Genomic DNA, 70,172 nt, shown 5'->3' on the forward strand with positions numbered 1-70,172 from the left:
TTCTTGACTATCAGTTCTAAAGCTGTTTCTGCAAACCATTTCCTGGCCTGATTAAAATACTCTGACTCTTTCAGGTGTAGCTGGAGGAAACAATTTCTGGATTTTTTTCTCTTCTCTCCTTCATTTTCCCCCACTTAGAGCCCCACCGCCCATCCTAAGATGCACAGAGATAGAGCCAAGTGATCATGAGGAACATCTGAGTCTTGGTCCTTTTATCGTTGGGAGAAAACATCAGCTTGAAGCTCATTCTCAACCTGAAGGTGAAACTCCAATGTCTATTTCTCAGGTGGTTGAAGACTCTTTCAGGAGCAGCAAGACCCATGTGCCCATAGTCTTGTAAAGTTGCCTCCGGAGGTCCCTGTGCCGGATGGAGGCCGGGGTCCTGAATGGACCTCCCTGAGAAGGCAGCCGGCTTCCCTGCTGACTAGCCCACCCCCCGGAGGTGATGCCTGCTGAGTGCCACAGGGTGCACTTTCCACACTTCCTGTAAGTGGATGAGTTCTCACTACTTTTTGCTGAGGCTCCACCCAGGTGATTTGGGGTTGTGCAAGGAGCGCATGCTCCGGAAAAGTGTTGGAGAGTCTAGAATAGGGTGAGGTGCCTAAACCAACTCTATAATAGAATCCCTTCCACTCTGGTGGGAACCTGGGGTGGGCTCAGTGCTTCTTTGCCTGTCGTTCTTCTCGCCGTGCAAAGAAGGGGCAGAGGCCCAGGGAGGGAAGAATCTTTACAGTTCTGCCTTTTTGTTCTTTTCTTGAGAAATCCAGACTTGGGGCGCCTGGGTGCCTCAGTGGGTTAACGCCTCTGCCTTTGGCTCAGGTCATGCATGATCCCAGCGTCCTGGGATCAAGCCCCGCATCGGGCTCTCTGCTCTGCGGAGAGCCTGATTCCTCCTCTCTCTCTGCCTGCCTCTCTGCCTACTTGTGATCTCTGTCTGTCAAATAAATAAATAAAATTTTTAAAAAATCCAGACTTTTTAGGAGGCTGTAGAATGTCCTTCTATTCTGCAAACAATATGGCATGGGTGATGCTTTTCAATCGTCACCTCTGTGCACCTCTAACAAAATGGGACTGTGAGCAGGTACTCCTGGCAGAATCTGAGATCTTACAATTCCTCTAATGCCTCACCTTTTTTTAACAGAACTTTTACTTCAGAACTCTTCTGGATGGATTTACAGGATTACTGCAAAGAGGGTACAAAGCTCCACATACCCACACCCGGCTTCCAGTATGATGAACATGTCACTGTGGTACGTTTGTCACAATTAACCAACTGACACTGTTATATTATTATTAACTAGAAGTTTGATATCTTGCATTTTCACTTTCAAGAATTATGCTTTCATGTCCTGCTCCAGAAGTTATCTGGGTTTGTTTTTACACAAAAATTTTAAATTTTCTTCACATCCAGCTAAAACAGACACCCCAGTATGATCCACGTTCGCCTGTGCTCTGTGTTCTCTGGGCCACTCCTGCTCCCCTGGAGAAGCATCTGGCTAGCCTGGGCGGCAGGGGTCACAGACAGTGAGCTTGGAAGGTCTCACTGGGTCCTACAACCCTGCTCAGTAGCTGTCACTTGGTCAACCAGTCTCTGAGCCTCGGCTTCCTCCGCTGGCAAAGGGAGTGACAACACCAGCCTGTCTCCTGGGGTGCTGCCGGGGCCACCCGCGATCCTGTGTGCAGACGTATGAGGCGTGACTCACATGTGCCAGATGGTTAGCAGGAGGCGTTCTGAGCAAGGGGGTCAGCAGCCGCAGCAGCGTGAGCTTGTTTGTAAGACTTCACATTTCGTGCTCCCTCGGTGTCTCTGGAACCTCCAGCTATAGTCCCAAGCAGGGTCCAAAGCTGAAACTAAGAAAGGAATCTGCTTAAATCCCATGTCCTCATTGCCGGGTGGTGTATCACCAGTAGGAGAGAGGGAAATAAAAATTGTTTGGCTTCTGCTGTTGGACTTCCTGTCTGTCTCGGTGACTGTGGGGAACCCCACCCCGCACCCCCGTGTCCTGCTTGCTGTCTGATGAGAGAGAGGTATTAGGAACCATGAGGACCATCCTGTCTCCTGAGCTGTCAGCTCTTGGTTTGGAGCTAGCTGCTCCCCACTCTCAGAAGTCCCTGTGGGTCTGGCTAGTACACAGGTGGGGATGTCTGTTCCCCAGAAAGCAGCCTCGCAGGCTTTCCTAGCATTACGCCCTAAAACCAGCCTGCAGTGCTAACAGTAATCTGTGTTTTCTCTTTTCTCTTCTGGCTGCAGACCTTAGGAGGCCCCCCTTCATCTAAATACCTGGGCCCCTGAGTTGATGGCCTCACTGTTGCCCTCTCCTGTCCAAATCCTGGAATTCTCCCCGCTCACCCACCCCTCCACCCCGAACTCTAGCTCATTCCCTGGGGCACTGCAACTCCTGATCATTTAACTCTGTTCAGTACAATCCAAGTAAGCATGCATTGAGCAATTGTTTGGGTTATCTGAGGATACAAAGATAAATTAAGTCTGGGTTCTTCCTCTTAGGAAGCTCATTGGTTAGTGAAGCAGAAAGAGTTATAAAAAGATAATTGTTCATTCATTGAACAAGTGCCTACCCTGTGCTGGGCTCTTAAGTTCTGGGGATGCCTTGGGACTCAAAATCAATGTGATTTCTGCCTTCATGGAACTTAGAGTTGGGAGTGATTTTTTTTTTTTAATTACACTTCTAACTGTGTAACTACAACTGTGAGGATGGCAGAAAATAAGGGAACATGTGCTCTGAAAGCATGTGGCAAGGGTCTAACATAGAGGAGGGTAATGGAGGCTACCCTGAGCAGGAAGACGTTGGAGGGAGGTATAGGGAAGTGGGCTCACGTAGGGAAGTAGAGGAGTAGAAGGAAACGTTAGACAGAGGGGGGCCCACAGTGAGAACACCCTTGTGTGTTGTGGGGACACTGGACGGACACATGATCCTGACTGATGGAACTGTGGGCAGATCACCCAGAAACAGGCCCCCATATGCCTGTTTTCTTCCTCCGGGCCTGTGCCCATTTGCCAAGGCACTTGTCAGGGCCAACCTTACAGGCCTTCCCTAATGCTTGCTTCTTTCTAGGCTCTCCCCTGTAGCCCATGGATTTTGCATCCTACCAGTTCACTGGCCCTTCTCTGATTCCCTGTCGTGCGGGGAATGTCCAGCCTCTCTCTCCAGCCCTAAGGTCTAGGATCAGGTCTTTTCCATCTCCACGAACCCTTCCGTATGTGACTCTGTCACAAGAAAGGATAGTGATGATGACCAGGTAAGAAAAACAGGAATCACTGTCTGTGATTCTGTCCTCTTGGAATTTATTAAATCTACAAAATAAACATCTATAGCCTTAGATTAGGGCTCTGCAACTCTTGGCTCACAGCTGCTTCTGGAGCGAGAGATCATGGCTCTAACAAGCCCCATTTGGATTATTCATGTTTATGGGATATTTTCAATGTGTCACACAGGGCCGAGATTTCCTTGCTATTTTTGTCTTTGGAAAAATTCTCCAAGAAACTCATGGTGGAAGTTCCTTTTTTTTTTCTTTTTAACATACTTATGTTATAGCACCACGGGTTGATGGATCTCAAGAAATCAATAACACGGGCGCCTGGGTGGCTCAGTGGGTTGGGGCCTCTGCCTTCGGCTCGGGTCATGATCCCAGGGTCCTGGGATCGAGCCCCACATCGGGCTCTCTGCTCAGCAGGGAGCCTGCTTCTTCCTCTCTCTCTCTGCCTGCCTCTCTGCCTACTTGTGATCTTTGCCTGTCAGGTAAATAAATAAAACCTTTAACAAAAAAAAGAAATCAATAACACAGCTATTTTGAGAGCACAATGGAAGTCACTCTGCAAAAGGTTGGAAAATGCCAAGTTCCCAGGAAAGGGATTGAGTGTAAATGTAGATTCCTAAAACAGGGAAATGTTTTGACCTTGTGCTGGCTACCATCTATCACTGTCGACCTCCCTTTGTCCCATCCTGATTGATATTTGTCAGATTGTTGAGAGAAGGAAGCTTAGAGTTTGAAATACATTTAGGAAACTTCTGGTTCAGTGGTTTCCAAACACTGTCTGAATTAGTGGGAAGCTTGTTAAAAATACACACGTCTAGGCCTTGCTCCTGATCCAGGAAATTCAAATCTCTGCCATTGAGCTAAAGAAGCCTTATTTTTAATAAATCTCCTGGGTGAGTCTGACATGCAGGCAAGTTTGCAAACTATTAATCTAGTTGAACTTTCTACCTATCGTAGGATTTTCCACTGCATCCTGTATACTCAAAGTGAGGTTCAAGGACAGCAGTGTTGTAATCTCCCAGGAGCTGTTTAGAAATATAGAATCTGGGGGCACCTGGGTGGCTCAGTGGGTTGAGCCTCTGCCTTCGGGTCAGGTCATGATCCCAGTGTCCTGGGATTGAGCCCCGCATAGGGCTCTCGGCTCAGCGGGGAGCCTGCTTCCTCCTCTCTCTCTGTCTGCCTCTCTGTCTACTTGTGATCTCTGTCTCAAATAAATAAATAAAATCTTAAAAAAAAAATACAGAATCCCAAGCCTTATCCCGAACTGCCCATTCAGAATCTGCATCTTTCACAAGATCACCAGGGAACCCCTATTTACATCAAAGCTGAAGAGGCATTGCTCATCCTCATCCTTGACAGATGGCCACCAAGTCACTGCTTACAACCCTCAGGTTGGGGAGCTCATTGCTTTAAGTAGCAACCTGCTTCTTTGCTCGGTGCTTCTTCTTCTTCTTCTTCTTTTTTTTTTTCTTTTCTTTTAAAAAATTTTTATTTATTTATTAAAAGATTTTATTTATTTATTTGACAGACAGAGATCACAAGAAGGCAGAGAGGCAGGCAGAGAGAGAGGGGGAAGCAGGCTCCCTGCTGAGCAGAGAGCCCAATGTGGGGCTTGATCCCAGAACCCTGAGATCATGACCTGAGCCGAAGGCAGAGGCTTAACCCACTGAGCCACCCAGGCACCCCTAAAAATTTTTATTTATTTGGCAGAGGGAGTGAGAGAGCACAAGCAGGGGGAACAGCAGAGGAACAGGGAAAAGCAGGCTCCCCACTGAGCTGGGACCCCCGATGTGGGCCTTGATTCTAGGACCCTGGGATCATGACCTGAGCCAAAGGCAGATGCTTAACCAAATGAGCCACCCAGGCGCCCCAGAGGAAATTAAAAGAACTATGAGGATACCAAGGGAGAGAGGAGCACAGAAGGTGAATTTTAAAGTCCTTGTATTTCTAAAAATTGAAACTTCTTGGAGGGGGGAAGGGCCGGAGAAGCCAATGTCATCAGAGTCCTACTATTTAGAACACTCCTATTGCTCCAAGTCTTGACATGTCACTGAAGACCTGGGCTAACCTGTTGGGACACACTGTCGGGAAAATGGGGCTGCCCAAGATAAAAGCAGTTAATTATCAGAAACAGAGTATATTTCTTGGGCAAAGGCACTTGAGATCTGAGTAGGGCATATGAAGGAACGTCTTCAGAAGCTGAGCTTCTGGGTACTGCTGACCTATTTTATTCTCCTACCAACTCTGGTGATGTCAGTGCAAACACCCATGTCGTCCTACCTATTCCACCTGTTGGTACACTGCCTGGAAGAGGCGAGGGAAAGGAATGCCCTGAGTGAGTTGGCCTGGGTTTAGCCCCACTCGCATGCCGGTGTTTCCTAGGATCACCTCCCTCAAACGTACTTGTAACAGATGCTGTTGGTGCCCTGCCCAGGTCCTCCTGACCAGCTGCTAAGCACAATGACTGTCAACAGCTCACACAAGGACCTATCTCAGGATTGCTCTAATGGGTGCTCCCTAGCCCAGAGGTGCCTAAGAGGTTCCATTCTGCTTCTTTCAAGGAATCGATCGTTTCTCCAATGAGCCCTGATGGCTTTGTAATGGAGAATGGTATGGTAGTAAGAAACCAAGGTCTGGGTATGGGATTAACTAATTGGCCTGTATTCAAGTTTGCTGATTCATTCTTCTGCCAGTGCTAATGTGCTACGGAGGTTCTCTAGTGAATTTTCATTTCATTTATTGTTCTCTCCAATTCCAGAATTTCTATTCTTTTCAAAAATAAGTTATATTTCTTTACTGATATTCTCTATTTGGTGAGACATCACTCTCACATGCCTTTCATTCTTCAGACATAGTCTCCTTTAGTTCTTTGAACATATTTATATAAAAATTCTTTTCATATAAACATTATACATTTATAAGCTATCTGTTTCTCCTATATGGATATAGATATGATAGAGTCAATCATCTCATGTCTTTCCTGGATATACACACCACCCTGCACATATGTGTGGTCTTCTAGATTTCTAGGATAATATCGGAGCTTTGGAAAACTCCAATGGAAAAAAAAAAAAGAAAACTCCAATGGGCATATCAGTTCCCAGTTTTTCCTTTCAAGGCTTTGGTTAGTTTCTTGGTTGTTTCAGTTATTATCATCATCTCAAGCAGGTGCAGTATTAAGAAACTGCAATAATAAACAAAAGCAATGTCATTGCTTTTGACATTCCCCCAAGGGGAAAAGGCTATTCACAGTAAGCTTGAGCTGGGGAGAGGAAAGAGGACAATTAAAATGCCGCATATCTCTAGGTTCCTACTGAAATATGGCTGTTTTGCTTGAATAAATGCTCCTTGGATTATCGCATGCCCTGGGTTAACTTCTAAATTTCTGAAAAAGTTGATGTTGATAAGTGTTGCCAGCATTCTCACTGCTTTTATGAACAAGTCAGTTTTTGAGATTCTTCCTCCACCATTCTAGATGTGGCTTTTAAGAAAAAATTGTCTTTATGTTTCCTATTTAATTGATTTCTGCTCTTAGGTTTATTGTTCTTTCCCTGCTTCTTACTTTGGCTTTATTTTCTTTCTAGATTATTAAAACTGAAATTTAGATTATTGGTTTGAGAGTTCTTTTCTTATAGAAGCATTTTATACTATAAATTTCTCTCTAAGCATACCCAACATTTTGATACATTGTATTTTCCTTTTCATTCAGTTCAAGCTATTTCCTAATTTCCATTATGACTTCTTTCTTGAAAAACTGATTATTTAGATGTTAAATACCAACTATTTGGAGTTTTCCAGATAAATTTCTGCTTTTTTTTTTTTTAAAGGTTATTTATTTGTCAGAGAGAGAGAGAGAACACAAGCAGGGGGAGCAGCAGGCAGAGGGAGAAGCAGGCTCCCTGCTGAGCAGGGAGCCAGATTCGGGGCTCAATGCCAGGACCCTGAGATCATGACCTGAGCTGAAGGCAGAGGCTTAACCCACTGAACCACCCAGGTGCCCCTACACTAAACTCTTGCTGCATGCTCCACCTTTGTCATTTGTTGTTTGTGTGGCATAGTGTTGTCTATTTACAATTTTAAAAGGAAAAATGAGGCTATTTCTTAACAGCGAGTATTCTGAAGCCTCCATAGTTGCATCTGGTGAAATAATTGTTTCCCACGTTGGAGACTGTGTGCCTTTATGGACTAATGAGCTCAGTGGTAGGTGAGAGGCTGCAAGGCAGAGTGGAAGGTGTTTAGGCTTCGAAAGAGTGGAAGGTGTTTAGGCTTCGAAAGATGGACCTGGATCCCAGCTCCTTCACCACTTAATGAGAGTTCAACCTTAGTAAGCCCATTAAGCCCTGGCCTTCCCTGACTTCATCCATTACATGAGAGTAGCAATGCCTACTTAAGGGTTTTCTATGAGGATTAGGGACAATGCAAACAGAGTGCCCAGGCTATATTAGATACTAAATAAATGGCACTATTATTATGCTGAGTCTTTGGTGTTACACAACAGCAGCTATGCTGTCCAGGACTCCCAGTGCCATATAATCAAACTGGCATGAGATTACCGAGTTTAGGGGACAACTGCTTACTCTCTTGGGGGAGTGGCAAATGTCAAAGGTTGATAACTGTTGACCTACCCCAAGGTGCCAGGGAGCCAGACTCCCAGTTACAATGTGTCCCTGCTTTGATCATCCAATGAAGCATGACTTCTGGATAGCACTTTGCTGACTTTTCAGGATGCCAGTAGAGTATCTTAAGGTGGCTTAAAAATCCGGAAATAACACATACAGGGGAAAAACCAGTTCAATAATAACAAATTTTCCTTCCTTACTGTTAGCTTCCTTGTTTCTTCTTTCTCCGGCTCAGTGAATACCAACACAAGGACTACTAACTCTTCTGACACTTTTTTTGGTTTTCTTCCAAGAATATATTTTGTCTGAGTAAGTGCCAACGCCTTCCCTGACTCCTTTGGGAAGAATGGGTGCATTCTGTGAGTCACGTCCACCGATTTTCAGGACAGTTTCCGAGCATTCAGTGGAAGGCAGTGTGGCGTGGTGAGAAAAGTCGAATCCGGGACTCAAGTCACCTGATCTGGTCCCCATCACCATTTCTGAATCTATGTGAAAGGGGCCAATGGCACTGCCTTGGTCTCCTCATTTGTAAAGTGCATCAAGTGCAGTCTTAGGTGTGAGCGAGCTTTGTCGCACACGTGGTAAGCGGTGACCCCGCGGTACCCCAAACGGACCACGCGCACACCCTCCACCACGGTCCGACCCGCTTCGGGCGCGCGCCTGCGGCGCAGTGCCGGGAACCTTAGGTTGCGCGCGCAGCATCTCCTCCGCCTCCGGAGCCCCGCGTCCCTGTTGCCAGGGGAACTGGGGGCGGTGCGCTTTCCGGCGCTGTCGCGGCGAGTCACAGCTGTCATGGCGGAGACGGTCTGGAGCACTGACACCGGGGAGGCTGTGTATCGCTCCCGGGACCCCGTGCGCAACTTGCGCCTCCGGTAGTCGCATCGTCCCAGAGCCTGTGCTTTTATGCTCTCAGATAATTCGAGCCTGAACCCCACTTCTTGTTTGCTGAGTCCCCACTTGAGCTTTCAATCCTGACTCTGCCTCCTGGTCTCCCGGCGTCTGCCTCACCACCCTCAACCCGCTCCACTCACTGCTTCCAGACCTACCCAAGCCCTTTCAAGCCTCTGCCCTTCTCAAATTCCTCAGAGCTCTGTACCCAATGCACTTATCCGCACTCTTCCCCTTAAGACCCCCGGCCACGCTCACGTGCACACAACACACCTTGGAGCCCCACCCTCTTCTTTCTTTTGTTCCTCCCATCTTTGCTCTGTGTTCATCTTCAGGTTGTGTGTCTTGTAATGAGTGTTCTGGGCTTTTCTTTTCCTGACAGAGTCCACCTGCAAAGAATCACATCCAGCAACTTCCTCCGTTACCAGCCTGCTGCCCAGCCTGGGAAGGATCTCATAGACTTGGCCACTTTTAGGCCTCACCCAACTGCCAGTGGGTATATGGTGGTGATGCGACCCCTTGGGGACCTGGGGAAGAGCCTGGAGTGGTAGTTGCCTTTTAAGACAGAGTAGACCCAGATCTGTAGTCTGAGAAAAGGCAAGAGAGGTTGGGTTCCTTGGCAAGGGTCACATGGTTGGTAAATGTTGAAGCAAGGATTTGATCCCAAGCAATTTTAACTACTCTGTTATGTTGTGTTAAGAAAATTGAGTAAGACATGATTTTTGCCATCAAGAGCTGAACTGAACTATGGCCAGATGTTGTAAAATAACAGAAGACTATACTTTTGATATGTTAAACATCTGCCTGGCAAACTAAATACTGGTTGTGGCATTTTTTGCTAAGAGAAAATATGCTCCAAACTCCTAATGTATGTGTATACTATACATAAATGTTTGTACTATGCATACATATATACATAGTGTGTGTGTACTACACATATGTATATAGTGTATAAATGTGTACTTTAAATGTATCTATATATATATATTTATATGTATATTTATGCCCACTACCTAAAACAATTTTAAAATTGGGGTCTGCTTGAAAAAGGTACATATTAACATCAACTGTGCTTCTGCAGTTCCCTTATCTCAGAAGCCAGAAGAATGAGAAAGAGAGGACAGTGTGTTTGTGTTAAATCACTAGTCTCTCTGCATTTGTTGTATCTGTTCAGATATATTCCCAGGCATGAGTGTGGGCTGGTGTGTCATGAAGCACATGTCTCAAAAAGGCATACTCAGCCAAGAGTGTATTCGGTTTGTTTCTTTAAATAATAATTTATTTGCTTTTCCTCTTCTCTTCTGGTGCTTTGTCTCCTAAGGTTACAGTGCCTGTGGTTCTAGACGTATGGCTTCAGGAACAGTAAAGACAAGGACGCCAGGGCTCCTTTCTAGCAAATGTGGACAGTTGGGATTGAGGAAGAGCTATCCAGCCTGTATCCTGAGTTTGACTCCTGACACTGAATTAGATTAAATAATTCCTGGGAGCCATGCTTTCCTTTTGTTCAAGTTACAGTGATAATTGAGACTGCTTGGGTCCTAATCCTGGCTTCTACATACATCCTCAGCCCCTCCAACCTTTGTTTAGAGTGAGCGCTTAATAAATCCCCAAACTCCAGCTGGTTTTGTGGCAAATATTAGAGCAGGGACTTGGGTTATAACCAGTCACAGAGCGAAAGGTGGGGCTGATTTGATGCAAACGTTTGACTCACTCTGTGGTCTTTGGAGGTGGACACCGCTCAGAGGAAGAGGAAGAGGAAGAAGTCGTGATTGGGTGGCAGGAGAAGCTCTTCAGCCAGGTGAGCCCAGGCCACCTCTCCACTCAGTTTACATCCACCTGCTCCGCTTTCACCTGGCTGGTAGCAGGGAAGCCTTCCTGATACATATCACCTAACTGATTTCCAGAAAATTATAGCAGTTTATACTTCTCCCTGTTTTTTTGTTTTTGTTTTTGTTTTTTTTTTAAGATTTTATCCTTTTATTTGGGTGGGGGGAGGGAGAGAGAGAGAGAGCATGAGTGGGGGGAGTGGCAGAGGGAGAGGGAGAAACAGACTCTCCATGGAGCATGGAGCCTGACATGGGGCTCGATCCCAGGATCTGGAGATCATGCACTGAGCCAAAGGCAGACCTGCTTAACCGACTGAGCCACACATGTGCCGCCCCCCTCACCCCCTATTGTGTTTAAAGGGCAGTATAACATAGTGAATGACACTACCCAGTTCTATGATCCTGGGTAAAACACTTTTCACTTCTGGGTGAAATCTGCTGTCTGTAACAGGGTCTGGACCCAGACCTAGACCAGGGTCTAATTGGATTAGACCCTCACTCTGGTTCCATTTAGCTCTAACATTCTTTGGATCCCCTGCCCTCAGTTAGTTCAGAGAAGTGGAAGTTGGCTATGGGAACATATCAAATTGCATTGGCTCTATAGAACTGATTTGACGAAACAGTTACAGGAACAAAAGTTTGACATATTCTCAGTAGATCTCTGTGTCCTTGTGATCTCAGTTTGAAGTAGATCTGTACCGAAATGAAGCAGCTTGTCAGAGCCCTTTGGATCATCAGTACCGACAAGAGATCCTGAAACTCGAGGATTCGGGTGGCAGGAAGAACCGACGAATTTTTACCTACACAGACTCTGATAGATACACCAATGTGGAGGAGGTATTGTTTTTCCTGGGCTCCCATAGCTTCCTTCTTTCCCTCCCCTAGCTTTCTGGCCTCATTGGGTTCTGTGTGTTAAACCAGAAGCCTGTTCAGACAGGCAGCCTCTCCAGAAACTGCCTTGTGCTGCTGGTAGCCAAGCTGGAGTCCGGGCCCAGTCTTCAGGTGGTGTGGCTGCTGCTCCTTCTCCACCGGCTGTAGGGCCTGGGGGAACGGGCAGTGTCTCTCATGATAGGCAGGCTAGAGACCCAGGGAAGACTTCTTCCATGCATCATGAGATGAGGCAGGTGGGTGGAGCCTCGAACCATCTAGAGAATGCAGCCACAACTCTGAATCTATAGGTTTCAAGAGGGATTCAGTACAGCTGTGGGGAGTGGCTTAGTGCTCCGTTCCCTAGTGCTCACATACTCTTACATTTGCCTCAATCCCTGTATGACATGTTCTTTCTTCTCAGGAGATTTTTAAACTCCTTGAGAGAAAAGCCTTTATTTTCTGATTTTTCCCTATGACCTTTGTAGCTCTGCAAGGAGCAGGTATTAAATGAATGTTTTTGAAAGACTGATGCTTATGTTAGGGAGCATATAAAATTCGGGTTTTCTGATTTAGAAAAGTAAATGAAATTAGTTAGTGCTGAATTAACCATGGGAGGACTTTTCACAGGATACTTTGTATCCCGTTTGGCATCTCCCAAGTACCTGGTAACATCAGCATCTACCAGGCACACTCACTCAACTTTTTGTTGGTATGTACTCAAAGATTGCAGACTCATTTATTTTTTTTTAAAGATTGATTTATGTATTTGAGAGAGAGAGCACGTGCATGGTGGGGTAGGGGCAGAGGGAGAGAAAGAGAGAATCTCCAGCAGATTCCGGTGCTGAGCGTGGAGCCTGATGAGAGGCTCGATCATGACCAGAGGCAAAACCAAGAATCAAACATTCAACCGACTGCGCCACCCAGGCGCCCCTGCAGACAGACTCATTTTAATGTTAGCATAAATAAACTCATTTCTGAAGGATGATTAGCTGCTAAAATCTTGGAACAAACCAAGGCATGGTAGGAATCTTCTTTGGCTTCTTTGTGCCACTGCTCCCCTCCCCTAACGTTTATAACTGTGAGGTGGCTGTACCCCTTAGATACAGGTTCCAGATAAGGTTTTAAAAGGAAGGCTTGCCTTCAGCACTTCATCCCACGTGGCCCTGACCAGATGGGTCACACAGGGCTGTTCTCTTTCCCTAGCACTGTCAGAAAATGACCACCGCAGCCCGGGAGGCGCCATCATTCTTGGTCGAACGGATGGCCAATGTCAGGCGGCGACGGCAGGACAGGCGAGGGATGTGAGTACAAATAAGTAGGGGGTTCGGGCGGGGGGCTTTGTAGTCCTTCCAGGCCATTGTCTGGGTATGTCTGCCACCTCGAGCTTCCCGTTCTGCAGGGGGCCTCCTCTGGGTGTGCTCCCCCAGGTACTTCATTTGGGCTCTTCAGGGGGTGCCGCCTTCCTGTGGTGTCTTCCAGGGAGGGCGGCATCCTCAAGTCACGGATTGTCACCTGGGAACCCTCAGAAGAGTTTGTCAGGAACAACCATGTCATCAACACCCCTCTTCAGACAATGTACATCATGGCAGACCTGGGACCCTACGGGAAGTGAGTGAAGCCCCCACTGCCCAGCTCAGATTCTCCTCCTCTTCTCGTCACCCATCACGTACCCTGTTATAGTCCCCCTGGGGAATGCAGAAGGGAGGAACTGTTTCTTCTTTTTCTTCTTAGTCGTACTCAGAAGAAGGTATTTGACTATGACAATTCTCACTCCTCTCCCCTGACGTGGGCTGACTACCTCTTCCTCTCTCCGGTTAGTGGGACCAGCAGTGCTGAACCTGGGTGTTGATTTCCTGGTTTCTAGGCTTGGGTATAAGAAGTATGAACATGTCCTCTGTACTCTGAAAGTGGACAGCAATGGTGTGATCACAGTAAAACCTGACTTCACTGGCCTCAAAGGACCCTACAGGTGAGGAGAGGAAGAGAGGGGGCGTGGGGACTGGCATTCCTTCTCCTGGCTTCACTTCTTGCCCCAAGTTGAGGAGATTCTGAGAAAGTCCTTCATCTGTCCTGGTTTCTAAATTCCCAGCTAATGGTTCATATTCTGCTTTATAAGAGACCCTTAGCATCCTGGGGACCCTGTTCTCGGAAAGTGGGCAGCTGTACCAGTTTGAAAGGGCTAAGTAACTTCAGTGGCGTTGTTAGTGAAAATAGTTCTCTGTGCTGCTGCCTGTAGGGACCAGCCACAGCAGGGCGGGACAAGCTCAGCCAGGTGTCTTCCTCTGGCCTGACTCTTGCTACCTCCCTGCCTTACAGTAAAAGAACTATAAATTAGAAATTACCTAAGCCTACCTGTTTGTTTTCAGGCGAGAGAACTGGTTGCCAGGAATGTCATGCTTTAGGGTTTCCTCATGACTTTGAGGCAGAAATGGGTCCCCAACCCACGCTCCATGTCCACTCTAATGCTCTTTCTGCTTTTCCATTTTGTTTCCCTCACCTGCTCATCGTTCTGGCCACTTTTGTCCTTGTTTGCTTAGAGCAAGGTGTATGGCCAATGATGGCTCATTCCTGGGCTAGGTCTGGAGAGATCTCATCAGAGCTGGTCTTTCTGTGGCTTTGACCTTACAGAATTGAGACCGAGGGAGAGAAGCAGGAGCTGTGGAAGTATACAGTGGACAACGTGTCCTGCCTCGCGCAGCCAGAGGAGGAGGAGCGGGAACAGCGTGTGTTCAAGGATGTAAGAGTGACCTCCTTCCAAGTGCAGGGAAGAGCCTGGGTGCCTGGGAGCTGAGAGCATGTCTGAGGTTCATGCCCACAGTTGCAGGGTCTTTTTTACTGGCCCTCTCCTGACATAGGAAGCATTGCTGACATATCAGACCCGAGCTTTTGATCCTATGATAACATTATAATAATAACAATGACCATTTATTTGAGCATGTACCATGCTCTGTGAGGCCTGTCACGTACTTTATTTCCTCACTTTAAGGTGAATGCTTTTATTATTACCATTTTATAAATGAGGAAACTGATATTGAAAAGCTAAAAAGTCTGCCCAAGGTCATGGGGCTTATAAGTGCCAGGGACAGGACTGGGCCCCAGACCAGCAGACTCCGGAGCCTCTGTGCTTTACTTGAAAAAGTTGGCGGTGTGGATGCTTCAGCCTGGGCTCTCTGGGGCATTTCCTGTTACAGCGTCTTTTCTCCCTCCCATTCAGAACTGACCCCGGTCTGGTTGGGTTTGCATCTTGAGTTTGCTTATGGTTTGTTTCCTCAGCTTTATTGCCGGCACAAGGAGTATCTCAGCAGCCTCGTGGGCACAGACTTTGAGATGGTGAGTGGCTTGGCTTCCTGCCCCACCACGAGCCGGCTTTAGCCAGGGCATTCGGACTGTGGCTGAGTAACAGCGTGTCTCTTAAAGGACATACGCTTCATGCCAGAAGGAAATCAGAGACTAGCATATAGAGCATAGTTCTTGTTATGTGTTTTAAAATATAGCAGAGGTGCATGGGTGTCTCAGTCGGTTAAGCCTCTGACTCTTGATTTCAGCTCAGGCTGTGATCTCATGAAATAAGGGTCATGAGATAAGCCCCGCGTCAGGCTCCATGCTCAGTGCAGAGTCTGCTTGAGATCTTCTCCCTCTACGCCTCCCACCCCCACCCCCTACCCCACCCCGCTCGTGTGAGGGGGTGTGGGGAGGAAGCACATGGCGGCGCACTAGGCGGCTGCCAGTGTCAGGTCTTCCAGGGATTGGTGAACGGGCTGGAGGATGAGTGCTGACTCCCCTGGACTTCCTGGCTGCTGATCCTGTCCCACTTCTCTCTTCTTTAGACTGTACCAGGTGCCCTCCGGCTCTTTGTAAATGGAGAGGTGGGTAAGTGCCTTGCCAGACAGGGATCCCCTGATGCTTGGGCAAGGCCCCGACAGCTGCGAGGTCATCAGTCCCACCCTGGTGGAGGTGCTGGCTTGTCTGCCCTACTTGGGAAACCAGTTGTGAGCCTTTCCTGGAAGCGCAGGGAGTTCCTGGCCCTCAAGGGCCTTGCTTCCCGAAGTGCATAGGCCCTTCAGGACAGGGTTGGGTGCTAAGGGTGACAGGAGAATAAGCTAAAATCGTTTCTTGTTTTCTTAGTTTCAGCGCAAGGCTATGAGTATGACAATCTCTACATCCACTTCTTTGTGGAATTGCCATCTACTAGTAAGTAATATTCCTAAGTTTCTTTTATACCCATTCTGACAGTTTTGTAGAGGCATTAAGTCAGGCTTCCCCACTTTTTTTTTTTTTTAAGATTTTATTTATTTATTTGACAGACAGAGATCACAAGTAGGCAGAAAGGCAGGCAGAGAGAGAGGGGGGAAGCAGGCTCCCCGCTTGAGCAGGGAGCCTGATGCGGGGCTCGACCCCAGGACCCTGGGATCATGACCTGAGCCAAAGGCAGAGGCTTTAACCCACTGAGCCACCCAGGCGCCCCAGGCATCCCCACTTTTTTCAAAGAAACGGTGACTGTTCTTTTCAAGGTCATAGATCACTTTCAAGTTGTCAAATCCTGTGGTGACATCTTTGCATTCATGCTACATGACCTCTGAGAAGCATGTGGCACAGCTCACGTTTCCTCACTTGAAGTCTCCTCTTGGCTTCTGGCTCCACGTTCCTCTCTTTGCTCTCATTGGTGGCTCATGAGTCCCCTTGGCTCTTAGCTCATCTGTTGGTCTCAGAGCTGTAGAGTGTCCAGGGCTGGGCCTGGGCCTTCTATTACTTCCTCTCTGTAGTCTTTCTAGGTGGTTCCATCCATCTCAGGGCTTGTCTACTACGTATGTCTCAGGCTCCTAGTATTCTCTCTCGCCTTGGCCTTTCCCCCGAACTTCAGGCTCATATCCATTTGTCATTCCTGCCTAACATGATCCAAAGAACTCTTGATTCTCCCTCCTGGTCAAACCGGCCTTCGTGGTCTTCCCTAAGGGACATGATGATGTCATTTACTTAGTTGCTGCTGCCAAAAACCTAGGAGACATCCTTGATTCCTCACTTTCTCTAGCTCCCTACAGCTAGTCATTCCATCAACAGTTTCTGTTGGCTCTATCTTCCAAGGATGTCCCCGGCTCCTCTATCAAGCACCTTACACCAAACCTCCTCCATCCCCTGCCCAGGCCCATGAATTAACTTTCTAACTTACCCCTTTGCTTCCTTTACAGTTCATTTGCCACAGACACCACAGCCAAATGGAACCTTTGAAAATGTAAATTAGTTGTATCTTTCTCGAACTTTAAACCCCAACAGCTTCCCCTCCCACTTAGAGTAAAATCCCAGCTCCAAAGCTGGAGCAAGCTGGCCCCTGCCGATTTCTCCCTTACAATATTCCACTCATACTTTCTGTTTTTGAACATGCCAAGTTCATTTCCACGTTAGGGCCTTTCGGAGATCATTTCCTTTGTCTGAAACCTTTTCTGTCATATCTTTGCACGACTGAGTTCAGGTCTCGGCCTAAGTGTCCCCTCTGAGAGGTCCTCCCTCACCACCCGATCTAAAAAAGCCTGCTCTGTATTTAGTACAGCCTCTGTCACTACCTGATAGCCTCTTGTTGGTTTGTTGTCTGTGTCCCCCGCAAGCTGGCATGGTAGCTCCTTGAGAGACAGGGATCACTTCTGTTTGCCCACCACGATATCCCCAGTGACTGGTCGTGGCACATAGGAGACACTCAGTAAATGTTAGGTGAACAATGGTGTGTGTGAATGTATGAAGAGGTGAAGGAACTTTGTTCTTTTCTCAACCCCCCACCTCTCTCCCAGGTCAGTTTACCATATGTGGTCTTTGGCTTTCAGATTGGTCAAGCCCAGCATTCCAGCAGCTCTCAGGAATAACACAGACCTGTGCCACCAAATCCCTGGGAATGGTATGGAAGACAGGAGGGCTCTCTGGCCGGGAGCGGGACTCTGGAGATTATCGGGCCGCCAGCCAGGGGAGCACTCAGAGTTGCATCCGGCCCTTCTCTGCAGCTCTGCGGGCTACCGCCTGGTACAGGGCTTCCCTCTCTGACTTTCTGAGGATGGTAGCAGCTTATATGTGGGTGCCCCGTGCCCTCTTAGCCTCTTACTTCCCCTGTGCGGGGGGATAGTTTTTCTTTCTCCCTTGTGAAGGTGTCACTGGCCTCAGGGAGAACAGATTCTCAGTGAGGCCTTGCCTACCCCATGACCCTGAGTATGGAATACCACTTCTCTTTTTTAGGATAAGGTGGCTTACTTCTCCTACCCATTCACATTTGAGGCCTCCTTCCTCCATGAAGATGAATCTGCTGGTGAGTAGCTCAGTAGATCCTGGGCCCAGGCTGTCCTCTGGTGGCACCCTGTCTGGGAGAAGGCCTCCTGTGACCTGGCTGCTTCTCTCACTTTTCCCAGATGCCCTCCCGGAGTGGCCTGTGCTCTACTGTGAGGTCCTCTCGCTGGACTTCTGGCAGAGGTATCGTGTGGAAGGCTATGGCGCTGTGGTGCTGCCTGCCACCCCAGGTGACGTCTCGTCCCCGCCCTCCAAGTGGTCCACATGCCCCAGCTCATAGGACCGAGACTAAGACTTCTCAAACATTTGGCCTCTCCCAGGGAGGAGGAGGCACAATTAGGAATTAGAAGCATTGAACTTGCTGGATTCCTTGCTCCTTTGAGGCCTTCTCCCTGCTCCCTGAGAGACAGCTGAGCGAGCCTGCGGCTGACTCGGAAGCCGAGCAGCCCGGGTGTCTGTGGCATCTGCTCCGAGCGCCTCTGTTTTGACTCGCAGCCTAGAGGGAGGCGCTCAGGCAGGGTGGGCTCTTGGCATCCGTGTATTGAATGGATCGGCATTCATTTTGAAATAAGAGCTGCTGTGTCCTGTGTGGTGCTGTGCATTGTGCTACGTGCTTCTCGGGTAATCCCACCAGCCACTCCTCGAGGTGGAGGCACCACCATTGCCCTTTTACTAGTGAGGGGAATGGGGCTCAGAGGAGTGAAGAAACTTCTGGGTACACAGGTAATAATTGGCAGAGCTGAGGCGTGAATTTTTAGCTGACTGATTTCCAGACAGGTATCCCAGACCACCAGGATCCCCTCCTCAGAGGTCAGATTGTCCCTAGACAAGGTGTTCCAGTGGTGGCTAGGCTTGTGTCACTGCTGGGAGTCCAGTGAGGGACCACATGCCCTCTCTGGCTGAGGCCCCACTCTCCCGGCACAGGCTCACACACCCTGACAGTCCCCACGTGGAGGCCCATGGAGCTCGGCACGCTGGCTGAGCTGAGGAGGTTTTTCATCGGCGGCTCTCTGGAACTGGAGGACCTCTCCTACGTGCGGATACCAGGAACCTTCAAGGTACCTTTTGTCTCAGGGCATACTTCTCGTTGGGAGCTTAGGTTCCTATCTCTTCTGCAGAAGGTGGGATGAGGGTTAAGGCCCCTTTGTTGCTTCATTATTACTTAGTCCCTTCTTTCCCGTGGCTTCAGCTAGAGGTCATGGCCACATCTTAAACCAGGTACAGACATCTACACTGCTGTCCTGGGAGATCTTGGGAAGTAAGTAGATTTAAAGATTACCCCGGTCCTGTCAGAGTGACTGGCCCCTCCTTCCAGACCATCACTGAGGCTTCAGTCACCAAAGGCGGCGAGGATTGGCAGGCCTCTTCTCAGACTGCTTATTCTCAGCTGAGGTTGGGGCATCCCCGATGTACAGTTGGGAGCCCCACGTTAGCCTTGAGGTGATGGAGTCTGGGTGCTGGGAGGAGGTCCCCCCCCAGCGGATATCTTTTCCAAGAGTGGGAGTAAGAGTGGGTCTGGGATCTAGAACCCCCAGAAACCTGACGCTGTCTTAACTGCATGCCTCAGGGGGAGCGTCTGAGCCGCTTTGGGTTCCGCACCGAGACCACCGGCAGTGTCACCTTCCGCTTGCACTGCCTACAGCAGTCCAGGTGAGTGACCCCGGCCCTCCGCCTCGGGGAGCCTTACCCCACGGCCTGGGCAGCAGCCCTGACCATGTGCTGGGCTTCTGTGCAGGGCCTTCATGGAGTCAAGTTCCCTCCGGAAAAGGATGCGGAGCGTGCTGGACCGTCTGGAAGGGTTCAGCCAGCAGAGTTCTGTTCACAATGTGCTGGGTAGGTTTCCCTCCACCCCTTAGCCGGCCACCCTGCATCCGCACGAGCCCCACCCCTCCCCACACCATGGTGGCTGACCACTGCACTTGCTCCCCTCACAGAGGCCTTCCGTCGCGCCCGGCGCCGCATGCAGGAGGCCCGAGAAAGCCTTCCCCAGGACCTCGTGAGCCCCTCGGGGACCATGGTTTCCTAGCTCACAGCGGCCCTGTCCCCTTTCCCCTCTGTGCAAGAGGATAAGACGGGTGATGTTTGAGACTGGTGTCGTCCTGCCTCTTCATCTTTTCCCCAGCGACCCCACCAGCCTGCTGAGACCCAGAAGAGCAGAGAGAGTCCCAGGCCGGCGCCTCTGCCTAGTCTTCGGCAGGGCCTCCCTCTGCCGGGCGCCGGTACCACTGGAGACCTGCGATCCCTCTCTGCATATTTCAGTTCCTGCGAGCGGCTGTCACGCCAGGGCAGGCTTGCTGGGTTAGCCCAGTGTGGGGTGACCCCACCATTAGTCCTGTCCTCACACAGCCTCCTTTCTGGCTTGTCTCGCTGTCCTGAGAGCAGAGAGCTGCAGGCACCTCCTGCCTCACAGCCTGTGTTACAAGTGGAGGCTCAAGAAGGGAAGAGGAGACAGATCCTGAATGCCTGGCCCGGGAGCCTCGGCCTCCTCTTTCTAGGGTAGCCTCCTCCTGCCACTCGGGGCTTGTTGGATTTGAGATACAAGGAAATGAAGGCTGAAGGCAGTGCCCAGTCCTTTCTACTAGCCGGGTAGTATCTTTTATTGTGTTTTTTGTACATAAAAACTTTTTGTACTTGACTAACATGTTGGCTGTTTTTCTGCTCAGGTTGCTGGCGTGGCCAGGGTATTCTCCTGAACCTTCCCTTTTCTGCCCTTCCCCACTCAAGAGTGTCTGGAGTCAGCCCGCAAGAGAGGCTTAGGGGTTAGTCTCAGTGGGGCCCTGGCAGTGCTCCTCTCAGATGTTTGGAGCAAAGCACAGGGCTGAGGCTGTGCCCTCCCCAGCCTAACGCAGAAACCAGCTCTTGCCCTAAGCAGTCTTTTATTGGTACAAGCGGAGCTCACCGCCCGGCCTGCAGGCTCAGCAGAGGGTGGTGGGGCGGATGGGTCCGGGTGTGGTGTGGGCTGCAGTCATGGCCGGGGGATGGGGACAGGCTGGGAAATAGCAAAAAGGTCAGAGACCAACCAGATGACTCTTCTTGCCTGGGCCTCAAGACCTTCTTGTACCCAGAGCCAATACCTGACCTAAGACCTAGGAGGCTCCCAAGGTGGGCAGGTTCACCGCTGCCAGGAGCCCTGGCTGTTGCTGCCAGCCACAGAACCAGCAATGAGCCAGAGCCAGCAAAAGCGTCAGCAGGTGCGGTTGCTCCGGGGGAGGAGGCTTCCTCGTGGTCTTCCCCAGGTTCTATTGTGCCTGTGGCCGGAGGCTTGGGGTGGGCTCCTGTGGAAGCAGCAGATGTGGGCAAGTGAGGAACTTGCTGGAGGTCCAGACACGGGGCTGTTTTAGGGTGCTGACAACTAAGCTAAGGCTTCCCAACTGCCCCCCAAAGTCCTCGGCCGTGGATTAACTCTCTGTCCAGAAGCTAGCATACCGGAAGCCAGCAGGAAGACTACCCTGCCTCTGGTGACAAGTTTGGTTGTCTCTGCTTGGAAGTCTAAAAGGACTCAGCCATCTGGTCAGGGAAGGATGTTGGAGGAGGGCCGCCCCTTACCTGTAGAGGCCTCATGTACCCCGCCAGGCTGACAGGTTCAGCTTTGGGATGGAGGTGCAGCTCACAAAGCCCCGCGGGTAGGTGTTGGCCCTGAAGATGTCCCTTGAAACGGTGGTGATACCGGTATTGTCACACACGATTCGAGACAAGGAAATCTTGCGCAGGGCCTTGCGCTGTCTCTTGGTGAAAACACCCCGTTTTTCCCACCAGAACCTACCAAGACAAGTCAAGAGATGTAGGTGAAGGTCAGGGAGGAATGAACATAATGAGCACCTGCTGTATGCCCCGTACTTCACATTATTTCACTCGTTTCTCCGGAATTCCTGCAAAAATTTATAAATGAAGAAATTTACAAATGAATTTATAAATGAAGAAACAAGTACAGTGGTCAAGGAAATTGCTCAGTGTTAAGGGCATAGTAATTTAAGCGGCCAGGGCTGGATTTGAACATGGACTCGGGTCGTAAATGATAAGCTTTATTGGAAGGAAACCAGATTTAGTCCTTTCTGCCTATGTTTTCTGGGACCTACTGGCCAAACAGCTCAGGCACCATCAGCCTTGCCCAGCCCATGGTCTCTCTCACTCTGACCAGGCTCTCCGCAGAGGAGCCTCCTGGCCTCAGACCCAGTGAGCTCAGAAGAAACGAATCTAAAAAGGGCGCTTTCCCCCTTGCTGAGTCTTGACATGCTAGTGCTTTTCTGCCCTGTCTCTGGGGCTGGTCTCTTCAGGGGAGGGTCCCTTACCTGTCCCCATCTCGGGCTCTCCTGAACTGGTTTTCAAAAAGACAAGCCAGAAGAGGCCCCACTCGGGCCCCTGGCAAAAGAGGCTCTGCGATGGCCCCAATCCAGACGTCAATGTTGTCAGGTGTCCCGTACAGATTCAGGAACTTCCTCGCCAAACCCCGGTTTCGCAGCACCCGGCTGAGCTGTGCCAGGTTCCGGGGCTGGGAGAGCCCACAGAAGTGCCTCCATGCATTGTACCCTGTAGGGAAAGGGGGCGGAGGAAGGTCAGTCTCACCCTGCTGACTTCCCCTTAGCTTCTGCTTCTCCACAGCTTCTCCCGAGAGAGCTCTGGGGTCAGAAAATGTCAGGCAGAGCAAGATCCCTGCTGACAGAAGAGGCTGAACCTTCCAAAGATCAAACCACTGCCCTCTAGTTTCCAAAGTGAGTAGACAGCCATGCTCTGTGTGCACCAAACTGAGGAGTGTGTCCTAATACAACACCTAATATCCCAGGGCTATTGGGCTCAAGTGCATCACTTAGGTACAAATGAGAAAGACACAAAACATAAAAGACTCTTACTCAGATCTGGAGAAGGAAAGAATGAACAAATACATAGGTGAACAAACGAAGAAATGAAGAGCGTGGTTAAAGTTTACTCAGAAAAGGACCACATGCTCTATGATTCCATCTACATGAAAGGTCCAGAACAGGCAACCATGTAGACATAGAAAGATCAGTGATTGTCAAGGGATGGGGAGGGGACAGGCAGTGACCGTTATTGTAAGGTTTCTTTTGTGAGTGAGGAAAATGTTCTGACATTAGCAATGGTGATCAGTGGGCTGGAGACCTTAACAGATGCCCACCCCACAAAAAGAGCGATCGATGCACAACTCTAGATATACTGAAGTCATAGAATCGTATACTTCATATGGGGGAATTTTACGATATGCTAATTATATCCCAACAAAGCCATTTGAACATTTTTTTTCACTACCAAAGGCCAGTCTTTGGATTTCTCTGCTATTAGGATCCCACCCAGGACCAAGCCAGAGGATGGGGTGGGGACCATGAAGATAGGAGACAGATTTGCCCTAACCTTGAAGAAACACCTGCCCAATATTGTCCATTGAACTACAACTCACAAACACCATCTTCAGGGTGAGCAAAGGAAGACAATATAATGCTTTACCTCACTAAGCACTGGTTGTGATCATCCCTTAGGGTCCTCACAGCACCTCTGTGAGGCACTTTGTAATCTCCATTGTATCAATGGGTATTTGCCCAGCTTGAGCAACTGTGACTTTCTTCAGGTCACCCCACCAGTAAGTGAATTTCATACAAGCTCTTCCAATTCTAAATTTGGTGTTGAACTTGGGAAGGGATTGGAGGAGACTGTGGGAGCTAGTGTCTGGATGGTATTTCTGGGACAGCTTGGAGGGCAAGGTGTGGCACCTGGGTCACTGGCAATCTCAGTTCTCCAGCAGGGGGGGCCCACGGCTTTTTAGTGGTGGGAAACACACACACACACACACACACACACACACACACACACACGCCCCCTGCTCCCCCACCCCCCGTGTAAGGAGGCAAGAACAGGTTCCTGAGCACAGGCTGTGAGCCTACCAGGTGCGCTGGTAGGTGCAGTGGAGACTGCCCCCATCCCATTACACAGAGCCACAGATGAGCCAAGGCAGATGGGGATTCAGGTTGTAGACAGGAAAGTAGGGGAGGGGGAGAGGGGGACAAGATGGTGAACAAAGCCTTCCCCTAACATTATGGCTTGCACAGAAGGAAGGAAGGAGACATTCTGAACCTGATTCAAATTTTACTACTTCCTAGTTATGTGGCTTCAAGAGGATGACTAGCTGTCTCTGAACTTATTTCCTAAGCCATAAAAACGGCCGTAATAATTGTTTCTCGGGGTCATTGGCAGAACAAAATTATTAATAGCCATGAAAATTCCTGGCAAAGTGCTTAAGTTTTCTTCTTTCCTGGGATACACTTTTCTTCTTTCCTGTGATTTTTGTGTCCTCAGGAAACAGTCAAGGCCGTCTTAAGTTTACTCCACCTGGGTTCCTGCCTCTTAGGCTCTTTGCCTTTCTGCACTTAGAGCCAGGAGCCAGTTCCTATGTCCCCGGAACAAGAATCTTCCTCCTTGGAAGTCGCCAGGGTAGCGGGGAACAGGGCACATCTTCCCTGCCCTTTGAACCTATTGTTTTCTCCACCCAGGATGTCCTAATCTGCTTTGTCCACAAGCAGATTGTGTCTAGGTCGTGGCGTGCTATGAACCTACAGCTAGAGGACCTACAGCAGGGGGCGAAGATGTGGCAGGATGCCAAAGGGTGGTCCCAGGGACACTTTCCTTTCCTTTTCTGAGCTCGGCCAAGTGCTTCTGAACCACAGTGCACGGGGTACATGGTTGCAGCCAGAAAGGATGCCCAAGGGTCTCCTCTGAAACCTGCCCCCGCCCCCAGCAGCAGCCCCAGGCCGAGCAGAGCCCTCACCTGGGAGGCCATGGTCCCGGCTGCGCTGCATGTTGAGAGCTGCCAGGTCCAGCCCGATCCTTCGCACCTGCTGAAACAGCCGGTCCCGCAGCTCGTCCACCAATATGGAATCCTGACGGTTCAGCTTGGCAGGGGTGGCCATGAGGCCTCGGATGATGGGGTCGATGCCACCTGGTGGCGGAAAATGTGAGCAGCAAGGACCGGATCAGCCTCTGGGGGGACCCTGGGTCATTAGGAGGCTAAGCTAGCTCAGAGCGGGACAAGTCAGTGGCTTACATTCCATAATGTTTGTATCAGGAAACAAAGGCCTGGGTAGACTTGAAGGGAGCTGAGGCTGGCAGGGAAAGAAGTCACCCCTACTTCTTGAAGAAGGAGCAGAAGGCAACCTCCTCCCTGGCCCACAAGCTCATCTGACATGAGTCTCCTTCCCTTTGGAAATCCTCTGATCCCTAAGGGGGTGGGAGGCCCAGGCCTGAGGGTCTTAGTGCACCTGCTTTGTACTGCCCTGGGGAGATGGTTAGCAGTGGCCTGAGCAGCAGACCGGCCTCCTGGCACTAAGCTTGGCCCCACCCCCATTTCCATCTGCTTTTAAGACCTGGTCACCTTCATGCACGACTCGCCAGCTGGCAAAGAAGCTCGTGCTAAGCGGGACGCGTGAGTTGGGAGCTGAGGCCCGGTACTGGCTGTCCAAGCGGAACATGAAGGGCTGGAGCATGGTGTGGCCGAAGCGGAAGGCCAGGGTGAAGACATTGGCCACACGAGGGTCCACTTTGGAGCAATACCCACGGTAGGGCCCAAGCGTTCTCCTGGCCCGGGCCTTGCCCAGAACCAGGGGCAGAAAGTCTCGGTAGGTGATGATCTATAAGAGAAGGCAGGAGGAACATTACCTTAGCAGCCGCCCACCCCATTCCCTTGCCTTTGGACAAAACTTTTGCTTTCTGAAGGGCTCCTCAGACATACCAATTCTTTATTGCCATCGTGTCAAATGTGGAAATACGCATTTCCCATTGGCCAATGAAGGTCCCAAAGCCCAGAGAGCAGGGTGACAAGGACAGTGTCACACAGCGAGTTAGTGGCAGAGCTTGCCATACAGGTCAGATCTCAGGTACACTCCCCATTACCCAGACCCAGCTGATTTGAGACACAGCCCCAAAGGATGTATTAAGGGAAGTGGGAGCCACTCTACCAAATGGTGTCTCATGCCAGATTGTCTTCTGGGGGTGCTGGGCCCAGGACTCCCTACCTGTACCATGGCGCCCACGATCTTCCGGGCCTCCTGGTACAGCTTGTTTCCCGTCCACCGAGGATTCAGACGCTTTAGCTCCGTAGCCAGCCGGTTGTGCTCCCGCACAAAGAGGGTGTGCATAGCCGCCAGTTTGGGGGTTTCCGATGATCGGGAGTCACCTTGAAAACCCCAAGTTCAGAGTCAACACAACCCTCCCCAGGGAAATGTCTTTCTGCTAAGGCAGACAGAGCTCTGGGGACCAGAAGGAGGTGGTAGCGTGTTATGACCCGGGCCAAGTTCCCGGTCCTCACTGGACCTCCATCTCCTCAGCTGGGCAATGGGGCTCCTCACTGACTGCCACCCTCCACCCCACACAACAGGTCAGGATGGGGGAGACAGTGGGGTCTCAGGTCCCAAATTTACTGAAACAGGTTCACGCAAGTGGGAAAGCACAGAGCAGCTGCTGGGCTTGGGCATGATTCTGTTCTACCAGTGACCAGACCCAGAGCTGGTGGAGGGACCCGGATGACCCTAGGAACCTTGACTTTGAGACTGCGAGCCCACCTGTCCCGTAAACTGCAGCCATCAACACACTCTCGACCAAGAGCTAGACCTTTCCCCAGCTGTGGACTTGGGAGCAGACTGCTTTCCCCAGGAGCCCAGGGGAAAGAGAAAGAGGGTTGGGCAGAGCCCATTCCTATAGCCAGAGCTTCTCCTGGAGGCCCGGAAGGAAAGCAAAGTCCTGGACTTTACAGTCACTTGCTGGCTTTGAACAAAACCCTTTTGTACCAGGTCTTATTTAACATCTTCTTCAGGCGACCACCAGGGGCTGACCTGCTAGGAAGCAGGGGATGCGTGCTTTGCGGTTGGTGAGGAGGCAGGGGTCATCACGAAGGTTGTCGAAGGGCAGCAGGGCCCGGCCATTGTCGCTGAAGCGGGTGTTGACAGCCAGCAGCCCCAGGAAATTGGTCTGGTTGCGAAGCCGCTGGGCAAGGGAGACCTCGCTGCCGTACACCATGCTGGCATCCACGAAGGAGGTGAGCGAGTTGAGCTGGTTTCGGATTTTGTTCCTGTTTTGGGGGCATGCGGGTGCCGAGCGGAAGAAGGGGATGCAGTCACGCTGGTTCCTGATGCGGGGGTCATTGGGTGGGATCTGAGGTGGAAAAGGAGCCAGTGACAAGGGGGTCCCTCAAGAGCAAGCTCACTCCTCTGGATCATTCCTCACCTGCTTCAAAACCTTTCTTGAAACTCTCCTCCTCTAGGAAGCCCTCCTTGACTCACACAGACTCGTGCTGCTCAGCAGGTCAATCTGAGCATCCTTAGCGCTTTGTATCAGAGAGTCATGAAAGGATCCTCATTTTACAAATGGGGAAACTGAGGCTCAGAGAAAGGAAGTGACAACTCATTAGCAGGAGAGGAAGGATTATGACCTAGTTCTCCTGACATTTGGGATTGTGCTGCTCTCATTCCATTTAATTCTACAGACATTTCCTAAGCACCCTTCTATGCTGGGTGCTTTGGAAACCAACAAAGGTCAGCACAACCCAGCACAGGTTGCAGGAAGCTGGCGTTCAGTGAAAATAGGTGCACAAATAGGGAATGTGACTCTAAATTGAGGCACTATTTGCTATGCTTGATCTAAAAGCCAAAAACAAAAGGTGTGCTAGGAAGATATAGGAAGATTCCCCCAAGGAGCTGCCCTTAAACCAGAGCTTGAGGAATGGGTAAGGTTGCCCCATGAATGTCACCCTACCTGTTAGGGGTGAATGAATGTGGGAGTGTATGCACGTGTGTCCCCCGCCTCCCTAGGCCCATTCCCCCAGAGAGGCTCTGCTCCCTGGAGTCTGGCTTTCCTTCCCCAGTGTTCCACACCATCCTTGCCTCTCAGCCTGAATGATAGCACCCTGCTCACAACAGCACCCCAGGAACTGGTGAAAGCTGCAAGGCTCTTGGACCTCTTCAGGAAGGAGAGAAGGGCAAGAGCTAAGAGTCCCTAAAGGCTCTCAAAAGCAGCAGTCCAGAGGCTTCTCCTGTCGGGATCAGACCCATGGGTCAGGGTAGTCTCCAGTGCTTCCTCCTCTGTGAAACCTGCACTAAACCTGCTGGCAGATTGCCCCGCCCCCATCCTCACCCTCCAAACACACACAGAACCCGGGGTTATGTACAGGGTCCGGCTCCTCACCTTTGTCTGACACTTCAGCACCACAGACAGCTCCTTGAACCGGGAGCTTCACCTTTCACACCCCCACCCCCAGCTCTTGGCCTGAGGCCCAGCAGAGGTACCTTGATGGGGAAGCAGGGGGGCAGCTGGGCACAGCTCTTCTCGCAGTCCACGCCCGCAGTGAAGGCCACTCTGGCTGGGGACTCAGGGGTGAAGTCCAAGTCGTGGTCAATGAATTGGCCCCACTGCATGAACATAAGGGCCCTGCCCCGGTCGGAGGTCAGCCTCTCGCTGGGAAAGCGCACGATCTGGTTGGAGACGGCTCGGACCTGGTGGGAAGAGAGGTCAGCGTGAGGCATCCCAGGCCAGCTCTGCAGATTGCCCCTGCTGGCGTGAACACGTTCTCTCCTCCTCTCTTGCCCTTCCCTCCCCAGCTGTACTTTGTCCCACCCCCTGTGGGGTGCTCATGGCCTCAGGTGTGGCTCCTGAGGATTCCAGGAGTAGAGAAAGGCAGAGGCCAGGTTGGCTGGCTGAGACCTGACCACCTCTTCCAAAGAGGTAAACAGATTGAATGGATAGATCAATTTATAGACCAACGAGATGACAGAAGTGACTGAGAGATGCATGGACCAGTTGGTAGGAGATGGATAACAAATACAGAAGGAATTGGATAGACAGATGGAAGAATTAATATACAGATGTTGATGGAGGAGTCATATTGACATATGAATAGAAAATTGATAAACTGATAAATGTGAAATCATTTCAATCAATAGACATAGAGTAAGACATGCCGCTCTTTTACTTGGATAGATACTTTGATACTAATTCTTTCGGCACTATACTGGCTGGCATTACTAGATCACGTCCTACGTAGATGTTCATACTAGGGACCTTATAATTCACGCACCAGAGACACGAAGTGGATTCTACTGCCATTTTACAGATGAGGAGACTGAGACTCAGCTGTATGGGTTGCTCAGAGTTGGAGCTGGCCAGTGGCAGAGCCAGGATTCCAGCCAGCTGGGGGCTGTGCTCTTACTGTTTCGAAGCGGCGGAGTGCCCCCCCGACCCGGATCCGCAGCCCCTACTCACAAGAGGGAGGAGGAAACCATTGCGCCTCCTGTTGGGTGTCCAGCCGAAGGGGAGGGACAGCCTGTCCTCGTACTCAGCTGGCAGCCAGCGGGCCAGGGCCTGGTTGGACGACCCCAGCAAGGGTCTTCTCCTGCAGCAGAGAGTTGGCTCTAGTCGGCAGGAGTTCTGGGCCTGGAGAGCACTCACCGTGAGGTGAGGGGCGGCAGAGGGGAGGGAGGCCTCCTCAGTCAGGTGCGGCCCCTGCACCCACCTGTTGTTGCATCTCCCGGTGATGGTTCGATACTTGTTGCTGCACTTCTCCTCCTGCTCCCGGAGAGCACAGCCACTGGCCTGGGACAGCAGCCGAAGCTGGGGTTCTGTCAGTACATCTGGGGGTGGGACAGGGGGTCAGGGTCCTGGCTCCTTCCTGAGCTGGCCTATTCCATACCTTCCATCCCCGGAACCTCTTCCCTCCCAACAGTCCAGGCTGTGTACCCTCCTTTCCCAGGCCAGGGCAGGCCCTGGGGCTCAGTGGGGAGCACAGTACCAGTGACGTTGAGGGAACTGGATCCCTGGAGTTGTAACTTCCCCTCCAGCAGCTCCAAGGCCACGTGCATGTAGTCGGCAGCCTGGACCACTGTCCTGGTGGTTGCTAACGGTTGTTTGAAGTAGGACAGGAGGTCCATGGGGCTGGCCAGGCCACTGCGGAGGCGCTCCGTGATGCTGCAGGGGAAGAGCAAGGGCTGGAGAAAGGAAGCAGAGCCCCCAGCAGAGCCCCAGCCCGGGCAGTGTGAACCAACAGGATGGACGGAAGGGAGACTGTCTACCGACATGGCACTGTCCCAAGTGCCCAGGGGCAGGGTGATGGCTGACATGACCATGGCTGGAGCCCACCCACTGTGCTGACCGTCCCAGACCCACCTCCTCTGAGTCTGATTGTAGGCAGCATCCACCAGCAGCTTGGCCTCTGTTATGCAGTCCCGAAGGACCGAGGTCTCCACAGTCACGGGGGAGGCTGTTCAGAGGGAAGGGGACTCAGGGTCTAGGGGACCCATGGGCTCCCCCCAGACCTGGACACCTCCCCCCTCCGTTGCCCTCCTCCTTGGCTATCCAAAGGGCTATTACCTGAGCCAGTGCTCTCACAGGGCAGGGCCAAGATGAGTACGGCCAGGACCCCTGCCAGGGCAAGGAACAGCTTCTTCTCTGCAATGAGGCCCCTGGCGAGAGCGGGGCAAGGGATCGACACCCACATCCTGCCCACAGGCACGCCCTCTGCGCGCCTCTCACCTGGAGGTCTGCAAGCCAACACCTCTCACCTCCTCTCTTCTGGAAGTAGCTAGGAAGGGACTTTTATACCCTGTCTGAGGGTGAGGGAGGGGAAGTCCATCCTCCTGAGGTGGGGCCCTGGAACTTCCCTCTCATTTTCAGGGGAAGCATGAGACTGAAGCACCCCACCCCCACCCTCCTTACTACTGAGCTCACAGATGTATTTCCCCGAGGCTCAGGGCAGGGCCTGGAACACAGGTGTTGGTCAGTGAGAATTTGCTGGAAGAGCAGCGTGCCTCAGAAGGAGCCTGGGCCTGGACCTGCTAAGAACTAGTCGTATGGCCTTGGGCAAGTCATTTCCCCTCTCCAGCCCACATCCTTAAATGACACTTGGACCTGATGGTTGGAAAGGCTTCTCTCGTCTGCCTTGTTCTTTTGTCTCCCCAGAGGCCTCAGCACTAGGCTGGGCGTTCAGTAGGTGCTCAATAAATGTTTATTGAATGGACGAATGGTGTCCGATCAGTGATCCCAGCCCTCCCCCTTACTCCCCTTCCCTGCCAGGTCTCTCTAAGATGCAGGAGAGGACCAGGTGATGGCAGAGGCAGGGCTGAGCCGTGAAAACTAAGGGACTGCTTCAGGGGGCCCCTGTGGGAGGCGGTGAGCTGTCACAGGGAAAGTGCCAGCAGAGCGATGGTAGCGGGACTCCACGCAGGCAGAGGGCGGTCCAGGGCTCCACGCTGCTGCCCAGGTTTCCTCAGTGAGCCTCCCTGACAGGCTTGTACCCGAGCAGTGGGCCTGGGTCTAGATTGGCTCAGGCACTACCTGTGTGACTCTGGCTGGGCCTCCATTTCCTCATGGGAAGGGTAGAAGGCCCTCAAGGGCGGCGCCTTCTCATACCTTTGCCTTTGCTCCCCGGGCGGCCTCTCCTCTGGGCCTTGGCTCCGCCACATCCCAGTCCACCCGAGGCTGCTGAGCTCCAGAATCCTCACCCCAGCCCGTCCCATCCCGCCCCCGATGCCCCAAAGCCTGCCTGTCCTTGCTCCTGCTCCAGAGCTGCCCCTTCCTCACCTGCTCCGAGGCCCCGTGTCACCCGCCCTCCACGGCCCCCCGCCCATCCCAGCACCCCCGGCCGCAGCAGCCGTTGCCCTTGAGACACCCCTTCAGCAATGTCTTTCACAAGCTCCCGTTGAAGGCCTGGGCCCTACTGATCTTATCTCCCTTTCTTCAGCAGGTGCCCCTCTCCTGTGACAAGGCAGCTTAGAAGGAAAGTCACAGTGTAGTGGTTAAAAGCACATGGCATTCCCGGTGCTGAGCCCCTGCATGGCCTGGGGTAAATCGCAAAGTCACAGAGTGCTCCTCAAATGCGCCTCACCTCCCTGCACGCAGGGAGCCAGCGGCCACAGGAGACTGGCAGCCAGGGTGGGCTGGAGGTCACCCGGGTTGCCCTCTCTCCAGGATCCCCCTAAAGAGGACTAGGAGTGAGTTCCACTCTCCCCCCAGAGAGGACTTTAGCTCTCCAGCAGTCATGAGTTCCGGGGTCTGCCATAGCCACGGGCTGCCGTGGGTTCCCCGGAGAAGCTCAGGACAGAACCTGGACTCTAGACCCAGCCCTGTTGGCTGGTCTCTGGGGGAGTTGACCCGTTGACTGCTGGAGATGGTGATGAGAGGCAAGCAGATAGAAAGGGACCACCTTGGGGCGCCTGGGTGGCTCAGTGGGTTAAAGCCTCATGTCTTCAGCTCAGGTCGTGATCCTAGGGTCCTGGGATCGAGCCCCCCATCTGGCTCTCTGCTCAGCAGGAAGCCTGCTTCCCTTCCTCTCTCTCTGCCTGCCTCTCTGCCTACTTGTGATCTCTGTCTATTAAATAAATAAAACCAGGAAGGAAGGAAGGAAGGAAGGAAGGAAGGAAGGAAGGAAGGAAGGAACCGCCTAGGGGCCCTGTACAAGCAGCCCATGGGGGGCAGTTTCCCAGGGGTTACAGCCAGGGCTGGGCTGATGGGCAGAACTTCTGGCAAGGAGACCTAAGCTAGGTCTACCCTGGGGTTCTCCTGCCCCTTCGGCCTGCGTTCTGCTGCCCTCTGGCAGGACTCTGCCTCTAAGCTCCAGACACCTGACCCTCCATGGACAACGCCCCCCCGTACCCCTGCCCTCTGCTTCCAGGCTTCTCTGATTCGGTAGGAAGGCTCCCTCTGAGGACCACAGCCTGCACACTCGGGAGCTCAGTGAACTGTACCCACTTGGGTCAGCTGCTCAGCCCCTGAGCTGGCTTCTCCACTGTCAGATGGAGGTCATTGCTGTGTCTACCCTATGGGAACCCATGTAAAATGCCACTGCAGTGCCTGGCACACAGCAGGAGCTCAGTAATGCTGAGTAGGCTTTGCGGTCCAGCCTCGGGTTGCTTCCTTTATTGAGCTCACTTCAGGCTGTGCTGGGAGGGGAGCGACTACCCTCAGTGTGAAGGCAGGGGCCGATGAATATAAGGGCTTTGTGGCCCATCCAGGCCGGGGCACCTGAAAGGAAAGGAAGAGAGGGAGGGAGGGAGAGAAGGAGGGAGGGAGGGAGGGAGGGAGTAACGCAGGCCTCTTAAGTTAGGTTTGTTCAGACTTTGGCTCTCTGTGCCCACCCTCCTCCTCCATCAGAGTGGGTATTCCAGCTGTCACACCGGGGCCACGGGAAACCCAGTGGACTGACAGGGATGGAGGGAGAAGCCATCCAGAAGCTTCCCAGTTTGGGGACTTGCACCCCTCTCCTGCTGTGACCTTCACTGGGAGGCCGGCCGGTCCCTGTGGGGTCCTTGCCAGGTCACACGATGGTTTGCTTTGATGTGTGCTGTTTTCTGTGGTCAGGGTGGAACACCCCCAGAGACCAGAAGAGGGATATGGGCTGGGGCCACAAGCCAATGCCCACTGGGACCTCCCGGGAGGGATTTTAGATTTTCTTTGGGGCTAAGTGTTGCCCAGTGGTATCTAGAGTATCTGATACTGGGAGCAGACTGTTTTTTGATAACCTCTCCTTTACATAACAAAATTATTTCCAGTAATACTCATGAAATGAAACAAGTAATGATAATGGTTAGAAAAGGAATGTGTGGATGTTCTCATATTAAACTTTGTATGTGGAATCATACCAGTAAAGAAATAAAAATAAAATACTAAAATATAAAAAGGTAAAGAGTATTGGATTAATACTTTTTAGTTATGTGACTGTGTTTTAAATAAAGGGGAAAAACTACCCACATATTGATGGTTTTAATATAATAGTTAACATATTGTTGCAGTTTCTGTTTTCTTGATTTATTTTTTAGTTTTAAAATAAACAACTTGAAAATTTTTTAAAAAGATTTTATTTATTTATTTGACACAGAGAGAGATATCGCAAGTAGGCAGAGAGACAGGCAGAGAGAGAAGGGGAAGCAGGCTCCCCACTGAGCAGAGAGCCCAATGTGGGACTCAATCCCAGGACCCCGAGATCATGACCCGAGCCGAAGGCAGAGGCTTAACCCACTGAGCCACCCAGGCACCCCACAACTTGAAATTTTAAAAGAAGAATCAATTTCAAGGGTAAAATACTCACGTTCAGTAAACTATTCCTGTATGAAGTAAAATTTGCACTTTAAAAACATTGTACTTTGCAGTTTACACTGTTTCACTGTTGCAAATTTTAAACACAAATTGTAACTCCAAATGGTCACAGAAAGTGACAGAATTGAAGGAAATCAAGTTCTGCCTCTCTATCCTTGCAATCACTATGTTCTCACTGTTGTATCAAACCCACCATTTTTTAAAAAAGATTTTATTTATTTATTTGACAGACAGAGATCACAAGTAGGCAGAGAGGCAGGCAGAGAGAGAGAGTGGAAAGCAGGCTCCCCGCTGAGCAGGGAGCCTGATGCGGGGCTCGATCCCAGGACCCCGAGATCATGACCTGAGCCAAAGGCAGACGCTTAACCCACTGAGCCACCCAGACACCCCTCTTTTTTTTTTTTTAAGATTTCATTTATTATTTATTTGACAGAGAGAGACACAGCAAGAGAGGGAGCACAAGCAGGGGGAGTAGGAGAGGGAGAAGCAGGCTTCACGCAGAGCAGGGAGCCCGATGTGGGGCTCGATCCCAGGACCCTGGGTTCATGACCCAAGCCAAAGGCAGACGCTTAACAACTGAGCCACTCAGGCACCCCCACAAACCCACTATTTAAAAGCAAGACTGTGCAGCGCAAGGAGGGATGGAAGGTGCCAAGGGCAGCCAAAGCCAGCACCAAGACTGAACCTTCCAGATGAATGCATGCATGCAGCCCAGGGAGCCACGCCGAGCCAGAATTCTCCTACATGACTTCCAGGGAGAATACGGTGCTATTAAAGGATGAGTAAGAAGGACGCGTTCATTTGAAGCTTCCATGTATTATTATTAAGGCAACAGTAATTGCAGAGCGGAGACCGACAGAAGACATCTTTGGGAAGGAGTGTTTATCACAGACACTGCCTAGCATTGCCTACACGATCATCAGGAGTGGCCCCATCTTTTGTCTGGGGTATGAGGACGCTTACATTTCCTACAGACAATGCACCCCTTCTTTTCTGCACAGAGGTGACTGCGTCCTCTACCCTGCCCTTGGTACTGGTGCTTTGCCCCTTCCACTTGCCCTTGATAAAAGACAAATCAGGAGGTTTTCAAGTCCCTCCTCACACACTCCAACTCTGGTGCCTGGGAGAGGACAGAGTGGGAGCACGGGGCTCTGAGCACCTGGGGCTGAGGATAGGGCTGCTTAGGGGCTGTGCTGGGAGTGAACCTAGCCCCTTCCAGGATTCTAATGGGCAGCATCATGGTCTCTGAGAGTCTGCACAACAGCCCGGGGAACCCCGAATCCTTGCATGTTTCTAGGCCCCACAGGATCCCTCCAGCCTCCACTCACTCCTCCCCACCTGCTCACCACACTCCAGCCTTGAATTCCCTGATGCTTTCTGGAAACACTATGTTCTCCCTCACCTCCAGGTCCCTGTAATGTTCCCGATGAACTTCTACTCAACTGCACAACCCAGCTGAGAAATCGCCTCCTCCAGGAAGCTTTCCTTCATCCCTGTCTTGTTCACCCCACAACACAGTCTGGGTTACATCAGCAGAGCTCTGATGCTTTTCTCAGCGCATATCAGGCAGTATCAAAGGCACACTGTCACTATGTCCATCTCCCGGACTGGCCCCTGAGACCTTTGGGGACCCCAGGCCTGATCTTGTTTACAGCCATGTACCTAGAACCTTGTACTGGCTGGGCACATGGACAGTGCTCAGAAATGTTTGTGGAACATGAGTGAACTGTGCTGTGTCCTGACTTAACTCGAGGAGTCGGCATACCCTCTTCCACCCTGGGGAGAAGGACATGTCCCTTCCCCCACCCAGCTGGGATCTCTTCTCCCTTCCCCAGGTGGCAGTCTGGGACTCCCAGGACCTTCACCCTGATAGGCCAGGTAGGCAGGGTGCGGCTGGGTTGGGGAAACACCATGGTGACCACGTGGAGCCTTGAGGTGGGTGCTAGGTGAGCCCCATGGCTATCCTCAGTGTAAGGCTGAGAGGCCAGGAGCCTGTGCTGGGCGCAGCTGGAGTGGGTACTGCCTGAGGGACGTGAGGACAGGACAGTCAACTGAGCACGGAGGCCCCTTGCTGAGGACATCAGAGTGGGATGCCCCCCAGGGTTGGGTGTTTGGAAAGCTTGGCTCCTTGCCAGGAGTAGGTGGGTTTTTCCCTCCATATGTGGAGTCCAGAACTTGCGGCTGGGGATGGGCCAGGCTCTTTACAGGCTGTGGCCCGCTTGGACCTCAGAGGCTGGGGATTGAGCAGGAGAGCTCTTCCTCTGAAAGGGAAATGGGCAAAATGAGAGTCCAAGCCTGAGTCATACAGGAGAGAAGGATTTGTCTAAAACCCACCAAAAAGACAGCCTGGATGACGGGAGGAGATGGCGCTGGTGGAGACTGAGAATAAGGGGGCCAGAGCAAGGTAGGGGTGCCCTGAGGGTCAGCCCCTCAACTGCTCTCCCTCGCTCACTGGTGGCCATGGAGTGTGAGGCCCTGGAGGACGTGGCACCACTGGTCCCACAAGCATTCTGTCCCCTCTGCTGACTCATCTTGGCTCTGCATACAGTGTCTCCTAAGGAAAGAGCCCCGGGGGCTCACACAGTCAGGTTCCAGCCCCCTCTCCCCTTCCCCAGAGCCCTGTCTCCTCTCTCTACTCCTTGTCCTCTAAACCCACTGGCTTTCAGCTCCTGAAACAGGCCTGTGTCCACCTACTGTGGGTTTCAACCATGACGGCCCTTCTCCTTTTGTGCCTGGAGACTCCTACCCTCCCTCCAGGCCCCACCTACAGGGAGCCATGCCTGCCCCAGCTCCACCAGCCAGAACTCAAATGCCCGGGTTTTCTTGTTCCCTGCTTACAGTTCCTTTCATAGAACCTAACATGCTTGCAACTGTACACATATTTCTGTGGTTGGATCCGATGAAGCTCCATCCCCCAATAGGTCTGTGTGTGCCTGTTCTATTGCTCACCCGAGGCCCTGTAAAGCCTTAACAAGGGTTTGTGGAGTGGTGGCATCTGCTGTGACCTTGCCCGTCCCAGCTCTTGGGTCAGGGAGGGCATTTGTGCCTTTTCCTCATTTAGGACCCGGTGTCCCTGGTCGGCGACATTATCTCCTTGGGCTGGGCTGGCTCTGGGTTAGGGAATGCTGTTGTAGGCCTGGCCCTGCCAGGTTGAGGCCCAGACCCTGGACCACAAGGGAGCCTTCCCTCCCTGGCTTCTTTTCACTGCAGTACCTTAGAACCTTCCCGCCCACCCTCCCCTGGCTATCTCCAAACCTCAAGATTCTGCAACCACTTACATAAGAACCGTCCCCCAGCCACGGTGGAGCTGCTGGCCTGATTGGATCTCTTTATCTGCTCGGCTCCAACGGGCCCCATGGAGACAGCTGAAGTGGCTCAGGGTTTGGGGCCTGCTGGGCCTGCACCTGTTCCCGGGCTGTCTGGGAATGGGGTCTTTGGCCCTATTCGCATGATAAGAACACTGAGGTCTGCAGGAAGTAGGTGCTTGGCTCAAACTGTGGGGACTGGGCACTGTGCCAGAGGCCAGGGTGGGCCAGGAGTGTGTGCATGGGTGTGCACGGGTGTGCACGTGTGTGCTCTAGAGCTGAAGACTCTCCTGAGCAAGGCTGGAAGAAACTTACTGTGGGGCCTTGGAGAGCTGGCCTGGAAGCCCTGTACCATGCTGGCTCTGTGACCTCGAGTAAGGACTTGACCTCTCTGATCTGCTAGTCAGCAATGAGGGGGGAATGTTCAGAAGGCAGGAGCACTCTCTGGTGAGCACATGAGAGATGCAGAGTCCAAACTGGGGGGTCCGCTGAGGGCAAGCCCCCTTCCCTTCTCCTCCTTCCTGCCTTGGCATTCTGTGAGAGCTGTATCTTGCCTCTTCCATTGGACTGGAAACTCCCAGGGGCAGGGACTGGGGGCGGGAGAAGGAGGGTTATGGGCTTGCAAACAAAGCAGCAACATAGTGAGTGAGAAAGGCTCAGTGGGACATATGACCCACAGGGGCCTGATGCTTGTGGGGAAACTGTGGCCAGGCAGTGGCTCAGTCAGTCAAGGACTCAGCTGTCCTTGTCATTTGCCAGCCTGGGCTCTGTGCTTTACTCTGCTCACCTGAGCCCTCACCGCAACCCTATGAGGCAGGTGCTGCCCCCCTGAGACCTCAGTTTTATGGTCAAGGTAGAGTGAAAACTTGTCATGGTCTTGGAGCCAGGGAGGGGATGTCAACCCAGGTCTTACTCAACAAGCGGTTTCCTTCTCCCCCAAGCACCCAAGGGTGTAAGTGTGACAGACTGGGAAGGTGACCTGGGCCTGAGCCCACAAAGGCAGTCCTGGTGGCCCCTAAGTTGGACTTGAGGGCGGTCTGCCAAGCCACCCCGGAGGCCACTGTACTCTAGGCTCCCTGCTAGGTGAGGCTGTCCCAGCTGGGGGGGGAGGGGGATGGAAGCCACTCGGGGCAAGGGGAGACAGGGAGGAGCACGAAGGGGTAGAGGCTGGGTCTCAGAGCCTGAGAGGGAGAGCTGCACCCTCCCTCATCCCCCTTGCCCTCACACTCTGAATCAAAACCTCCAACAGTCTCTCCACAAGAGAGGGCCCACTCCGATCCATTTTTGCCTCCTGGCATCTTAATACATGTAGAAAGAATAAATGCCTGAATGCTGTAGAAATTTACACATCCTGTTGAACACAATAGTCTCTTGCTTGGGACACTTACAATTTAGGAGTTTTAAAAATGTGAACAATGACTTGCGTGGTTCCTGGCTGGCTCAGTGGTAGAGCATCTGACTCTTGATCTCGGAGTCATGAGTTCAAGCTCCATATTGGATGTAGAGACTATTTTTTAAAAATAGGTTTTAAAAAGGCAAGCAATGACTTGAAAGACTGTGCAGATCTTCCCCCTACCCTCCCAGTCACAGCCTCCCCGGCATCTCTGGTGGGGATGATGAGCTTGGGGGTGTCCCCAGCCCCTCAGCAGCACGGGAAGTGGCTGAAAGCAGCACCCAGTGTCCTGGGCAGAAAGCCTACTAGCTGGGCCCTTTGTGGTAGGTGAGGGTCGCTCTCTCTCATTACTCTTCCTGTCCTACCTACAGTGCAGTCTTCTGATACCATCATGGAAAGAGTGACGCTCATCCCCTCAAGGAACAGTAGCCAAGCACGAAGGTGCTACTATTTGCTGCCTCCTTCAGCCCTCAGAGGCCCAGAGTGGGCTGTTCTGAGTTGGCCGCTGGCGTTGGACTCTGGGCAAGGACAGGTCATAGCCTTCGTTATGTCCCATCTAGGCAGCGATGACAGTTCTGACTACAATCAGGCCTTGTAGAGTTCAATACACAATGGGCATGGGAACATTCCAGAAGAGATGAAGCCAGATGCTCCCTCAGTGCTCCTCCTGACACAGCCCTATCACTGAGGGCTTACTGGGCTGGTGGATACACTCCAGAACCGGAAGGTCAGAGAGCTTGGTGCTTCCATGAGATGTAGAAGACATGGCTGTGGGGGGCTCTCTGGGAGGCATCATTGCCCTTGGTGCCCCAAGGCACCAAGTGGTGTCAAGGGCCAGTATTTACAATAGTATTGGTTCCTTTATTCTTTCAACAAATACTTGTGGAGAGCCTTCACATTCTAGGTCCTATGGGAGGCACTGGATTTATGGAGGTGAGTAAAAGCAGGCATCTTATGGAGGAGAGACATGAAACAAACATTGTCCCCTGCAGGTCTGAGGGAGAAAAAGCCCTAGGTACATCCCATATAAATGGGAAAGGGTATTCCTATATCCTCGTGTTAGGAGACTCGGCCAAGGTAACAGCCAGTTAAGGCAAGCACTTGAACTTGAATCCAGGTCTCTTTTCTCTACATCAGATTTTTAGCTCCCTCTACCGGGTCTGACCTCTTTAACTCATTTCTCTGCCTGGTAGCCAACACGTCCTTTCTGAAGTACAAATTAGATCATGCTACCACCCCAACCTCCAGTCAAGCCTTCCAAAGATTCATTGCATTTAGAATAAAATCCAAACTCTCTCCTCAACTGGCTCTTATCTACAAACCCATAGTAACTTAAAAATATATCCACAAATTCTTTGACATTCCTCATCCAAAAGATGGAGTTTAATTCCCTCCTTTGAATGTGGGCTGCACTTGATGGCTCACTTCTGTCTTAGAGAATGTGGTAGAAGGGATGCTCGGTGACTTGCGAGACTGAGGAGTAGAAAGGCCACAGCTTCCACCTGTCTCTCTGTCCCAGGTCACATGTCCTCAGAACCAGGCTACCAGGTTGTGGTAGACCAGTCAACCGCTCCACCTAGGTTCCTAGCTGACACCAACATCAACAGCCAGACATGTAAGCTAGTGAAACTCACGTGCTCTTGCCTCACTTTCAAGTCTTCCAGCGGAGGCCCAAGAAGCAGAGATAGGATGTCTCTGCCATGGCCTGCCAGAACTTCTGGCCCATGGAACTTGTGAGAGATTATATAGGATGACTTGTTTTAAGCTGCTAGGTTTAGGGTTGATTGGTTATGCAGTGGTAGGTAACTCATACAACATCTTAGAGCTCACCTTCTACCAAGATCCTCTTCGTTCACCACACTCTGGTTACACTCTCTTTTCTTTTCCCTTTGACCACCAAGTTCATTCTTAGCCCAGGACCTTTGCACTTGCTCTTTCTTCTATCTGGAATGCTTGCTCATCACCCAGATCTTGGTCTGCCTGGCTCCTCACCATCCAGATCTTTGCCCAAATATCCCCTCCCCAGAAATTCCTTCCCCAACCTCATCTTGTAACACAGCCCACCTTACCAGTCACATTACCCCATGCATTTCCTTCATAGCTTTTATTCATGAAATCATTTATTTGTCCATCTATGACTTATCTGTCTCCTCACACTTCTTCCTTCCTCTTTCCATCACTGCCTGTGGGGAGGACGAAATGATGTGTCTTTTCCTTATGAGAGTTCTCACTGCAAGGCAGTGGGTCTCCCGGTCTTTGTGGCTTTTCTGTCAATTCACACTGTAGGGCAAGCCCAGGAGCCTGTGGGCCCCATTGCCACATTCTTGGGAGAGCTTCAAGGGACCTCCTGGGCACGTTCCCTGTCATAGGTGACAGGGCCTCCTCTCTCCCCGCCTTGGCCTCTCACCTCAGCGGTCACCCCATAGCCTTGCTGTTTTATTGACATTTGTACAGACTCAGAGAGAGCATGAGGTCTTCTCTTTCCACTGCTCACACTCTCCTCCTTCATAAAGCCTCTGGTCTTCTCCCCTCTCTAGTTCTAATTCTTTCTCCCACTTTCTCAGGGTCCCCCCTAGATCTCATGTACACCACACTACACACACACACACACACACCGGTTCCTGAAGGGCAGGGTGGTGGAGAAAACCCACTTGGCAGGGAGAATTTTAGTTCTGATACTGTTCAGAGTTGCCCAGGCATGGCAGTTACTGAAGCACCTTCAGTCAGTCTTATAGTTTTAAATTCTCCACAAAGAGAACCTCTAATGGCCTTATAGGCAGGCTCTGTGTTTTCCTTGCACGCCCCTGCATCCATGACATGTAGGAGACATGGCTGTGGGGTGTTCTCTGGGAGGCATCATTGCCCTTGGTGCCCCAGCTGCTGCTTCTCCTGCTTTCGGCTCCCTCCCTATCCCAGCTCCCTCAGCAACTGCTAATGGTTCCTACTGGATTAGCCACTGCTGCTCCCACATGGGTCTTCACAGGATTCCCTTCTTCCTCAGGGTCCTGCCCTTTCTTCCCTTGGGTCAGCCAAAACAAAGTCAGTTTCCCTAAGAACCTAGGGGTAAAGAGGACAAGTAGGACAGAAAAACAAAATTGGAAGTAGTTGTTTAATGGTGTTTAATGGATGAATAAAAACATGATTGCCTAGACATAAATAATTACAAGTTCCTTGGATGGTGTCATTTAAGGAGTACCCTGCTTGTGCCTTTCATGGCAGACACACCTGGGAGGGAGCCTGTCTACCCACATGCTCATTCTCTGTGAACAACTCTCACCCACAATTCCTGCTGGAGGGATGGACTTTGACGGCCATGCTTATGTCACCTGACCTGCACATCCCCTCAGCCACATGGGACATGTGGCCCGATCTCAGCCCATCACATTATCCTCACAGGGCTTTGGAATTTGAACCAGAGACCCTGAGCTGAAAGCAGAAAGCAGAATGGGAAGGTTCAGTTTTTGGTTTGAGCTTCCCATCTGAGCCATACACAAGGTGACGGCGTAAGGACAGAGAGAGGGCAGGAAGGAGGAGAGACCAGCTGTGTCTCTCCTGACAGCTTCATAGCCCCACAATATACAACTTCAGGGAGAATTTTAAACCTCCTCTTTTTATTAAAAGTAGCTGGGGTTGCAGCCCCTTGTAACCGTAACCAAACCCTACTTCTCTTCAACTCTGCAGAACAACCTGACCCCAAAAGCCCAGGGTGAGAGTGAAGGAAACATGCAATGGTTGTGTGGCGATGAGGTCCAGGAAGAGAGATCACAAGGGACACCGGCGAACTGGAGGTGGGGGGAGACCCCATATGGACATGAAGACTGAACTGGCAGAAACCAATGCAGGTAGGGAGAGGAAGGAAGGGGAGAGGCGGGGAAGGGGTGTGGGTAAGGGAAATGAGAGTCAGCACAGAGCTGAGGAGTTGTCTACACACAAGTACTGCAACAGGCCCTGAATGCGTGTTCCCGAAAATGAATGAATGAACACATGGACAGATCTTCCCAATCCTATTTGCAAGAAGTGTGGAGTCTAAAAATGGGGGTGAGGGTGGAGGGAAGAGCAGTAAGCTGTCAGAGCCCTGCAGACATGCCCCCGAACTGAGGCTCACCCTCTGCTCTTGGTTTCACTCTTGGACATGTCACAGGGCCCTCCAGAACTCAGCCCCCACACTCTCCAGGCCCCCCTCCCTGCACAGAGGAATAGCCGCCAAACACTTCCAAAACTCTACCCATCTGATGAGAGAAGAAATGTCAGGCGAAGGATAACAATGACAATAATCCTTGCCTAGGTTCTGGGTAAGGTTTATAAAAATCTTTTTCTACACATTTTGGACTCTTACAAGAGATCTGGGAGTTTATGGGGACAGATACTGCTCTATGCCAGTGTGGTGAGGAAGAATCCATGAGCTCAAGAGAGGCCAGAGAGCTGCTCCAAGGTCACCAGTCTGGGAAGAAATGGGTCAGGGGCTCCCAACACAGGGCCAAAGCTTCAAGGCCTGTGCTTTCTCTAACACTCTGGATACCGACCCAAAAGGGCTGGGAAAACATGTGAACGAGAACCACTCTCACTGGGGAAATAGCCTCCTCAAAGAGGAAGCCATCCACCAAGAAGAGGAAAAGAAGGGTGTGGCTTTCCAGAACCATGAGAACACTTCTCATAACTCCAGCATAAACCTTAGCCACCAAAGCTGACTTTTTCCTTCTTCCTAAAAATCTGAGTCAGTTGCTTAGTTTTAAAACTCACCCTCCTAGGAGGACCTCCATACCATATCCACAAGCTCTGAAGACAGAAGACACAGTAGATTTCCCTCCATGTAACAAATGGGAAACAAAGCCAAGGAGAAGGGACCTACTCATTGTCGCTCCTTTTACAAACCAGCCGGCGCCTCCCTAGTCTCCTCACTGCTGCCTGCACCTCCTGGTTCCTCAGGGTATAGATCATGGGGTTGAGCATGGGGGTCATGACCGTGTGGCCGATGGACACAGCCTTGTCCATGGAGAAGGCAGTGAAGGGCCGGGCATAGAGGTAAATGCTGGGAATGAAAACCATAGACACGACGACAATGTGGGTGGTGCACGTGGAAGCTGCCTTCCTCCTCGCCTGCCCTGAGTGGGACCTCAGCATCACCAGGATGATGGAGTAGGAGGTCAGGAGGATAAGGAACCAGATGACATCCAGCATTCCACTGTTGGAGATCATGAGGAACTCCAGGAAGGAGGTATTCGTGCAGGCAAGTCTCAGCACTTGGGGGACATCACAGTAGAAGTTATCCAGGATGTTGGGGCCACAGAAAGGCAATGGGAGCATCAGAGCCAGTTGGGCAATGGAATGGACAAAGCCTCCTACCCAGCTAGCCACCACCAAGCCCACACAGAGCTGAGTGTTCATGATGGTGATGTAGTGGAGGGGCCGGGAGATGGCAACAAGGCGGTCATAGGCCATGACCGAGAGGAAGAAGACCATGGCACCTCCCAGAAAGTGGAAGAAGAAGATCTGGGCCATGCAGCCCTGGTAGGAGATGGTCTTCTTCTCAGAGAGGAAGTCCACCAGCATCTTTGGGGCAGTGACAGAGGAGAAACAGAGGTCTATGACAGCCAGATTTCGGAGCAGAAAATACATGGGAGTGTGGAGCCGGGTGTCCGAGGTCACCGTGACCATGATGAGGAGGTTTCCCACGACAGTGGTGGTGTAGACAAACAGGAACACCAGGAACAGGAGGAGCTGGAGCTCTGGAGTCTGGGAGAGTCCCAGGAAGACAAACTCTGATGTCCAGGTGAGGTTCCCTGGCTCCATAGCACCTTCTCCAAACACCTAAAGAAACTGAACCACAGGCATAGATGCCTGGAGTGACTACTTGCCTTTTTAGTGTCTGGAGCTCAGAACTGAGTTGTCCAGGTCTATATGATGGGCGTCTTAGGTATAGACCAAAACATGAGGTGCTGATTAAATGACCTTGTCTGTAGAGAGTTTACAAGTTGGTGCTGTAACATACATTCATGAGATATCTTAAAGCCACCCAGAGACATAAGCAATCCGCTTTTTAGAGACTCTGTGTGATATAGTTGTGGGGAGACACATGGAGTCCAACAGAACATCAGTCAAACTCCAGGTGTCCCATTTCCTTAAGATTTGACCTTGATTAAGTTTACTTACTTTCTCTGGTTTGTCTCATTATCCAAAAGTTAGGAATAAAAATACTTTATGGCATTTTCTGAGGATTTAAGTAGAATGACACTTGCAACGTTTCTAGAACAGTGCCTGGAAATAAGTGATAATCACATCTCCTCCTCTAAAGACATCCTTCCTTCTTCTAGTCTCAAATAAATTTTTCTCCCAGTCACTTTTCACACAATGTTTAACACATCGTAATGTTAATGAACTTTTTATGTTGTCTGTTTTCCCTCCACAACACAACCCAACAGAATCCTACAGACACATGGTCTCGATTTCACAATGCATTTGTGTCCCTTCGTGCCCACCCTCGCTCACAGACGGTACTTGGTTAAGCACCTGGTGTTGAGTGCCAGATGGGTGAATGGCTACAGGGCATGCAGGTGGGGGCGTAGGAGCCCCTGAACATGGTTGGATGCCTGGGATATGAATTCTTCCCCATGCCTTAGTGTTCCTAATGTTCCTTTACTTGGTGAGATTCCCCAGAATGTACCTGACATGAGAAGCAGATGGATCGGGGATTTTCATTAGATGAAGTAACAGAATGAATATATTGTTTGAAGAAGACTCTGCTCTTTCGAAAGAACCACAATTTCAGAAGACGGTACTGAATCCCAGGGCAGAGGAGAAAGGGAAATGTTGCAGGAATAGAAGTGGATATTAATGAAGGACTAAAGGAAGATGAAGAGGGAGGGAGAGGAAGGAACAGAGCAGGTGAAGGAAGGGGAAATGGGGAGATGGTGGGTAGAGAGTGGGGGGAGGAAACGGGCCAAAGCTGGAGAAGGAGGTGATGGAGGAGGAGAGACAGAGGGGCACCGGGTGGGCTGGCCTCAGTCCCCCATCCTCTCCCACCTGCCTGTGCAGCCCATTATCCACTGGAGATCTTTCTGTTCTTACCTCCCACACCCATGCCCCTTCCCTCCCGTCCACCTTCTGCGCAGCCGTCCTGGAGACCCTTCTCAGCGCGACCCCGAGCCGAGCTCACGTTCTTGCCGCTCTTGCCGCGCTAAGTAGCGCTGGTCCGGAGCTGAGCACTTCGTAGATCCCATCACAGGGGAAACACCTACCTGCATCTGTGCAAACAGCATCCACGCGGCGGGTCCAGCGGGCTCTGGGCTGTCAAAACAAAGCCTCCGCCTGCCTTTCTAATCACGATCTCCTCCTCCCGAGGACCACGGGCTCTTTAATGGATTGTGGCTTCTTAAACCTGCTACCTCTTTGCTCCTTTCCGCGTTTGTGTCCTAGAATTCTGTTCGTTAGCTTCTCTGCCTTAGACAATAATACTCACTCGGACCTCACCCTCTCCGGCACCCGGTTCACCCATTCTCCCCTGCGGAATTAATTCCCATGTCTTGGGCTTCTTGTAATATTTTAAGAACCCCTCTCATTTGTGGGTCTGTCATCATTTATTTTTTCCATCTTCTCCCATCAACCAACTACACTGTAATTTCCATATCTTAGTAACCCCAGAACTTGGAACAGCAGCTCTGACATGGTACATGCTCAATAAATATTGTCAAATTAATGTGGCAATTAGGTAATTGAGGGATGCCTGGGTAGCTCAGGTGATCCCCGGGTCTTGGGGTCGAGCCCCGTGTCGGGCTCCCTGCTCAATGGGGAGCCTGCTTCTCCTTCTCTGTCTGCCTGCTGCTCCCCCTGCTTGTGCTCTCTCCCTCCCTCTCTGTCAAATAAGTAAATAAAATCTTTTAAAAATTAGGTAATTGATTTTGTGGAGAGTTTCTGAGTAATGTTGCTTGTCCCCTGCCCCTAACTCATAAGGCTGGTTCTACGCCCACTTGCTAACATTACTGGGTTTTACATGTAACCGAAACCGGCTGTTTTAACAGCACATTCCCTCTGAATTACTTCCCAAGGCTCTCCTCACAGTCAAGTCTATCATCTATTTATTCTGCCCACCCTCCATCAAGCGTTTTCAAGAACCCAATTATTGCTGACCTATCAGCAGGTGAGGAGACCCTCAGCCACCTCACACGCATCCTCGTGGGCATGACCCTGGGGAAAAGGGCATATTCTCAGGGAGAAACTATCGGTTGAGCTCAGGAACCTGAGCTGGAATGATTCCCACTGGGGGCAAGGGAACAGTGGGAGTTGTTAAAAAGTTGCTAAGTCTCTCAAAACACTATTTTCGAGGTCTGCCTTGAGGGCAAAAAACAAACAAACAGAAACCCTACTGAGGATGTTGGAAATTGTAGAGACTCATGAAAATAGGATAAGGAGACCATGAGAAAAAACAGAGTCTCTTCAAAAGAAGTCAGATTTCTGGGATTTTCGGAAAGACTCATTTCATAGAGCAGTGGTTCGTGCACGTGAGAATGCCTGGGAATCAAGCAGGGCGTGTTGACACTCAGAAGCCCCATGTGGAATTTTCATTGAGTAGGACTTCAGTGGCACCTGAGAACTTGAATTTCTAACAAGTTTTCAGAAAGATGCTGCTGCTGCTTCCCTGGGGCCACAGTTTGAGAACCACTTCAAGGTCGTCAGCATGTGAACAGTTCTCTCACGACATCCCTAACACCACTGGTTTGCTATCTCAAAAAATAGTTTTAACTGATCTTGACTTGGGCAAGTCATAGGTGGGAAAATATTTGTATACGACCTTGGAAACCAAAATCATGTAAACTTTGTCTCTTTTCTGCCAACCAGACCACAGAGTTGATTCCTCATCCATAATCCAATTCTACTGGACCATCTATAAAATTCTAGTACTTCTTATATATGAGCATGACTCAGTAAGATCTTTCCTTTCATACAAGGACTAGTATAGGAAGTACATATATTTTCTTATTATGCTGAACTGGTGATAATTGGAATTACCTGGCTTTATAACTTTGGTGTACTATCAAAACTATGATTTCTTAGAGCACTCTTGTCTACATGAGATTTCTAGGTTGGTTTGAGTTCTTTCAGTGCAAATATTTATACTTAGCAACATAAGGTCCCTCTGGCATATAAAAACACTATTCGAACTTTGGTTTCTCCCATGTGCAAGAGCTATAGATTTAAAAAGCTAATTCTTCCCAATATTTAGTGTTTGAATCCATTTTAAAATCCACCCACTTGTGGGACCCCTGGGTGGCTCAGTCCTTTAAGCGACTGCCCTCAGCTCAGGTCGTGATCCTAGGGTCCTGGGTTCGAGTCCTGCATCAGGTTCCTTGCTCAGCAGGGAGCCTGCTTCTTCTTCTGCCTGTCATTCCCTCTGTTTGTGTGTGCTCTCTCTTTGACAAATACATAAATAAAATCTTTAAAAAAAAAAGAAATGATAAAATCCAGCCACTTGTAAAAAGTGCCGGTGTTAATGCTGGGAAAGGCAATAGGTTTTTACCAGTCTCACTGACTATCAGATGTCACTAATTATAACATTATTAACTGTAATTAAATTATCTAGATTAATTCCTTATGATTCTGATTTAGTTCTCAATTAGAAAGCCCATGTGTGTTCTAGTTTATATATGTCTCCTCTCAAGGCACACGAATGTCTGTAGAATGTCTGCTACACCACATCTCAACCTCAAAGTTGGTTCCTCAGTGTGAGATGGTGGGTGATTTATCTGCTTTAAAAATTGATTCCACTGTGGCTTATTGTTTTGAGGTATTGTAGCTGGCCCACTGTGAAAATTCAGTAAATGTTTGTTAGTGTGGGTGGAAGTTATCTTCCTTAAAGAGCAGGAAAGCCCAGAGAGCATGTCTGAGTCCACCTCTATGCTCAGTGCTGGGGATACCAAAATAAGACACATATTTGGCTGTCAACCACCTCACAGTCTAGCGGGGAAAACAGACCCAGAAACACATAAATGCACTCACTTCAAACAGCGAACAGCTCTATCAGGGGAATTCTCAAAGGTTAAAGGGCTAAGCCACCAGTCATGCCTGGGAGAGAGGGGAAGCTTCCCAGAGGAGGTGATATTTGAACAACGGGGCAGTTCATGTCTGTGGGCAGAAGTTTGTTTCTGGCAGGAAGAACAGAGGCCCAGAGGTGAAATGGCACAGCATACGCTCCAGGAACCCCAAGTGCCTCAGCAAGGCCAGGGCACAGGGAAGAGGTGGGGGGTGAGGGCGGAGAGGAGGCAGGGATCAGACTCTGGAGAGCTTTGAGAAACCAGGTTAACGAATTTTGATTTTATCTTACAGGACATGAGAAGCCAGTAGAGGACATGAGCAGGAGAGTGACTTACAGATGAAGGCCTTCCTGGCCACAGGAAGGGGGGAGATAGAAGGTTGGGGAGAAGAGACAGAGGGGGACCTGCTCCTTTGTTTCTTCACAACCCATCTTGTTTCAGAAAAGACTTAACGAAGCCTGAGGGCCATTAAGGGGCTGTAACTTTGCCTGTGTCCTTGACCCATCCCATTCCAGGTTCAAAAACTCTTAAAGATGTGAGGCAGGTGAAGAGAAGAGAAGAGGAAGGGAGGAGAGGGGAGAGATAAGACGAGAAAAAGGAGAATAAAAAGGTAATTTAGAAAAACCAAGGAGTCAAAGCCAATGAGCCAGCTGGGACCCATGGCCCAATGATATTAAGACACTTCTTCAGTGACTCTGTGATGCTCTTGGCCTTTCCAACATGAGCCAAGATGGTCTCTATGGCTCCAATCCTCATACACTCCATTCGAAGGCTGGAGGTGAGGAAAATGGTGGGGACAGTTTCCTTCTCCTCCTGCATCTCTTGCCTTTAATCACAGAGGAAAAATCTTTCTGAGAAGCTCCCCAGCAACACATCCTTTATTGTATTTGTCATTTCTGGATCACTTGAACATATGAGAACTCCTAGCTTTTAAGTGTTCTGGCAAAGTGAACACCTATATTAGGGAACAAGCAAGGAGAAAGGAGTTGGGAATGACTGTTATGTTCTTATAAAGCACCTGGGAACAGGAATGAACATAATGGGCCAGAAGCAAGAGAATCTTGACAATGATGCAAAGTTTCTCTTAAAAAAGAAAATTCATAATAGGAGAAGTCACCAGCTCAAATGCAAGTAATGTAATGAGAGAGGGAGGTCAGGTAGGAATCTCTCTCTCCGAAGAAGTCCTGAGACTCATCACCCATCTCCACCCGGTACAAAATTCCAGCATATGAGCCAAAGAGAGGAAATCAAGTTTTTTTTTCTTTAAGGAAAAAAAATTCAGAAAAGTAATCCTTTATGTGTTGACACTTAGGGGTCCTTCAGCAAATAGTTGCTTCCCACCTGAATCCCTGAGCGAAGTCTAAAAGCTTTACCTATTACATAGAAGTAGCAACTAGCATTATATTGTCTTACTCTTAAAAGCAGATAAAAAAAGATCACCAGGAATTTAAGGAAGACCACCAATGCAAAGAGCAAATATAAATAGAAAAATGAAAGAGGAAAACAGAAATAGCCTGGGAAAGAGAAGGAAACTTTTTTTTAAGGGTAACTTTCTTTTCTTTTCTTTTCTTTTTTTTTTAAGATTTTATTTATTTATTTATCAGGGAAGGAGAGAGAAAGCACAAACAGGGGGAGCAACAGGTGAAGGGAGAAGCAGGCTCCCTCCTAAGCAAGGAGCCCAATGCAGGACTCAATCCCAGGACCCTGGAATCATAACCTGAGCCAAAGGCAGGCGCTTAACAACTGAGCCACCTGGGTGTCCCAGAAGAAAACTTTTTAAAAATCTCCTTTTTAGGGGCACCTGGGTGGCTCAGTGGGTTAAGCCTCTGCCTTCAGCTCAGGTCATGATCTCAGGATCTCAGGATCCTGGGATCAAGCCCCACATCGGACTCCCTGCTCGGCGGGGAACCTGCTTCCCCCTCTCTCTCTGCCTGCCTCTCTGCCTACTTGTGATCTCCATCTGTCAAATAAATAAATAAAATATTTTTTTAAAAATCTCCTTTTTATATAATCAGCATCCTCTGAGAGAAGCAAGAAGATATAATAGCCATAAAATAAGAACAGGATGGGATAGATGAAAGTCACAGAACAAAAAGGAATTCTTGGAAATCAAAATATGTTGACAGACATGAAAACTATAATGGAGGAATTGGAAAATAGAGTCAGCAGAATTGCTTCTGAATGTAGACTAGAAACCCAGTCTGAATAGGGTGTCCGCAGATGGGCCCAGTGTGCCCTGTCAGAGTCTGGGTGTCCCTTCCTGGCAGCTGCCCATTGTGGGCATTCAAGCAAGAACGTACGTCCCCAGAGGGAGACGACTCAGTGTGGAAGGTCAAAGCTTCAAAGGAATGAGAAGCATGTTCATGCAGCAGTAAAGTCCGACAGCAGGTGCTGGAGACCAAGCAGGGCGAGGAGGGTGTCCACACAGGGGATGTTGGGATGTGAGGTTTTGGAGAACACGAGTAGGGTAAGAAAACTGGGCTGGCCTGTAGTGGAGTGAGGAAATGGAACTAGTATGGGAGATTGGTTGTATAGAGGGAGATGAATTAAATAAGTTAGCAAATTAAGGATCCAGTGATGTCAGAGAAAATGGCAGAGTGGAGAACTCCAAGGGCCTGTCCCTCCACAGAAACACTGAAAAGACATATATGCCAAAGAACAGAACTAAAGACTCCAGGAATAAATCCATACATTTACAGTCAATTGATTTTCAAAAGACTTTTCAGTGGGGGAAAATAATCTCTTCAACTAATGGTGTTGGGACAAGTAGATATCCACATGAAAGAAAAAAGTTGGACTACCACCTCAGACTATATACAAAAATTAACTCGAAATGGATCTCTAAGGGCCTATTTAGCCAGAGCGGCCCCACCTCGGTTGAACAGCCATTTTGTTGTTTATTCAGTAAAACTTAAATTGACCCTGCCCCTTCCCCCAGGGGACTTAACTTAAAACAAGTCCCGGAAACTAGTCCCAGGTAACAAAGCCCAAATACAAGGGTGGGTCAGGCCAGGTGGAGGTGTTCAATCAGTGGGGGCACATACTGTCTCCCTAGCTACCAAGGAGTATGGGCCCCGCCCTTTGGGTGCCTTTTGGGTGCCAATTCTGACCAAGGTAATAGGCTAGTTCAAATAGCTACTATGGGGTGAATTGTAATTCAATTGGCCACCCATGTGGGACCTAGCATGACTGTGCAGCTTTCTCTGTGTGTTACAATCTCATTGGCCACCTGTGTGTGGCCAGGCCCAACCACATGGCCTTTGCTCTATAAAGGTTAGTCTGTAAGGCAGGGAGGGGTCGCCTCTTTGCAAGAGATGTCCCTGTCCGGTCAATTTGATTCTCGATGCTTGGCACGAAATAAAGCTTTGCTTGACCTTCGCTTTGTATCAGTCTCGCTCCTTTGACCATGGACCCAACAGATCAAATATCTAAATGTAAGAGTTAAAGCTACAAAACTCTTAGAAAAAACTGGAGTAAATCTTCATGACTGCGGATATAGGAATGAGCAAGTCCAGCAGCCAGAGTGACTCCTAAGGGCCATTCCTCAGCAAAAGGAAGCAGAGTAGGAGGCATTTCCCTACTCTTTAAGGAAATGCTTGATTGCAGAGCTGGAACAGGGAAGTACAAGATAAGCATGGGCATATCACTGGGCCAGAAAGTAAGGATGTGCTCAAAGAAGAAAAAGAACACAGAAGCCAGCTAGGAAAGACTCTAACTGGCCAAATATGGGGCAAATAAGTAATAGATTAGAAGTCAAGTGATTTTAAAAAGGAAAACACAAGTCCACACAGATATAAATAAACAAAAGAATAAATTGGAAGTTTGTTAAGGAACCATATATTGACAGTATCAAAGTACCTGCCCACAAAATATTTACTATTTTTCTTTTTTTTTTAAAGACTTTATTTATTTATTTGACAGACAGAGATTACAAGTAGGCAGAGAGGCAGGCAGAGAGAGAGGAGGGAGCAGGCTCCCTGCTGAGCAGAGACCCCCCCTGATGCAGGGCTCGATCCCAGGACCCTGAGACCACGACCCAAGCCAAAGGCAGAGGCTTTAACCCACTGAGCCACCCAGGTGCCCCTATTTACTATTTTTCAAGAGAAAATGATAACAAAGATGAGAAGCAATTCGGGGTCTCTTCTGGTTCCATACAAATTTTGGGATTGTTTGTTCCAGCTCTTTGAAAAATGACGTTGGAATTTTGATCAGGATGGCATTGGAAGTATAGATTGCTCTGGGCAGTACAGACATTTTAACAATGTTTATTCTTCCAATGCAAGAGCATGGAATGCTCTCCCATCTTTTTGTGTCTTCTTCAATTTCTTTTATGCATGTTCTTCGAGTACAGATCCTTTACTTCTTTGGTTAGGTTTATTCCCAGGTATCTTATGGTTCTTGGAGCTATAGTAAATGGAATTGATTCTCTAATTTCCCTATTTTTTCATTGTTAGTGTATGAAAGAAAGCAACTGATTTCTGTACATTGATTTTGTATCCTGCCACATTCCTGAATTGCTGTCTGAGTTCTAGTAGTCTGGGGATGGAGTCTTTTGGGTTTTCCACATAAAGTATCATATCATCTACAAAGAGAGAGAGTTTGACTTCTTCTTTGCCAATTTGAATACCTTTTCTTTCTTTTTGTTGTCTGATTGCTGTTGCTAGGAATTCTAGTACATGTTGAACAACAGTGGCAAGAATGGACACCCTTGTCGTGTTCCTAATCTCAAAGGGAAGGCTATCAGCTTTTCTCCATTGAGGATGATATTTGCTGTGGGTTTTTCATAGATAGATTTTTTTGAAGTTGAGGAATGTTCCCTCTATCCCTATACTTTGAATCATTTTAATCAGGAACAGATGCTGTATCTTATCAAATTCTTTTTCTGCATCAGTTGAGAGGACCATGTGGTTCTTCTCTCTTCTCTTATTGATTTGTTCTATCACATTGGTTGATTTGTGAATGTTGAACCACCCTTGCATCCCATGGATAACTCCCACCTGGTCATGGTGGATAATCTTTTTAAGGTACTGTTGGGTCCTCTTAACTAGGATCTTGTTGAGAATCTTGGCATCTGTATTCATCAGGGATATTGGTCTGAAATTCTCCTTTTTTGGTGGGGTCTTTGCCTGGTTTGGGGATCAGGGTAATGCTGGCTTTGTAAAAAGAGTCTGGAAGTTTTCCTTCTGTTTCTGTCTTTTGAAAAAGCTTCAGGAGAATAGGTATTTACCCCAAAGATACACATGTAGTGAAAAGAAGGGCCACCTGTACCCCAATATTCAGAGCAACAATGGCCACAGTCGCCAAGCTGTGGAAAGAACCAAGATGCCCTTCAACAGACAAATGGATAAAAAAGATATGGTCCGTATGTACAATGGAGTATTATGCCTCCATCAGAAAGGATGAATACCCAACTTTTGTATCAACATGGATGGGACAGGAAGAAATTATGCTGAGTGAAATAAATCAAGCAGAGTCAATTATCATATGGCTTCACTTACTTGTGGAGCATAAGGAATAACACAGAGGACATTGGGGGATGGGGAGGAGAAGTGAGTTGGGGGAAATCGGAGGGGGAGACAAACCATGAGAGACTGTGGACTCTGAGAAACAAACTGAGGGTTTTGTATGGGAGGGGTTGGGGGGTTGGGTGAGCCTGTGGTGGTGATTAAGGAGGGCACGTTTGCATGGAGCACTGGGTGTGGTGGATAAACTGTGAATTTTGGAACACTGAAAAAAATTAAATTAAATTAAATTTTAAAAAAAAGATGAGAAGCCTAACAGGTAATCAAAGTGATGGGACAGCAGTAATGGGACAAAGTGAAATCACTTGCACTTCGTAAGATGTAATAAGAACACAGCATGATTTCTGGGATGCCCCTGAAAAAGTCACCGAAATGCATCACCTGAGTCTAATCACCATGAAACATCAGAAAAATCTAAATCAAGGGACATTCTACAAAATCACTAGCCTGTAATCTTTGAAAGTGGCAAGATAACTAAATTCAAGGAGAAGCTCTTCCAGATTCAAGGAGCCTAAAAAGACATGACAACAAAATACAGATTGCAGTTTTGAACCAGATTCTCTTTCCATACAACTTTCCATACAACTTTGACATTTGGCAAAACTTGAAGCTGAAGATTGGACTCTAGCAATGTATTGTTACGGCATTAATGTTAATGATGGTATGGCAGTTCCATAAGAAAATGTCTTTGCAGAAAATGCATGTTTAAGTACTAAGGAATGGTGGGCATCAGGTTGGCTACTTACCCTCAAGCCTCCAAAAATAAAGTCCTTCATACTACACTGGCAACTTTTCTGTAAGTTTGAGATTTTTCAAGAAGTTAAAAAAAATTTTTTTTAATATCAGGAATCAGTTGCTTAACCAACTGAGCCACCCAGGCCCCCCCTAATTTTTAAAGTTAAGAAAATGTTTAAGTTAAAGTAAAAGAAATATGTAGAATATCTTTCTGTCCTCTAAATGAGATATCAGTAAGTGTTAATATTAGATATCAGTAAGAATTAATATCAAAATTAGGTATCAGTAAGAGTTAACATTAAAGCGAAAGGATTGATACACTGGACTACATTAAAATTAACACCCCATATAAAAAAGACAGACCATAAGCTGCAAGAAGATATTGCAATGCTGTAACTGAAAATAGAGCAGTAACCCAGTGATAGGAGAATTCCTACATTCACTAGAAAAAGTCAAGAGAAAGATTAACAAAAGGCTTTCATGGAAAAAGTGAATGCAATAAAAACATAGAAAGAAACATTAGGGAGGAGAGAAGTGCCAATTTCTACAGACTACAGAGAAATAATTTTTACCCACTAAACTTGCAGAGATTAAGAGGTCTGACAATATCAACTGTTAGAAGAATGTGAATCGATGGGAACACTTAGACACCACTTATGAACATGTAATTGGGCACAACAATTTTGGGAAACAATTTGGCACTATTTTGTAAAGTTATATGTTTGGAGATCTCAAAATTTAGCAATCCCATTACAAGATATATAACCCAAAACTCCTCCAAAAAGGCACTTGGAGACAGAGGAATATTGAAAATAGCACTGTTGGCAATAGCAAAAAACAAAACAAAACAAAACAAACAAACAACAACAACAAAAAACCAATAAACCTGAAAACAACCCAAATAATCTTAAAAATATAATGTTGAGTAAAAAAACCCCCAAACCCTAGAATATTATGTATAGTAGGATATTTTCATAATGCTCAAAATAAGCAAAACAAAGCAATATACTGAATATGTAAAACTGTGATAAAAATGTTTTTATAAGCAATAGGATGGCAAATGCAAAATTTAAGATGGTTTATTTTGGGGAGGAGTGAGTGAATGTGAGGGAAAGCACCCTCTGGGTATCAGTTACTGGTAACTTCTATTTCTTGAATCAAGTAGCCTTTACGAGAGCTTTCATAATGCTATAATATTTTATAACTTACATGTATTTTACATAATCTTTCATGTATTTTACATGTATTTTACACAATCTTTTGTTTGTAACAATTATTATACTACATTGAAAATGTAAAGAGGAAATACTCTGAACATCGATGACATTTTCCAATTTGAAAATAAAATAAAAACATTGAAAAAAGACTGGAAAAAAATAGTTACATGGTTTACCCAATGTTATCTCACACAATTTTTTTTATTAAATTCTTATGATAAATGTGGAGTTTGGAGGCCAGATATTATTTTAAGCAAGTTTATTGAAGAAGATGTCATGAGGCCAAGAGAGTCAAGTGAACCATCCCAGGTCAATCATCTGTTTGGTAAGTGGTGGGTTAGGGGTGTCTCATTTAAAGATTTACCTTGAAATCTTGTGCTGTTTCCAACAATCCAGGCTCACACCGAAACAGAGTATTGGAAAAAGAAGTCAAAATACAGACAGTAGATACCTCTTATGGAGAAATGGTACCAACATTTGGTGGAAACTGTCCACCAAGAAGGCAGAAACGAAAGTGTGGCTTTCCAGAATGCTTTCACGAGACTATACCTGTAATAAGATCATAAGAGTTCAAGCCATCCACCACAAATGAAAATAAGAATATTTTCTTGCAGACATGTCCCCAAACTGAGGTTCACTTTCTACTCTGTTTCACTCTCGGGCATGTCGCAGGGCCCTCTGGAGCTCAGCCCCAACCCTCTCCAGGCCTCCCTTCCTGCACGGAGGAATGGCCACCAAACACTTCCAAAACTCTACCCATCTGATGAAAGAAATGTCAGGGAGAAGGATAACAATGACAATAATCCTTGCCTAGGTTCTGGGTAAGGTTTATAAAAATCTTTTTCTACACGTTTTGGACTCTTACAAGAGATCTGGGAGTTTATGGGGACAGATACTGCTCTATGCCAGTGCGGTGAGGAAGAATCCATGAGCTCAAGAGAGGCCAGAGAGCTGCTCCAAGGTCACCAGTCTGGGAAGAAATGGGTCAGGGGCTCCCAACACAGGGCCAAAGCTTCAAGGCCTGTGCTTTCTCTAACACTCTGGATACCGACCCAAAAGGGCTGGGAAAACATGTGAACGAGAACCACTCTCACTGGGGAAATAGCCTCCTCAAAGAGGAAGCCATCCACCAAGAAGAGGAAAAGAAGGGTGTGGCTTTCCAGAACCATGAGAACACTTCTCATAACTCCAGCATAAACCTTAGCCACCAAAGCTGACTTTTTCCTTCTTCCTAAAAATCTGAGTCAGTTGCTTAGTTTTAAAACTCACCCTCCTAGGAGGACCTCCACACCATATCCACAAGCTCTGAAGACAGAAGACACAGTAGATTTCCCTCCATGTAACAAATGGGAAACAAAGCCAAGGAGAAGGGACCTACTCATTGTCGCTCCTTTTACAAACCAGCCGGCGCCTCCCTAGTCTCCTCACTGCTGCCTGCACCTCCTGGTTCCTCAGGGTATAGATCATGGGGTTGAGCATGGGGGTCATGACCGTGTGGCCGATGGACACAGCCTTGTCCATGGAGAAGGCAGTGAAGGGCCGGGCATAGAGGTAAATGCTGGGAATGAAAACCATAGACACGACGACAATGTGGGTGGTGCACGTGGAAGCTGCCTTCCTCCTCGCCTGCCCTGAGTGGGACCTCAGCATCACCAGGATGATCGTGTAAGATACCAGAAGGATAAGGAACCAGATGACATCCAACATTCCACTGTTGAATATCATGAGGGACTCCAGGAGAGAGGTGTCCGTGCAGGCAAGTCTCAGCACTTGGGGGACATCACAGTAGAAGTTATCCAGGATGTTGGGGCCACAGAAAGGCAATGGGAGCATCAGAGCCAGTTGGTAAATGGAATGGACAAATCCTACCATCCAGGCTGACACCACCAAGGCTACACAGAGCTGAGTGTTCATGATGGTGATGTAGTGGAGGGGCCGGGAGATGGCAACAAGGCGGTCATAGGCCATGACCGAGAGGAAGAAGACCATGGCACCTCCCAGAAAGTGGAAGAAGAAGATCTGGGCCATGCAGCCCTGGTAGGAGATGGTCTTCTTCTCAGAGAGAAAGTCCACCAGCATCTTTGGGGCAGTGACAGAGGAGAAACAGAGGTCTATGACAGCCAGATTTCGGAGCAGAAAGTACATGGGAGTGTGGAGCCGGGTATCTGAGGTCACTGTGACCATGATGAGGAGGTTTCCCACGACAGTGGTGGTGTAGACAAACAGGAACACCAGGAACAGGAAGAGCTGGAGCTCTGGAGTCTCTGAGAACCCCAGAAAGACAAACTCTGATACCCACGTGAGGTTCCCTGGCTCCATGGCACCCTCTCCATCCTCCTAAAGAAAAGGAATCATAGATACAGATGCATGGAGTCACTTTAAGTGCTCATTCGGGGCTCCAGCTGAGTTGTGCGGGTCCAGAGGACGGAGCCTCACGTGCAGACCATATCACCAGGTGCTATTATTAATGGGCTTGTCAGCAGACAGCTGACAAGCTAGTGCTGTCATATACATTCGTGAGATATCTTAAAGCCATCCAGAGACATATGCAACCTGCCTTTCAAAGATTCCATGGGATCCAGTCTGGGGACACAGTGGAGTCCAACACACCCGCCGTCAAATTCAGGGCTTCTAGTCACTCGAGATTTGACCTTGATTAAGCTACTTAATCTCTCTGAGTCTCAGTTTCCACATCTGTAAGACAGGAATAAACACATCTTCTTTAGAGAATTGTCTAGGGCATGAAATAGAATAACCCGTCAAGTTCCTTAGAAAGTGTCTGGAAACGAATCACTCTGGCAATCACTTCTTCTGGGTATTCTCCTCCACTAAGACATCCTCCCTTCTTCTGGTCTCAAATACACTTTTCTAGCAATCACTTTTCATGCAACATTTACCACATCCTCATGTTAATGGGCTTTTCCTGTGACTACGGTTTTCTTCCACAGTTTAACTGAAAGTTCCTGGAGGCAGAAAGACACGGATCTTTATTTGTGCCCCACAGTGCCCATCTTGGCGGACAGTCAATGCTCCCAAGTCAGGTGGGGTTGATGCTGGGTTCGTGAAGAGCTGTGGGGTGCAGTCCCTTACCTGGTGAGGCCTGGAAAGAAACGGAGTGTGTGCTGAGACAAGAGAGAGGCCAAGGTGAGAGAGAGTCTCTGGTTTAAGAAATAGGTGATGAATATTGCATGACGGAGACTCCGAGAACTCTGCTGAAAGGAACAAGAAGTTTAGAAGATGTTACTGATACAAGGGGAGAAGATGGAGGAAGATGTTGAAACAATAGCGTAGAAACAGACAAAGGAATCAAGGTAGGGGAGGAAGAGGAGGGGAGAGGGTGGAAGAGAGCAGGTGAAGGAAAGGGAAATGGGAAGGTTGGGGGAGGAGGGAAGAGGGCAAAGCTGGAGAAGGAGGTGAGGGGGAGATAGAGAGGGGGACGTGTTAGGGTGGGGGCCTCCCCATTCCTCCTGCCCATTCTCAGTCCCATCCTCTCCTGGGTGCCTACAGCGGTCCATCAGAGATCAATGGTCAAGTTCATCTCGTTCTTTGTCTTCCATTTGCTTCCACCGCAAGCCAGTTCTAAAAGACTGTCAGGGCGCCTGGGTGGCTCAGTTGGTTGAACGACTGCCTTCGGCTCAGGTCATGATCCCGGACTTCCAGGATCGAGTTCCGCATCGGGCTCCCAGCTCCTTGGGGAGTCTGCTTCTCTCTCTGACCTTCTCCTCTCTCATGCTCTCTCTCACTCATTCCCTCTCAAATAAATAAATAAAATCTTAAAAAAAAAATTTTTTTTAAAAGACTGTCAGTGAGACCTTTCTAAGCTCATATCTGATCACATTTCTCTCTCATTATAATCTTCCAATGACTCTCTAGTGCCCCTGGTTTATAACTCAAACTCTTCGAAGCCTCCTAACATGCTTGGTGGACTCACAGGGATTTTGTGGTGTGTTTCCTCACGCTCTGCTCCCAGCACCCTCCATCCCTGCTTGGTAGTTAAAAGCCTGGGTTTTCACATGTGACCTGAGGCGTCTGTTTTCAACATATTTCCCCTGAATTCCTTCCCGAGACTCTCCTCACACTTTAAACATACTAGCATCTAGTCTATGTCACTTGTTTAATCTCCCCATGTTCCAGTAAGTGTTTCTGGGTCCTTCTCGCAGCTGACTTATCTACAGAGCAGAAAACCTGGGTGTCTCACCTTCCTCCAGCCCAGGATGGGAGAATGGCTTCAGGTCTCACATCATCTTGGAGATTTCCTTCCTGCAACGTCAGTTCCCTGGCCACTGCCCACACGTCACCTATGACAGCAGGGGTGACCCTGGGGAGAGAGGACATATCCTCAGGGACACACTGTTGAACTGGGCTCGGCTCTAGGAGCAGAGCTGAGCTGATTCCCGCCCCACCACCACCATTTTCTCTGGAGGCAAGGGAACAGAGGGGGTTGTTAAAAAGTTTCTAAAGGTCTCAAAACCACTTACTCTCTAAGAGATCTTCCTTAGGGGCCCAAGTACCAAGGACAATGAAAACTTTAGAGATTTGCAGGATGTGGGATTCTCAGCCCATGATCTAAAAGAGACTCTGGGAGTTTTCTTCGACAAACCCATTTGTTAGACCAGGGATTCTTACCCTTAAAAGAAGCAGCTGGGGGTGCCTGCATGGCTCCATAGGTTGAGGGTCTGCCTTCCACTCAGGCCGTGATCTCTGGGTCTTGGGATGGAGCCCCGTATCAGGCTTCCTGCTCACGGGGCGGGGTGGTGGAGCTGGAGTCTGCTTCTCACTCTCTCGCTCTCTCCCCCTCTCCATCACTCCTTTTCTCTCTCTCTTTTTCTAATAAATAAATAAAATCTTAAAAAGAAAAAAAGAACCACCTGGAGAGCTTTTGAAGCCCGAGTAGTGTGTCCCCAGCTCCAGATTTTCTCATTCAGCAATAATAAGGCCAAGAATCTGCATCTGGAACGAGTTCTCAGATGATGCTGACACTCCGGCTCTGAGCTACACACTCAGCTCCACTGACTGTTCTTTCTCGGGTGGGTGCACTCAGAATCATCACACTAATAGGTTTGATTCCTTTCTTCTTCTCCTCCTACTTTTTCTTTTTCTCCTTGTCCTTCTACTTATAAACTTAATCGATCTCTATTTAGAGAAATTCATAGGTGGGAAAATGTTTCTAAACTACAGTGGAAACTTATGAAAAATCTTGTCCCTTATTTTACCTACCAGACCCTCTGATTGATTTACTATCCGTATTCCAGGTTTACTCACATTATCTATAAAATGCTGGAATTTTTAAATTTGTTCTTTAAACTCAATTCATTATAATACAACGTATTACGAGTTTCAAGGGTAGTGTTTAGGGATTCATCAGTTCCATATAACACCCAGTGCTCATCACATCACATGCCCTCCTTAATGCCCATCACCCAGTTTCCCCATCCCCCACGCACGTCCCCTTCGGCAACCCTCACTTTGTTTCCTGTAGTTAAGAGTCTCTTATGGGGGGCCCCTGGGTGGCTCAGTGGGTTAAACCTCTGCCTTTGGCTCAGGTCATGATCTCAGAGTCCTGGGATCGAGTCCTGCATCGGGCTCTCTGCTTGGCAGGGAGCCTGCTTCCTCCTCTCTCTCTCTCTCTGCCTGCCTCTCTGCCTGCTTGTGGTCTCTGTCAAATAAATAAATAAAACCTTTTTTTAAAAAAGTCTCTTATGGTTCGTCTTACTCTGTGATTTTGTTTTATTTTATTTTTGCCTCCCACTCCTATGATCATCTTTTTTGTTTCTTAAATTCCACATACGAATGAGATCATACATTAACTGTCTTTCTCTGACTGACTTATTTCACTTAGGATAATACTCTCTAGTTCCGTCCATGACATTTTAAACGGTAAGATTTCATTTTTTTCATGTCTGAGTAATATTCCATTGTATATAAAGTGCTAGAGTTTTTATGCATGAATTATTACTGCTTCTAACACATGGATTCCTACAAGAAATTCCTGTAATTTCTCATGATAAGAACCGGATCAAAACAGGAATTGACTGCCCTTGTAAGCTTGATGTGATGTAAAACCTGATTTCTTAGACTTCTCTGATCTACACAGCATTTCTAGGCTGGGCCACTGCAAATGTTCACCCTTGGCCAAATAAAGTTCTGCCTCTGGCACATAAGAATACAATGTAAAGATCTTCCACATACAAGAGATGTAGATGAAAAAACAAACCAACCTGGGTGCCAGAGTGTCTCAGTCTTTTCAAGTGCCAGGTCATAATCTCAGGGTCCTGGGATGGAGCCCACTTCAGGCTTCCCTGCTCAGTGGTGAATTGGATTCTCCCTCTCCCTCTGCCCCTCCAGCCTCCCTGCTCAGGCTCAGTCACTGTCTCTCTCTCTCTCAAGTAAATAAATAAAATCTTAAAAAACCAACCAACCAAACCACCACTGATTCTTATTTAGAACTTCAGTCTATTTCAAAATTTGATCACTTGAAACCAGTTAGCCTGGATTGATTCTGGTGAAGGGAACAGGACTTGCACATTTCATTGACTATCACGTGGGAGATTTTGAGTTCTGATTCTGACTTAGCTTTCACTAAGAGAAAATGAATATGTTTCAGTTCATATATTTCCCCTGTCAAGGCACATATGGGTTTGTAGAATGTCCACCAGACCACCTCTGTCCACTGCATCCACTAGGCAACAAAATGAATTCCAAAGACCAGAATGGCAGGAAGAGAGGAATCACACTAAAGACCCAGTCATGGAAAATATGATATATGTATGTATATGTATGTATAGATATATGTAGCATATATCTAAGAAAAGAAATATTTCTCAGACTTAACTGTTGTTACCACTTCAAACTTAAATGGATACATCCAGAAGCAACTTCATTTAGATTCCCATTGAGGGTGCCCAGCATCACTGATAATCAATAATTCTCCCGTTATGATGGTCGGTTTTATATGTCACCTTGACTGGTCTATAGTTCCCAGTTATTCGATCCAACACTAATCTAGGAGTTGCTGTGAAGGTACTTCACAGATGTGATTGTTATCTACAATCGATTGATTTTAAGTGAAAGAGAATTTCCTAGATAATCTGGAAGTGCCTGATTCAATGAGTTAAAAAGCCTTGAGGGCAGGCCTGAGGTTTCCTTGAAGAAGGTGACATTCTGGACTGTGGCTTCAGCTCATGCAAAGTCCCCACCTGCCCTTCCTGACTCCCATCCTGTGCATTTCTACTGGCCTGGGGGTCAGTCTCACAATCATATAAGCCAACTCCTTGCAATAAATCTCTTATTAGGCATATGTCATCTATATCCAACTTGTCATGTTGCTCTGGTGGAACTCGGGTGGATACACCACCTTTCATGGATCCAATGTAAAGTAAACATTTAGGTAAGGTTGAATGAGGTCTTTTCCTCCTCACACCTCAGTCATCCCTGAACTTGATTAAAAATCCAACTGGAGGGGCACCTGGGTGGCTCAGTCAATTGGGCTTCTGCTTTCGGCTTGAGTCATGATCTCACGGTCCTGGGATCAAGCTCCACATCAGGCTCCTGGCTCAGCAGGGGAGTCTGCTTCTCCTTCTCCCTCTGCCCCTACTCATGAACTCTCTCTTGCTCACTCTCTCAAATAAGTAAATAAAATCTTTTAAAAAATCAAACTGGAGGGTGCCTGGGTGGCTCAGTGGGTTAAGCTGCTGCCTTCGGCTCAGGTCATGATCTCAGGGTCCTGAGATCGAGTCCCAAATCAGGCTCTCTGCTCAGCAGGGAATTCAATTTAAAATTTAAAAATGGGCAGAAGACATGAACACATATCTCTCCAAAGAAGACATCTAGATGGACAACAGACACATGAAAAGACACTCAACATCACTCATCACCAGGGAAATGCAAATCAAAACCACAATGAGAGATCACCTCATACCTTTCAGAAATCAAAACCACAAGAAATAATAAATGTTGGCGGGGCTGTGGAGAAAAAGGATCCCTCATGCACTTTGGTGGGAATGCAAACTGGTGCAGCCACTATGGAAAACAGTATGGAATTCCTCAAAAAATAAAAAATAGAACTATCCTACAAACTAGTAATCACACTACTGGTTATTTACCCAAAGAACATGAAAACAGTAATTTCAAAGGATGTGTGCCCATATGTTTCCTGCAACATTATTTACAATAATGGCTATTTACAATAGCCAAATTATGGAAACAGCCCACGTGTCCATCGACAGATGAATGGATAAAGAAGATGTGGTGTATGAATATATATGTGTGTGTGTGTGTGTATATGTTGTATATACATTGTATATACATATACTATATATGTATATATACATATATGTATATACATATGCATATACAGATACATATGCATATACATATATATGTATATATGTATATACATGTACATATATGTGTATATATATTTATACACATAAATATAAAATATGTATATATATTCATACACATACATATATATGAATGTATATTAATATATTCATACACATACATATATAAACAAAGGAATATTATTCAGCCATATGAAGTAATGAAATCTTGCCATTTCCAACAACATGGATGGGTCTAGACAGTATAATGCTAATTGAGATAAATCAGTAAGAGAAAGACAAATATCATTTCACTCATATGTAGAATTTAAGAAACAAAATAAATGAACAAAGGGGAAAAAAGAGACAAACCAAAAAATAGACTTTTAACTATAGAAGGCCAACAGAGGGGAGGTGGGTGGTGGGATGGGTGAAACAGGTGAAGGAGATTAGGAGGACAGCTTGATGAGCACTGAGTAATAGATGGAATTGTTGAATCACTATAAACTATAAACCACTATAGACTAATTTAACACTGTACATTGACTATAGGGGAATTAAGTTGAAGAAAAATATTAATGAGAAGTCAAAAAAACAATTGTAAATGGGAATGGGTGGAGGAACTAACATTAACTGAATGCCTCCAATATGCTAAGACCTGTGTTGGAATTTTTCCATTTGCCCCACTGACCCACACAACACTGTGAGCTATTATGGAAATTTCATAGCTAAAGAAGTAGAGATACAATGATGTCCAAAAAGAACACAACCAGCAGGAGTTAGAGCCCAGATAAAGCACCTTGGCTGCAAATCCTGTTAATGTCTCACTATACAATTTAAGGCAGCATCAGAACTTGAGAAATGTTTTTAATTTAGACCATTTTATGAACAATTTCTTTTAAATTTTTTCTCTACCATCTTTATGAAAGACATTGCACCAATCCATTAAGGTTTCATGACATTTTTTATTTTTATTTTTTTTTATTTATTGAGATAGAGAGAGAGCATGAGCTGGTGGGGAGGGAGAGACAATCTTAAGCAGGCTCCACTCCCAGTACAGAGCCTAATTGTGGGCTTGATCTTACCACACTGAAAATCATGACCTGAGCAGAAATCAGAGGCAGACACTCAATCCACAGAAACTCAGATGCCCCATAGGGTTCATATATTTAGATATGAGTCACATTTACACCATAAACATAGCAAGCTTCAATAAGAGTTGTCTTAAATTCTCATGGATATTTAAATTTTAAAAGCTCTCATGCATATAGCTCTGTTCATCAAAAGGGGGTACCGCTCAACAAATTCAGTTCAAAACTGAGTATCTCGTGTTGGGGAATGATCACGTGTAAGATACATCTGAGGAAATGTCTCCCATTTCTCTCCTTTAGGTCAATGTTATAAATTATAATTAGCATTTCTATGCTTCCTACCATCCTTAGAATTGAATTCCGGATCACGTAAAAGTAAAATTTTCATAAATTAAGAAAGGAACTCAAGATAACTTTTTATTTATTTTATTTTATTTTTTTAAAGATTTTATTTATTTCTTGAACAGACAGAGATCACAATTAGGCAGAGAGGCAGGCAGAGAGAGAGAGAGGAGGAAGCAGGCTCCTTGCTGAGCAGAGAGCCTAATGCAGGGCTTGATCTCAAGACACTGGGATATTATGTTAGTTATGTTATGTTATGTTATGTTATGTTATGTTATGTTAGTCACCATACAATACATCATTGCTTTTTGATGTAGTGTTTCAAGATTCATTGTTTACATATAACACCCAGTGCTCCATGCAATACATGTCCTCCTTAATACCCACCATCAGGCCCACACATGTCTATGCTGCCCAGAGCAATCTTTCAGTGCCATCCTGATCAAAACACCAATGGCATTTTTCAAAGTACTGGAACAAACAATCCTAAAATTTATATGGAAAGAGAAAAGACCCCGGATTGCCAAGGAAATGTTGAAAAAGAAAAACAAAGCTGGGGGCATCATGTTTCCTGATTTCAAGGTTTACTACAAATCTGTGATCACCAAGACAGCATGGTACTGGCACAAAAACAGACACATAGACTGATGGAACAGAGTAGAGAGCCCAGATATGGACCCTCAACCCTATGGTCAAATAATCTTCGACAAAGCAGGAAAAAATATCCAGTGGAAAAAAAGGCACTCTTCAATAAATGGTGCTGGGAAAACTGGACAGCTATGTATAGAAGAATGAAACTCGACCATTTTCTTATACCATACACAGAGATAAACTCAAAATGGATGAAAGACCTCAACGTGAGACAGGAATCCATCAAAATCCTAGAGGAGAACTTAGGCAGTAACGTCTTCAACATTGGCCATAGCAACTTCGTTCAAGGCACATCTCCAAAGGCAAGGGAAACAAAAGTGAAAATGAACTTTTGGGACTTCATCATGATAAAAAGCTTGTTCACACAAAGGAAACAGTCAACAAAACAAAGAGGCAAAACAAATTCGCTAATGACACTATAGACAAAGGGCTGATAGCCAAGATCTATAAAGGACCTCTCAAACTCAAGATGCCTTTTAAAAAATTGAAGCAGTAAATGACTTCTGATCATTTTAAATGGAATCAAGAGATTGAAAGGACACAGGAAAACTGACAACCATCAGTGAATGCAAATACCTAGCTGAGTAAAGTTACAGAAGTCCATAGATAAAGAAAGAAGAGTAAAAGCAGGGAGCAGAAAAGATTGTGGTTATTCCAGAATTAAGATGAGATTGTTCACCAGTCATCACAGATATTCATCCACAGCTGAGAACTCTCCAGGTTTTCACTCGTGTCTGTGGGAAACCTTGAATTTCACGTCCCACCCACAGCCTTGCCTCTAAACTTGGAGTCAGAGGAACCAAGTCCTGGCCAAGCTCTGCCACTTACTTGCTGTTCACCACTGAGCAGGTCACCTCTCCCTGAGCTCTCTCATTGTTAAAATGTTTAATATAATAATAATATATCCACTGTCCATCTTATGAGGAAGAGATTAAAGTGAGAATGTGCCAGAGCACCTGGGTCATTCAGTCATTTGAGGATCTGGCCCTTTGATTTCAGGTCCGGTCATGATCTTGGGGTCCTCCTCAGCAGGGAGTCTGGCTTGAGATTCTCCCTCTCCATCTCCCTCTGTCCCTTCCCCGGACACAGTCTCTCTCTCTCTCTCTCTCTCTCTCTCAAATAAATAAATAAATTTTTAAAAAGTAAAAGTGAGAAAGTACCTAAAATAATACCAAACATAAGAGTAGGTACACAAATATTGGTTTAATGTCAAATGTCACACTCTATAAAGACTTTCCTCTATTTTTCACATGGTAAAACAAAAGTTCATATGGAAAAATTGTCTTTTAAAGTCAAGATTATTTCTTTAATTAGGCTGCACACAGGACTTGAACTCACTTCCTGAGATCAAGACCAGAGCTGTTATCAAGAGTTGGACACCTAAACGACTGAACTGCGCAGGTGCCCCTAGTCAAGACATTTAAAAAAAGTTTTTTTTATAAACATATAATGTATTTTTATCTCCAGTTGTATAGGTCTGTGAATCGCCAGGTTTACACACTTCACAGCACTCACCATAGCATATATGGTCCCCAATGTCCATAACCCAACCCCACCCCCCTCTCTCAGCCCCCTCCCCCCAGCAACCCTCAGTTTGTTCTGCGAGATTAAGAGTCTCTTATGGTTTGTCTCCCTCCCAATCCCATCTTGTTTCATTTATTCTTTTCCTATCCCCAAACCCCCCATGTTGCATCTCCACTTCCTCATACCAGGGAGATCATATGATAGTTGTCTTTCTCCGACTGACTTATTTCGCCAAGCATAATACCCACTAGTTCCATCCACGTCGTTGCAAATGCCAAGATTTCATTTCTTTTGATGGCTGCATAGTATTCCAGTGTGTGTGTGTGTGTGTGTGTGTGTGTGTGTGTGTGTGTGTATGTATATATACCACATCTTCTTTATCCATTCATCTGTTGATGGACATCTAGGTTCTTTCCATAGTTTGTCTATTGTGGACATTGCTGCTATAAACATTTGGGTGCATGTGCCCCTTCAGATCACTCTAGTCAAGACATTTTAAGCTCACTCCCTGTTACATATCATGAGGCGCTTGCGTAATCTCTTCATGGCTGCCTGCATCTCCTGATTCCTCAGCGTGTAGATCATGGGGTTGAGCATGGGGGTCATAACTGTGTAGCTGATGGATAAAGTCTTATCCAAGGAAAAGGTACTGAAAGGCCTGGAGTAGACAGAAATACAGGGAATGAAGATCATAGACACGACAATGATGTGGGTGGTGCAGGTGGAAGCTGCCTTCTTCCTTGCTTGACCTGAGTGGGACCTCAGCATCACCAGGATGACCGTGTAAGATACCAGAAGGAGAAGGAACCAGATGAGGACCAGCATTCCACTGTTGGAGATCATGAGGAACTCCAGGAGGGAGGTGTCCGTGCAGGCAAGTCTCAGCACTTGGGGGACATCACAGTAGAAGTTATCCAGGATGTTGGGGCCACAGAAAGGCAATGGGAGCATCAGAGCCAGCTGGACAATGGAGTGAACAAATCCCCCTACCCAAGTAGCCACCACCAACCCCACACAGAGCTGAGTGTTCATGATGGTGACGTAGTGGAGGGGCCGGGAGATGGCTATGTAGCGGTCAAAGGCCATCACTGAGAGGAAGAAGACAGTCCCACCACCAAAAAGGTGAACAAAAAAGATCTGGGCCATGCAGCCCTGGTAGGAGATGGTCTTCTTCTCAGAGAGAAAGTCCACCAGCATCTTTGGGGCAGTGACAGAGGAGAAACAGAGGTCTAAGACAGCCAGATTTCGGAGCAGAAAGTACATGGGAGTGTGGAGCCGGGTGTCTGAGGTCACTGTGACCATGATGAGGAGGTTTCCCACGACAGTGGTGGTGTAGACAAACAGGAACACCAGGAACAGGAAGAGCTGGAGCTCTGGAGTCTCTGAGAACCCCAGAAAGACAAACTCTGATACCCACGTGAGGTTCCCTGGCTCCATGGCACCCTCTCCATCCTCCTAAAGAAAAGGAATCATAGATACAGATGCATGGAGTCACTTTAAGTGCTCATTCGGGGCTCCAGCTGAGTTGTGCGGGTCCAGAGGACGGAGTCTCACGTGCAGACCATATCACCAGGTGCTATTATTAATGGGCTTGTCAGCAGACAGCTGACAAGCTAGTGCTGTCATATACATTCGTGAGATATCTTAAAGCCATCCAGAGACATATGCAACCTGCCTTTCAAAGATTCCATGGGATCCAGTCTGGGGACACAGTGGAGTCCAACACACCCGCCGTCAAATTCAGGGCTTCTAGTCACTCGAGATTTGACCTTGATTAAGCTACTTAATCTCTCTGAGTCTCAGTTTCCACATCTGTAAGACAGGAATAAACACATCTTCTTTAGAGAATTGTCTAGGGCATGAAATAGAATAACCCGTCAAGTTCCTTAGAAAGTGTCTGGCAATCACTTCTTCTGGGTATTCTCCTCCACTAAGACATCCTCCCTTCTTCTGGTCTCAAATACACTTTTCTAGCAATCACTTTTCATGCAACATTTACCACATCCTCATGTTAATGGGCTTTTCCTGTGACTATGGTTTTCTTCCACAGTTTAACTGAAAGTTCCCGGAGGCAGAAAGACACGGATCTTTATTTGTGCCCCACAGTGCCCATCTTGATGGACAGTCAATGCTCCCAAGTCAGGTGGGGTTGATGCTGGGTTCGTGAAGAGCTGTGGGGTGCAGTCCCTTACCTGGTGAGGCCTGGAAAGAAACGGAGTGTGTGCT

At 48.2% G+C, this 70,172-nt stretch overlaps 5 protein-coding genes across 6 annotated transcripts; 1 reads left to right on the top strand and 4 right to left on the bottom strand.

The window, feature by feature from the left end:
* Positions 1-8,671: 8,671 nt before the first annotated feature.
* On the top strand, positions 8,672-20,380 carry MKS1 (MKS transition zone complex subunit 1). 2 transcript variants are annotated; one of them, XM_080826754.1, is made up of 18 exons: positions 8,672-8,767; positions 9,166-9,275; positions 10,511-10,581; positions 11,291-11,446; positions 12,683-12,780; positions 12,959-13,087; positions 13,344-13,448; positions 14,108-14,216; positions 14,753-14,809; positions 15,307-15,349; positions 15,605-15,670; positions 17,293-17,363; positions 17,696-17,765; positions 17,866-17,973; positions 18,668-18,801; positions 19,311-19,393; positions 19,479-19,576; positions 19,678-20,380. In XM_080826754.1, exons 1-18 carry the CDS (start codon positions 8,688-8,690, stop codon positions 19,767-19,769), a joined length of 1,680 nt encoding a protein of 559 aa, XP_080682880.1. In that variant the 5' UTR covers positions 8,672-8,687; the 3' UTR covers positions 19,770-20,380. The 2 variants fall into 2 exon arrangements, with proteins under 2 accessions (XP_080682880.1, XP_080682881.1); XM_080826755.1 differs by lacking the exon at positions 19,311-19,393 and having other exon boundaries at positions 19,678-20,377.
* A 225-nt stretch (positions 20,381-20,605) lies between these two features.
* Positions 20,606-30,227, bottom strand: EPX (eosinophil peroxidase; the record flags this gene model as incomplete). The annotated part of the gene is made up of 13 exons (XM_080826789.1): positions 20,606-21,018; positions 21,290-21,502; positions 22,033-22,270; positions 24,516-24,686; positions 25,119-25,374; positions 25,759-25,919; positions 26,575-26,893; positions 28,024-28,230; positions 28,997-29,126; positions 29,247-29,364; positions 29,523-29,698; positions 29,897-29,990; positions 30,101-30,227. 12 exons carry the CDS (start codon positions 30,225-30,227, stop codon positions 21,301-21,303), a joined length of 2,199 nt encoding a protein of 732 aa, XP_080682915.1. The 3' UTR covers positions 20,606-21,018; positions 21,290-21,300.
* Positions 30,228-43,363: 13,136 nt separating this feature from the next.
* On the bottom strand, positions 43,364-44,308 carry OR4D2 (olfactory receptor family 4 subfamily D member 2; the record flags this gene model as incomplete). Its single annotated transcript, XM_080826636.1, has 1 exon — positions 43,364-44,308. One exon carries the CDS (start codon positions 44,306-44,308, stop codon positions 43,364-43,366), a length of 945 nt encoding a protein of 314 aa, XP_080682762.1.
* Positions 44,309-57,391: 13,083 nt separating this feature from the next.
* LOC308357165 (olfactory receptor 4D2-like) lies at positions 57,392-58,336 on the bottom strand (the record flags this gene model as incomplete). The annotated part of the gene is made up of 1 exon (XM_080826637.1): positions 57,392-58,336. The coding sequence occupies one exon, from the start codon at positions 58,334-58,336 to the stop codon at positions 57,392-57,394; it is 945 nt and encodes a 314-aa protein (XP_080682763.1).
* A 10,111-nt stretch (positions 58,337-68,447) lies between these two features.
* LOC308357484 (olfactory receptor 4D1-like) lies at positions 68,448-69,383 on the bottom strand (the record flags this gene model as incomplete). Its single annotated transcript, XM_080827060.1, has 1 exon — positions 68,448-69,383. One exon carries the CDS (start codon positions 69,381-69,383, stop codon positions 68,448-68,450), a length of 936 nt encoding a protein of 311 aa, XP_080683186.1.
* Between the last annotated feature and the right edge of the window lie 789 nt (positions 69,384-70,172).

The sequence above is a fragment of the Martes martes genome (assembly GCF_963455335.1).
Source record: "Martes martes genome assembly, chromosome: 16".
NCBI lineage: Eukaryota > Metazoa > Chordata > Mammalia > Carnivora > Mustelidae > Martes > Martes martes.

Excerpts from the sequence above, each read along its gene's own strand:
- MKS1 (XM_080826754.1), top strand. The coding sequence starts at position 8,688 with ATGGCGGAGACGGTCTGGAGCACTGACACCGGGGAGGCTGTGTATCGC. Across the intron at positions 8,768-9,165 it reads GTGCGCAACTTGCGCCTCCG|AGTCCACCTGCAAAGAATCA; the intron begins GTAGTCGCATCG and ends TTTTCCTGACAG. Across the intron at positions 17,364-17,695 it reads CCACCAAATCCCTGGGAATG|GATAAGGTGGCTTACTTCTC; the intron begins GTATGGAAGACA and ends TCTCTTTTTTAG.